This window comes from Xiphophorus maculatus, chromosome 8, assembly GCF_002775205.1.
Source record: "Xiphophorus maculatus strain JP 163 A chromosome 8, X_maculatus-5.0-male, whole genome shotgun sequence".
Taxonomy (NCBI): Eukaryota; Metazoa; Chordata; class Actinopteri; order Cyprinodontiformes; family Poeciliidae; genus Xiphophorus; species Xiphophorus maculatus.
Window position 1 is genome coordinate 9,642,848 of NC_036450.1, and position 72,089 is coordinate 9,714,936.

Here is a 72,089-nt window from a genome sequence, read left to right on the forward strand (position 1 = left end):
ATTAAAAAGACAGCAGTAGGACTCACCACACAGGATAAAAGACATTCACCACACAGTGTTTATAGGATGACGAATATGTAGTCATTTTCATATTGCAGAATCCTGTTGACTATTCTTCTACTGAGGCAGAAAAAGATATTTGCTAGGGAACACTTGGAAAACCCTCCTCCTGTTTGATGTTCCAATGTGAAAATGTCCAGCACTATGGAAAGCAGTTTTGACATAGGAAACAACTGCAAAGGCTTCATTTAAAATATTTTATTTTAAAGTTATTACAAGAATTAAATAAATGAATGCGATTTTGCTGCCATTTTCTCAAAAATACAAACTAATTTTGGTTTACGTGTCTTAAGTAAGCCTAAATTTGATCACTAACAATCATAAGTATACAGCCATCCCAGCAAAATATAAGATAAAATTATTTTTTTCTTTTATTATTCATCGGCCTTTCAATAATCTAAGTTTAGTTTAAGATTTAAAGATAGTCCATTGGGTCAAAGCTCACTAATAGTCTCATTTTTCTTCATAGATTTTCTTTGGTCAAGGAATTATGAGCCACAAACCAAACCCTGAGTGAAAAGTAAAGCATAAGGTTTTGCTTCTCTGTAGTCCAGAATCATACATGATATTTGTGAATAAAACATCAATCAGCAGGTCCTCCATCAAACCGTACTGCCTATGATTCTTAACAGAGCATGAGGAGGATGACAGAGCCGCCTGACAGAGGAGATGAAGACCAGGTGCGTGTTTGTAGCAGCAGATGCACAGATGGTCATCTTTTAATCCTGAACAGCATAGGAAAAAAAAAGACCATCATCAACACACTTGTACATTTTTGTAGTTCTGTTTTTTGTGTGAGCTTCTAACAGCTGCTATGAATTAACTTGGCATGCAGTGTCTTCAAAAACTATAGACTCCTATTTTGTTTTATGTCTTTCTACTTCTAATGTTTCAACATACAGTATTGCAGATGTACAAGTCAAAAGGTATCTCTGCTGTGATAGCAGTCACTGTTCACTTATTGGAAAAATTTGCAAAAAGCCTTAAATAAATGTATCATATACTGTATTTCTGTAGCATTTGCTGCCACTCTCCCACAAATCGTCATTACCTTTCCTACCATCCACCTCACTGTGTCTGTTGATGAGATACACTTGGGTTCTTGTCCAGCCTTGTTAGATTAGATGAGAAGCCGCTTTTGTGATGTCATTTCCTGACACACATCTGCTTTTCTAAACTGATGCGTTCTCTGGTTTTTTTCCATTTTGAAGAATAGTTGGCAGAGGCAGGCCTCCAAAATTGCTTCAGATAAATATATTTAGGTTGTGGCTTATTTTCTTTAGCACCAATAATTTAAAAAATATATATAAATAATAATCATCATCATCATCATCAATGTTGGACTTGTTATTTTTGCCAGTTAAAAGTTGCATTTCTAGCTTTTTTAAAAAATATGAGAATATGTTGCTGCAGAATAAGTAAATAAATGATTGTTACATATTTTTATAAGGGCAGCATATAAATGTGGAGAGGGTTGCAACACAGAAAGTAAAGGACCAATTTCTTAATCAATAAAGTAATTATATTTCTTATGTTTAAAAACCAACCCTTTTATTTTTAAATTGTATTTTTATCCATAAAGAAGTCAAGTGTCCAGAGACCATTTCTGGACAAAACGTTTAGATTTTTAATCCATAAACTGGTGATAGATAATAATATTGCAGTAAAAGACATTAATTTTAGGACTTTTTAAACAATCTATTAGGGGACCAACATAGTATATTTGAAAAGAATAGCAATGGATTTTAGCGAAGTTTTATGTGATAAGGAAACAGGCAGAGGCATGTAATTGTGTTTCCCATTTTGAAGAGCAGCCACAAGAACAAGTATTTATATCCCAAGACAAAGGACTACTAACACAAACATTTCATGATGCATGGGGAATGGACCATATAGCACAAAACATTTAGTAAACACAACTTTCCTTTTCTTCCCTCACCATATATATTATACTTTATTTTATGTTAAATTTTTTTCAGTCATATATTGATTTGAATTTATGCTAGGAAAAACGGTTCACCCCATAGCATTTGGACACTAGGTGGCACTTTACCTGGTAAGATTCGTGTTCAAAACACCAGCTGATGTAATCAGGTGTGCTCATTATAACTATTGTTTTTAATTTAATTATAGGGATAATTCAAAATAAATTAAAACATACAATAAGAGGTAGTCATCTAGAGTATGCAAAAATTGAGAATAGACTAACATCGCTGGTATGTTGATGGCATTTTAAAAGTGACATTTTTTTCCATAATTGGTCAAACTAATTTGGGTGTGCTGAATAATTTCACGTTAGCAACTCGCTGTGTGTTTATTCATACATCTGACGTCACTGCCCCTCAATGATCTAAGGCCATTTTTCTAATAAGAAACATATTGCTCATCTGGTTCTAATCGTGTTCCATGAAATCCAAATTCTCAATCAGTGCTAAACCATTGCTTTTAAAGCACATTCTTCAATATATATTTTTTTTCTTTTTAATGTTTAAACATCTCATGATTGTGTCCAAAAAAGATGTCCAACATGACGAAGGAGCAGAAGCGTACACCGTCTGAAAAGGTGGATCTTTGTCCTCAGACCCCCAGAATAAAACATTGTCATTGCAGGTTTTCTCATGTTAATAATGCCTGTAGTTTGTAAGTAATCCCCGGGATTTTCTGTCACCCATGATTGTCTTGGCCCTCCTGGGGTCACAACAAGAGATCAGTCTAACTTGGAATAACTTGCCAATATTGGTGTTGATTAAACCAAGGGGAAATGCAAAATATGTGGACAATGCGCGTGTGGTGTGTTTACATAGTTTATATGAATGATGCGCACAAGGTGATGTTTAATCAGATTATTGCCTCTGAGAGTGTGCGTGTGTGTGAGAGAGGGTGGAATGGGGGTCGTGATGGTGGGATTATGCGGGTAAACTAAGGGGGTAGTGGAGCTGCGTGCTCTCACACTGACACAGAGACGCACAAACGTTGAGCAGCGAGCCTGCAGCGCAAACTGCAAAGAAGTTTGGTCTAAGAACTTTTCTCACTTACTTTGGGCTTGCAACCGAACAGTTGCAACACAGACTTTTACTTTGTATATTTTAAACTTCGAATCGCGTACTCAATTCGGACCTGTTGGATCAAACTCACTTGCAACTTCTGCCTGTGATCAAATTGTCTTTCAAAAGAAACATTACAGAGCTTTTTAGAAGTGAAGAAATCTGCTTATAGCGGAGCGGTGGAAGGATGATCTGACCCTGCGTTAAAGCCCCGGAGGATACCTCTCTTCCCTCACCCAGAACAACACGTGAAACGGCAACAGAAGCAGCAGCGTCCAGGAGGCTTCAGTCAACATGACCATGTCCGGCGGTTTTGTCGGATACTTGTCAGCTCATTTTACGTGACCGCATGGTGCCGGGGCTGCGGAAATAAAGGACCGCTCTCCATGTAGGCTGGAGAAATAAACAGAGCTGTTGCAAACACGTTGTTGGAGCTGTCTTGGACAAGTTTGCTACAATGCAGGGCACTTTGGGCGCATTCATTCAGTCCTGTCTCATCCTGCTGGTACGTGCAGACCAGTGGAGGTTGAAGGATTCCTCCAGCTGCGAGTTAAATAGGAAGGTAAGTGTTTTATAACATGAATTAGTTAGTCTGTTTTGATTAAAATTTGTAATTTAATGAATCTGAAAGCGCCACCTGAACTCCTCCTTGACTATAATTATTCCTTATTTTTTTTATTCCGAATGTTGTTTGCATTGTATGAACTTTTAATATTTTGTTTACTCATCACATTAGACGTGCAAGAAAATCTGAGTAGCCTAAGAATAATTATAACAAAGACTGCTAAAGTACAAATTCAGTGGCTTGCAAAACTTTTGCACTATTTAAGTCACATAAAGCAATGCAATTTTTTGGGTATTTGATGTGATTGTTCAAGACAAAGTATTTCATCTAGTGCAAAGAATATTATAAAACAAGATAAAAATAGTGTATATATGTATTTAGCCTCCATTACTCTATATAGTAACACATCTAAACACTGTGATTAAAAAGTTGCACTGCACTTCATGCTAAGCATATGCTATCTCCATAGTGAAACATGGTGTTGGCAGCATGATGCTGTGTGGTCGCTTATTTTCTGTGGGTGAAGCGAAATTGGTAAGAGTTGATTTAATTGAGATTGTGGTAGTGATATGTTAGATTTATCTCTGAGGAATAACACCGCAACTGAGTTGAGTAAGTTCTAGTTGCAAGTGGGAAAATATGGGAATTTGCTATTTGTTGTAGTGTTAACTTTCATTAAAAGCCAAAAACTATCTTTTTTTCTTCCATGTTATATGTTCACAAAGTAAATGAACATTTATGAAAGTTACATAGTAAATTTATTGAGCTACATGCTGTCATAATTACAAGTATATAACTAAAGCCTGCAGTTCTCATCACATTTTACATGTGTGGCAGCCAACTTTCAAAGACATACGGCCAGTGCAAAGGGAGCGCAATTTTTGTGGTCAGTGTTGTGTCAGTTGAGATACTTAAATACATTATGCTTTAATTATTAGCCTTGAGGAAACAGGTTTCAAATTAAGACGTCTTTTCTCTATTTCTAATTATTTTATCTGCTCTTTGCTGATTACCCATTAGTCACTTTAACAGTAAGTCTGTTTTTGCACAGTTTCCTTGACCTTTCAGGGAGTTTTATTCAGTGGCAACAGGAATGCAAAACATTATGGGCAACAGCCCTTTAGTCAGACAATTACCCACATGTGTATTGTTTCTTTGGAACCCGGCTTCTAAGTGGCCTGTTAAAAAGTCATTATCAGTCTGTTAGCAGACTAACAGGCAGACAAAGAGGTTCTAGGTGTCAGACAATTTCGGTGTTGGTTGTAAAGTAATTGCAAATTCAAACCTTGCCTCTCTTATAGAATTTATGTGTTCCTAACTTACATTTGAGAACCTTGTAAATTAATTGGCCAATGTGAAATGGCATCAAGTTTAATGACCAGGAACTACTGAATCCAGTTCACATATATCTGGGGATTTATTTCCACATTGAATATTTTGAATTTATTCCTATGAAAAGGCATAAAATAAATGGTTTGTCGCATTGTGTACAAATTGAAAACATCAACATATATTTTTCATTTTTCCCTCAGCAAGCTGACCTAAACTCCTTTCTCTGGACAATCAAACGGGATCCCCCTTCCTATTTTTATGGTACAATCCATGTTCCCTACACCCGTGTTTGGGACTTCATCCCTGAAAATTCCAAGCAAGCCTTCCAGGAGAGCAACATTGTTTACTTTGAGCTGGACCTGACTGACCCGTACACCATCTCGGCCCTGACCAGTTGTCAGCTGCTCCCCCATGGGGAAAACCTACAGGATGTCCTACCAAGAGACATCTACAAGAGACTTAAAAGACACCTCGAGTACGTAAAACTGATGATGCCCTCTTGGATGACCCCTGATCAAAGAGGGAAGGGACTCTACGCTGACTACCTCTTTAATGCAATAGCTGGGAATTGGGAAAGGAAGCGTCCTGTGTGGGTGATGCTGATGGTGAACTCGTTAACTGAGGCAGACATCAAGACGCGAGGGGTGCCTGTCCTGGACCTGTACTTGGCCCAGGAGGCGGAGAGGATGAGGAAAAGAACAGGAGCAGTGGAGAAGGTGGAGGAACAATGCCATCCACTCAACGGTCTCAATTTCTCTCAGGTGAGTTTGATACTTTCTGAGCGTTGACTTTAAAGCTACTTCTCCTGAACATGCATGTCTTTAGCAGAGTGAATATTTAGGACTATGTTGTTCATCTTACAAAGGATAGATCTCTTTAAGACAAGCTTGCATTTATTCTTTATATAATGTACACAGACCTTTAAGAAATTGAAAAAAGCCTTAAAAGTGTAACTGAGCTGAATGTGTTTTGCTAATTAAACCACCAGGATAGAGGGAGATCTCTTTAATTGGCTTCTTGAGTAGATGAGGAAAAAGGTGAAATTGACAGGGGAGTATAAAACCACAGCTGAATTGAAAGCTCAAAACAATAAAACTGTGTAACTTTGCTTTTGCCTTCCTGTTATCTGCTGAGAGTTGATCTCTCAACCTAAATGAATCTCACACATTTAGTAAAAAGTACAATTTCTTTTTTTAATTTGCGTCTTTCATCCACATGTTCCATCTAAGTCATTTTTAAACAGCTCACTGATACAGAAAGCAGATAAGCTTAAGATTTCCTCCCTCAGTAACAACTTTCTCTCATGTGCATTTTTGTTATAGCCAACAAAGCTGTACCTTGTACCCAAAGTACCTGGTAGCACCAATAAATGAGTCATTCACTGATGTGAACAAAATATATATTTTTTCCTTTCTCTTGAGCTCCTTATTCAAAAAGCCTTCAAAACAAATAATCGACTGATTCTGTTCACCAGATGATTTGTCTGTGCATCACTATTTATTTATACACCCGAATGTGTTGTCAAGCATGCTGAAACAGTATTGACAATTAAGTACAAAGCACTGAACACATCAGCTTCATTAGTTTTATATTAATTCAATTGATGTATTTTTTCATCATAATTAATAAGCATACAGTGTGTTATATTCTTATTCATTAAAACACATATGTAATTGCAGGTCTTTCTCATTTCACTTAATTGTAGAGATTATATATTGTGCCTGTTGAAATGTAACTATTAAATCAATCTCTTGCTCATATTGAAAAAAACAAAACAAAACAATAGTTAAGTCTGAAAACTGATGCAGATCAGATGAGAGTATAGACAGACAGATCCAACAGAGGCTGTTTTTCGTATTATTAAAGTGGTAGAAGGTGTGCTGTTAATAATCAGTTGTACAAACATTCAACAACTTGCTCCCTTATGTTCTTTAGTATTAAGTAAAAATTGATCCTAACAACTCCAGTCAGAACCACAGAAAAGCAGCCTTGTTCCTCAGATGGCTACACTTAAGTACCCTTGACTACCTGTCTGTCTGTTACTCTGTGCCCTTGTGACCTTCTCAGGCTTTATAAACATATTTCAGTGGTAGCCATCACTATGAAATCATGTTCCATATTACTGAGGAGTTTCTGCTGTGATGGTCATGAGTTAAGGAGTTACTGCTGGCCATTTAGCACAACACCTAAAAGCTTCAAATAGCATTATTTTAAAGTAGATCTTACTGGACCCTCAACAGTGCAGTATAATCCTTCAGAGATAAAATCAGAAATAGAGATCTTGTTGTAATTTTGCACAGCTTTTTGAATGGATGTAATTTCTTCCATGGGGAAAAAGTTTATGATCCAAATAGTCTTAGATGAAACGTTGGAAACATCCTCACTGGCCTTTATCTAACAAGCTTTTTTAGATGAGGAATGTACAAAAAAATTCAAATGTCTTTTGTATTTTTTTTAACCAATTTTCTTCAAAGGGTTTGTGTGTTTTGTTGCGTTGACACATGAGACTGGCTATTAGAAGTATAACTCGGGTTAATGGAGATTGCCAGCAGAAAAAAAAGAACATACCTTGCATCATCATTGCTTTGCTTCAATAAGGCATACAAAGCTCCTCAGGCTCAACAATAAATTTCACTACCACATAACAAGCCTCTGTCCTAACGCTGCATAAAAATACGGCACAGCTTGAAACTTCACAATATTCACACTCAGTTTCCATCTTATTACCAGCAGCTCAGCAGACACATTCACCCTGCTGTCTCTATATTCCAGTAAACCTCTATCTCCCTCTTTCATATTATAGTTGAAAGGGCCAGTTCCATTAAAAGCCTTTTGGTTTAACTCAACTGTAAAACGTCTGTGCAGAGAGTGATGAGTGACAGACATGCTTGGTGAAAAGGTATTGCCCCATCGTCATTCTTGACTGAAACAAAACGTTTTATCAGGCTGCAAAGAAAGAGAGGGAAGCCCCATTTCTACATTTTTATAGCCTCTGATATGTTTTTACTGGCTAAAAATGAAAAATGAAAATATTTGACACTCTTAAAAACACATGGGTGCGTTAAGGATATATCTAGAATTATATCATGCCTAGTTACATAGCTGGGTTATGATGTGCAATTAAAAACAAAATTGGGGCCACTATTGAACCATAATTTGTTATTTTTTGCAAAACATCAACAAAAATCTGCATAGTTGGTTAGATAATCACTTCATAGCTGAGTTAGATTTCCACACTTGGTAATTCCTTTCCATTTTCCTGTAGGGTTCTGAAATAAAGTTCTGACAAAGTTTTAGACAAGCTGGCCCTGTAGTTATGTTTCATTTTTATATTTTCATGTACAGCACCCACTTAAAGTGAGCTTAAGATATGGAAAGTAAAGGGCATATATCACAATTTTTGCAGTTGTCTTCAGGCTTATTTCAAAAAGCATGACAGAAAGGCAGCTGTGAACACAACTTTTGTACTCGCATTACGTCTGGGACAGGGGATTTCAAAGTGTGGGAGAGCTAGCCTTCCCTTCAGAAAGCAAATAAACAACTGAAAATCTTAACCATAAATAATCATGGTCATACTTCCTACTTTTTTATTTTCCTTGGCCCAGACTCTGTCTCCTTACTTACCATACCTTTAGGTAGTTAAAATCTATCCATTTTGTTTTTGGCATTGTCATGGTGAAGTTGGCTAAATGTTCGCAGTTACTTTTGGTGCTTAATTTTTTTCCCCTCATGTTGTGCTCCTCCTGAAGTGCTCTGGCGCCCCTTATGGGGTTAGGGGATGACACCCCACACTTTGAAAAGCCTTGGTTTAAAACATGTAGTTTTGCACTATTATATAAAATTGCAGACACTAAAGACAAAATAGTGAAAGCAATGTAAGCTACTAAGACAACAATTTCTATGGCAATGTATCTGTTGAAGAGCAGAAAGTGAGAATTAATCTCATCTGAGCCCAGTAGCTTGGAGAAATCAGCACCTCATTAGGCATTTAAAATTTCTCAGTTGTGAGCCCAGTGTGCTTGTATTTCATCATCGTGATTAAAGGACGTCTGTGACAAAAACTCAGCTTTCAGATTAAATGTTGCAATTTCTGCTCTTGTTCTGACTATCGTTGTTACTCTGATATGCCTATGTGTCAGCACTCCAATTACTCTAAACAATTACACCACAAAAAAAGCCTATTTTATTTTCTCAAACTATGACAAACAGTGTTTGTCAGAGTGTCACTTTTCTACACAAAGCCCATTCCTTGTTTAGGTAAAGCTGCACTACAGTAGTCAAAATGTTATTCTGAACAGACCATCTGTCACCACACTTGCACTCTGTAATTCTTTCTACAGTTAGTCTCCCAATGGTAAAACGTCATTAGCAGCTAATTCTGTCTAGAGATTGATAGAAAAGAAGGAAAAATACTCAGACAGTATGTGTACATCAAATATGAAAGAATAAAAACTGATTCTTTGCTTAAGTTAATTATTGTTGGGTAAACATACGTGAGGGGTAATTTATTTTTCAATCATGCAATCTCTATACATCAACATACCTTTTGCAACAGCTTAAAAATAAAAACCACATACAAAGCAATACTTTCTGGCCTAAGAAACCTTTTCCTCACAAACAATACTCATAGAAGCCTCAGGGCTGCTAATTCCCTGCTCCAATTATCTACCCCTGTTGTAGAATTAACTGTCGGAGTCTTGAGTTGGTCCTCTTCCTCCTTATTCAAAAATTTATCATTTTATAATCTGGAATCTTAGAAGCTATTTTTTGTGGGCTTGGCAAAATCTCTTGTTTTCACTTCTTGACCTCCACGAAGCTCACCGATGTTTCTTATGTAAATGATCTTAGCTTCAAAACCACTCATTACATCCTTTTATTCTGGATGTTGAGTAACTGTTGGGACGTTCCTTCAATATATTCAAATATGAAACATCTTCTTTGTCAAGAAAACAGTTCATTTTATGATGCCCGTGTAAGATTTCTCAATGGCACTGCGACACACTTTGTCATCATCTATATATAGAAGTGCAGGTATGGCTCTATGGGCATGATTCAAAATGTTCAATTTCAAAAACTGAGCTTTATAAATGACTTGCATTCACTAAAATCCTATGATTTCTTTCTGTTAATTTCAGATTTTTCAGGCAGATGTACAAGGTGCAAAGCAATTCTCTTCCTTCATCAGTTGGCAACATAATATTTTTCAGGTTTTATCACTATTAATGTTAATCGTTTTGAGTCAGTTAAAAATATTGTATATTACATTCTATCAAAGGGACATGCAGGACAGAGTTTAGAAGCCTAATTTATTTTTTTCTTTCATAAAAACTGACTTAACTCATCACTGATCTTAGATGAACATTTCATTGTTTTGGATCATCACTGTCCTAACTTAGAGTAAAAATGGCCCAAAATATTTAGATTTAGAGGTGAATTTTTAATCATGTCTTCAACTACATAATTTCATTGGTTTAAAAGTGAGCGGTATTGCCTTTCGAAGTGATTTGTTAATTTAGGCGTTTGCTTGTCAATACAAATTAAGCCCATTTAGCTCATTATTACCAAAGCACAAAGATTTTTACTTTCTTTAGTCAGTTCTCTAATCTGGCTAAGCATGACTGCTCTTATTATTGGATAGTGCCCTCTGTCTTTTGAAGAGTGGGCTCAGCCTCGCCCATTACACTAAGTGAGCTTTTCCAGGACAACAATGGCTGCATGAAGGCCTGCTTTCTCTGTCACTGCTGTTGGAAACCCACGGGACATTCCACACCTCAGTGGCGCAGACCTGCTAATGAAAGTGTTGTTTCTTTCCTCCCATCACTGGGTGTAATGGTGCATGGAAATGTGATGAATGCAAGTCTCAGTGTAAGTTTGTGAGAGCAAAGAAGGAATGTTTGAAGCCCATTTAGTTCATTCATTACTGGGAGAACAAGGAGAGCTGAGATACCGACTGAGATCAGTAGATGAGGCATTAAAGGAGAAAGGCTTTTCTCCCCCTCCATTAAAGGTATGATGATGTTACCTCTGTTTGACAACCTTGAAACCCCTGTACTTTTTTTTTACTTAAACTGACAGACAACAGGGCTTTTACTCTGCTTGGTCAAACAATGCAAGGTTTGATGAAACTCAAACAAAGCCACATTTACAGCATGCCATTCTGAAAGAATGCAAAGTATCTGTTTTTAATTAAACAACTACAGGGGCATCTCAAGAAATTAGAATATTATGGAAAAAGTTCAGGATTTTTTATTGCTCATGTCAGAAAGAGAAATGTTCCACATAGATTATGGGCGTCCAACTGTCCTCAAGTTCTAGATGCGTCTCTGCTCTAGCTGACTCAAATGGTGCAGTTACCTCCTCAGCATGTCAAAGTTGTGTAGAGGTCTGCTAATTAAAAATAATTAGATACAGGTGTGTTGAACCAGTGACCACCGCTTTCACGGATACATCATGCAGAGAGTGAAATATTTCAAGCCTTTATTTCTTGAGATTTTGATGAATGTAGCTTGTAAATAATGAAAACCCAAATTTTAGTGTCTGTTCAAATTGTCAATTTTCATTCTATATAAACCATGTTCATCAAAATTACATAAGATAAATGGTTGAAATATTTCACAACATGTATAACAAATTTATATACGTTTTATTTTGTGAAATGAGTGATGAAAATGCTGAATGATTACGATTCAATTTTTTTTTTAGATGTGCCTGGCATGTTGTGTGCTGGTATTGCACCTAAATGCAGCACACTGAGACATTTAGTAGATGTTAAAGTTTTAATAAATAATGAAAAAAACAAAAATTCCACCCCCCCAAAAAAAACACAGAAAAGGCAGGGAGACTGAGCAGAATAATAACAGGAACCAGGAATAACAGGGAAGAAACATGACTAGACATGATTAAACAGGTGGAACCAGCAGTGAAAAACTGAAAATGAGTTGTATTTATACTGGGGAGGTTGATTACTGAACAAAGACCAGATGGCTGATTAGAAATGAATTGCAGGTGTGATGGGAGAGAACAGAAGGTAGGGGGAGGAGAGGGAGAGAGAGAGAGAGGGAGATACCAAAGGAACATGTTTACATGGACCAATTAGAGTGGCTTGCTTACAAGATGAAAATAGTGACTTTCACATGCAACTAGTTATGTGGAAGATTACTTTTAAAGGACAGCTGCTGAAAAAAGTATTATTTCATGAGTTAGATGCAAACCCTAATTTCAAATCTTTAAATTTCTAATACACTATCAATCATAACAGCCTTTCAAAAATAAATATTGTACTACACTGTTATTCAAACTTTTGCTGCATGTTTTTGCAACCAGGCTGTTTGCTACGGCTACATATTTATACAATGTGATTCAGAATGTGATTTTTTCCATCCTCTTCTCCAGAAAACGGTGAACCATTCCTCAAAAATGCATTCCAACTTTGAACATTACTTTTATTTGTGTACATGACTGAATGGGTAATTGAGTTTGTACAGGAAAAAACAGTATTACACTGTAATAAACAGACTGAGTCAGGAGAGAACTGCTGCCATCCAGACCCTCCATTCAGCAAGAGTCAGAGCAAAATGCCTGCAATGATGAAATATACAGCATACTTTAATGGCCGTGTGACCAAAGATTCGACTAAGGTAGCTATACATTATGACCTGTGCTTGAATTTATTATTCTTATTACAGTATTCTTCAGGCAAAAGCTAAATACACTGCCAAGTAATTGCTTTGGTATAAAAGATACACATTCCTTATTGGGACAAATTATGAATCATGTGGACATTTAAATAGGTAATGCCAAGAAAATATCATCATGTGAGATATTAACAGAAAATGTGTATTTTTCAATACCCAAGAAAACAGATGTTTAGTGCAATAACGCAGTAATTTAAAAACAAAAATTGTACCATACACACCAAGGTTATGTTGATGACTCCTAGTACAGCTGTGTTGTCATTCTCACTGATGTGGTAGGAAATTATTTATCATCTTAGGTCTATATTTACTTCTCTTTTGTCTTATCTGTGGTTATGAGATAATTCATTTTGCATCACACGGCATTTGATCAGTAGAAATAAACTTTCCATGTGTAATTACAGCATGGAGCATATTTGTCCAGTGTGTACTGGCTCATGTAATTGCTGTTTAATATTGTTTGCAAGTGTGTATGAATGTTTCCATGCATATGTGCATTTCTGTTCTTCTCTCCAAGAGGTCATGCCTGGGTATGAATGAGTTCTTTCTGTTGTTATGCATATTTTAATGAGCATATTCAGCTCTATCATTGAATTTCCAACATGTTCTTGCAACTGCCTTGCTCTGTTCTCATGTCACACCAAAGTGCTTTATTTCCTCTCCACTGTTGACCAAACAGTTGCGTATTCTATGTCTGGCATTTCCTTCGACATTATCTGTCCATCTGTCTGGATATGTGACACCAGAGAAAAAGACATGGCGTTCCTCCTAGTTTTACTTTGTACTTTTCCAAAAGGCTTCATATAAACAGAAATAAAATCATTCCACGTGTAATAAATGTCTCTTTTGTGAGCTAAATATGTACCTGCTACTTTTAAAATCAGTGCTTGCTTTTTCAAAATTTGATTGCCATCTATCCATCCATCCACTTTTATCTTAAGAACTTTTGCATAGATGGCATAGATTCATAGAAGTTAGACACGTTCCTCTGAGATTTTGGTACGCAGTATCCTAATTGCAACAGCAGCTGCACACCCATTATACAAATATTCTGTTCCCCACTGACAATGGACATCAATAACAATATATATGTGGACTGTGGCATGATGGGGTTAGCGGGGGTGTCAAACTCCAGTCCTCAAGGGCTGGTGTCTGCAACTTTTAGATGTGCCTCTGCTGCACCACAGCTGAATGGAATAATTAAGTCATTAGCAAGGCTCTGGAGAACTTATCTACACAAGGAGAAGGTAATTAAGCCATTTCATTCCAGCGTTTCATACCTGTGGCACATCTAAAAACTGTAGGAGACTGGCCCTTGAGGACTTGAGTTTGACACCTGTGTTTAGGATTTTATGTAGAATCAACTTTTTTTTAGCACAATCAAGAAGATAGTCAATATAAATTCTAATAATTCAAGCTTTAAGTTTGACCGATAAACCAACCTCTTCAATCTCATGTGTGAAACATTTGTAACTTTATTAGTCTTCCATTTCTTTAAATATTTAGCTTCAGTTTATTTTCAAAATGTTGGGTTTATTTAATCACAGTACCCTTTTCTTTCCCACTGTCAATCTTACGATGATATATTGATGTCGCAAATTAGATTTTCCATTGCTATGCAGGACGCAGTTTGTGTTCCTTTGTTTTTCCAAGATATTTGATTGAAGGTAGAATCTAATACCACTGGATGGTGCCAATTGTGCGCCAAGAAAAAGGTTTTAGATCCCCAAAAGTACACATAGTAAATGTCTCCCTTGGAGTAGAGAGTGCCTCAGGCTTTTCCTGGTTGTGTAATGCAAGCTCCTGCAGCTCGAAAGGGGATTGAATAGCTTGTTTCTCAGACTTAACACCAGGTCATGAAAATGTGTGCAAGCTCATAGAAGCAACATTGTGCTCATACAAATGTTTCATGGTTTGAGTGACCTACCGAGCAATTAGGCTTTGTAAAACCTGGAATTGCAAAACTAAAAACAAACCAAAAATATTGACGATATACAAACAGTTGTGTCACAAACAGGCTTTGAAATATTTAAGCAAGAGAAAGAAAAGTCTATTATATACTTCTCATAATACAATGTTTCTAAGCACAATCCAATCTTGAATCAAGACTTGCATAAAAATAAAATAATAATAATAATGTCAGCATACAATTATATAAAAATGCAATTTTTCAAAAATATTCAAAATGTCACTTTTCATTTGCATCACTTCTTAACAACATTTTATATTCAATCCAGAGGTACATATTCTGACTGTTTTACTTTTAAAGTTTAAAGGTTTTGATGTTTTTATGTAATCTGTGAGTTTAGCATGACAGCCAGTGACTAAATTATTGTGTTTTCACTTTACATATTTCTTTGAAGTCTGCACTGTTGACATGTCTGCTTAGTGTTAGTCTCTAAAAAGATCGAAATTCAGTTGCATTCCAGTTCTATCCAAGATATTCTACAATGCAGTTAAATTATGTTTGCAATACTGACTGCAAAAAAAATAAATAAATGTGTAAGCAAGCCCAGTCAATGGGATTGAATCATTTACTATGCATTAAATGCTTTTCAATACATGCTTGTGGCAACAGTCACTGAATTTCAACTGGCAGCAGACAAATTTGTTTAGCTATAAACTGATTGGAAAAAAAACTACAAAGTGGTAAACAGCTTTGGTGAGAATAAAGTACACCCCCTGTAAATTATGGGATTTTATGTATTTGATGATATGCTTAAAAAGTTTCCATTTTGACTTAATCTTCATTGTGAATTTTCTTTAGCACTATGGTAATATTATTCTGATCCTTATTTCCTGTCAGGAAGCAGAAAAATATGTTTAACTATCCATACATTTTACTTGCTCATTTTTTTTCAAATTACATTTGGCTCTCTATATATTTGAATTAAAAACCAAACATGTATATCATAAAATGACAAGTTTGCTTGAGATGATGAGATGACAGATTGAGATGTCTTTACTTCTTGAGGCTATATAATACTGATTAGACAGATATTACACAATATGTTGCATAGGTTGCAGACATACCAGTATAGAATATCTGTTTCACTAAGTCTAATTTTAAATAAATATTCATCTTCAGCTGTAAATATAAAACTTGGATTCTTAAACATGAACATTTTTGCTGCATGCACACTCTTTCCACTATTATTTCTAATCTTCCATTCATCATCAAAATTATTGAAAAGCAATGTTTGAACAGTTAAATAGCTTTCTAACGATAACCAACCGCTTTGATGTCTTTCAGTCTGGTTTCCGTGCTCACCACAATACTTAGACTGGCCTCGTCAAAGTGTTTAATGACATCCACATAAATGCAGACAGTGGAAGAACCGCATTGCTGGTTTTGTTGGACCTCAGCGCAGAATTTGACACTTTTGACCATGAGATATTACTGAAACAACAGGGGAGTTGGGTAGGAATATCTGGTTCAGCATTCAGTTGGTTGAAATTTTACCTAAAGAACAAGAATTTCTTTGTTTTGATAGGTTATTTCTCATGAAAGCAGACAGAAGTCACATGTGGGGTCCCCCATGGCTAAATCCTCTGATTCGCTATCTATATCAGTGTTTCCCAACCCTGGTCCTCAAGGCACACTGCCCTGCATGTTTTAGTCCAGCTGATTTCAATTGATGACTGATCAACAGGCGTTTGTTGAACTGCAATCAGTTGAATCAGGCACATTAAAGCAGGGAAACCTCTAAAACATGTAGGACAGTGTGCCTTGAGGACCAGGGTTGGGAAACACTGATCTATATGATCCTACTTGCTCAGGTTATAGCAGAAAATAAGATTAGCTATCATAATGACGTAGATGATGCACAGCTTTGCATTACCATATCACCAGGTGACTCTGAACCCATCCAAGCACTGAACAAATGCTTAGGTTGTTTCAGCAAGAGCTAGGGAAAGTCATGCATGCGTTTATCATTAGTCGCATTGATTACTGCAACAGTGTCCTCACAGGTCTCCCTAAAAACATCAACCTTACGGACCACTTAGGTCTTCTGGTTGTAGACTTCTCTGCATCCCCAGAACCAGAACCGAAGATGGAGAAGCAGCATTCAACTTCTATTCCTTCTCTGCATTTTCTGCCATTATACCATAGGTCAGTTAATAAACCAAAGGATGTAGAAGTATTTTAGAATTAGTACTCGCTCTTTATGACTCAATTTCTGGTTTATCAGGTTTTTTTCTACAAGGAAGAAAACAACTCAAGTGAAACCAACCCTGAATGTACTTGCAGATGAAATAGCAGATATCTTTGCCACTGCTTTTTTTAGCAGGCAGTTTCCATCCACTGATCCAGCATCTGATTAGGAAACCTTGCTACGGATAAACAGCTCATGGAAAATCACCGAAAACACATTCTGCTGTCTCTCTGTGTTCAACCATTGTAACTTAAGTAAAAAAAAAGCTCAGCATCTACAGTGTACTAATTTATCTTTTCCTTTATAAAAAATTTTAATCAATGTTAAATAAGTACAGTTTTTTGCTCTATTAACCCATCCCATTTTTTAAATATTTTGCTTTTCAGGCTCTTGAACAAAGTATTTATGTCTCTAGGCTCTGCTTGCTTTAAATAACAGATAACTAGCCACATTTTACTTAATATGAATGACTACAGTTTGTGCGTGTTTGCTTCAAGAATTAGTCTTTTCAGTCAGGGCAGCAGTTTGAACAAATTGCAAATATTCAGAACCACCACTGCAGATTTTAGTTTCCTGTTGCTTCTTTCTGATTTCAGCAGTCAAATGTTGGATGCTTATTTTTATAATTGGTTTCTGACAAAAACTTGCCTGAATGGAACTGCACTCATTTTCAGCTGTAGGAGACATTTCATCTTGGTTTCTGGACTCCAAATGAAAATTTTACGTTTATTACTCTAAGCCAAAACAATTTTTTTGTCTTTTGAATCTATTGAAAAAACAAATGAATAAAAAATAAATATCTTCAGCAGTACTTTAACTCTTGATGTCACTGCATGCAGTCACTGCAGGCGCCGGATTTCCGGATTGTAACTTATCAAAACCACAACCTCGAGGTTCTCTATTGCTGAGTGTCTCTACAAATTAGATGATCAGAGCAATATGTTCCTTCCCATATTAGCATCCTGCAATGGAGATTCATCCAACTTGGCTAGAACAGAAACAGACTAGCTAACGTGACAATTGACAGTGGAGAAAGGGCTCTTGTTACCAAAGAGCAGTCTAAGCCTTACACAGTAAGGCTTTTCTTACTGTGGCTAGAGCAGGGGTGTCAACTCCAGTCCTCAAGGGCCACTCTTGCAGTTTGTAGATGTGCCACAGGTATAAAATGCTGGATTGAAATAGCTTTATTACCTCCTCCTTGTGTAGATCAATTCTCCAGAGCCTTGCTAATGACCCAATTATTCTATTCAGGTGTGGTGCAGCAGATGCACATCTAAAAGTTGCAGGGCAGTGGCCCTCCACGTCTGGAGTTTGACACCTGTGGCCTAGAGCTTTGCCAAAGTTAAGTCAGTTAGGGAACACAACAGCGAACAATCGCCGTGATGGAATATTATTGAAATTAAATGGACATTTTGTGACAAAAACATATACAGTACTTGCAACTTTGACTGTTGTGACAATGTGGGGTACCTAACTTCCTTGTTAGCTAATACTCTGAAACTTTCCTGTTTCCAACACACCTGAATCAAATGAGTGGCTCATTACCAGATCTCTATAGTGCTTAATGACGTACTTACGAGGGCATTCAGCCATTTTATTAAGGTGTATTGGAGCAGTGATGCATCCAAAGGTTGCAGGATAGTAGTTCTCAAAGGTTGGACATGGGGAACCCTGTGCTAATGCTTTCTTTATACTGGTGCAAGTTGTGGCAGATATGAATTCAATCCAGCACTTCTAGTAACTTGCCAAACCTGGCTGGACTTGGGCCGAGCAACCCAGTGCCAAACCTGTCCACAAGCTCTAGCACAGAGCATTAATAGTTTCTGCCTCCTTATAAAGTGTTGAAAGGCCTTGTTTCTGCTGCCAAATATGAATCTGGAAGGAATTATTATTGATTATTTGTCTCGTTCTTTTTTCCACAATGGATTCTCTTTGTAGTTGATTTAAAATGTACAGCACATGTTTTAGATATCCTCCGTGGCCTATAAAACCTTTCCAAAAATGTTGTGAATGTAGCTTTTAAGCTGAGAAGGTGAGGCTAAAGTAGATCTCACACTGATGTTAGTTGATGCTAATAAAATGTTTCAGTAAATTCATTTAATAACCCAATAAAAAAGCAAGTTATGGTTTTGAACCAACATGACCATAAATCCACTTGTGTCTCTCCAGTTCCAGTCTGCGTTTTTGTGGCTTTAGTGGAATTTCACAGGTGGGCACCACACAGGAGGGTCTGTCAGACTGCAGATGTTTTGACCAGAGTCGGAGTCAGACAAGCAAATGTCATGATGTTCTTACTTTCAACAAAAATCTGATGAATAGGTGTCCTGTACATCAACAGGAAGTTTCATTCTACACTGCCAAGTGGTCATTGCTTACCTCTGAGACAGGAGTTACACTTTGGTGTTCAAGTCTTCAACTTGACTACATTTTGGCTTTAAATAAGGAGAAATTATGCATATCCACAATTAGTTTTTTGTCATGTACTTCATTTATAGATGCATCAATTCATGTGAGTAAGAAGTGCAACGATTTACTCGTATGGATTTTCTTACTGAAACCACTTTTGTATCAGGCAACTGTTTATTATAATAATGACATCTAAAACACTGCAGGCCTCACTTGCTTTAATTAAAGACAGTCTTCTTAATGTAATAATAAAACATAAACTGGGTAAAAATGCCATCAACAGCACAGTTCCAAGGCAAAAATTGTGATGCTCTGGAGTTGCTTTCTTGCTTTAGGACTTCAATGATTTGCAGTAATCGATGGAAACATAAAGGCAATTATGAGAGATGGAAAATGTGTGTAATTGTGCATCTCTATTATTCAATATGTACTTGATTTTGATCTTATGATAAATTGCGCTATACAAAAATTATTGTTAATGTGGATGTACAATAGACATACTGATTTTGTGGAAATTAGCAAAACATTCAAAATAATACATATATTTGTAGTTGGCAATGTGTGAGAGTTCATCTTACAGTAAACCAATGATTTAGTTTTTTAACATCTAGAATTATGCAAGTGATTCAGTCAAACATTAGTTTATGTGGTTGCACGAGGAACAATTTAGGGATCAGAAGTGAGAGTTAAGTGTAGGGAATAGGGCTTGGCATTATGACTGAAAAACATATTACAATATTAGCATTTCATATCAGTTGATATCAATAATCGTTGATTAGTTTTTTGTTTTAAATATCCACAATACAGCTATTCTGGTAAGGTACAATTTAAACTTTTATCCACCATTTCCTCTTCCACCTATTGCACTTATTTTGACTCAACCTTGTCCTATTTTATTTTTAAGGGGCTTTGGACCGAATCAAGAAACTGCCCCCATATAATCACGCATAACGGTTATATTCTGTGAAATGCGGAGATTCTGCACACACTGTCCGCAAACGGTTGAGATTTCATATTCGAGCATACCGATTGCATACATTTCTCCCTGAGACTTGTTTCAGTGCAAAGTGGTACAGCATGCTAATTTTGATCTTCATTAGCGTTTTGCAATTTTAAGCTCTCATGTGAGACAATTTGATATTGTGTTTTCTTTCAGGAAACATACATTGAGACTTGACTCACCTAAAAAATAGGCGTTTTTCTCCACTTAAAGCTTTAACAGGATCTTTTGAAATCGGGAATTCAATTTTCAGTTAATCCACACCGTTTTTCCTCTTTATGTGGACAAAAAGACAATACATTCATTGTCATTTTCAGCAGTCAGAAGTCGTACATTTTTGATAAGATCTTGTTAGCGAAAGACCCTCTGTCATTAGTACTTCTTGCCTTTTGGAAGTATGAGAGATGTTGTTCTAAACACAACTGGAAATGTGATGGTCTGTTGCTCTGACTTGTTTTTAATTCATACAGGGAAGAGATGTTGCATAATCCTGTTGTGTGCATAGCACTGTATATGTTTGCATATGTGCATAGCATTTTTTCTGTCTGTCACCAGATTACTGTTTGTGAGATTTATATCTGTGAAATTGTACCATCGTGTCAAGAAATTCGACCATAACTATGGAGAACATTAACAAATAAGATGAGGTAAATATCAGAAACCAAAATACATGTTGACTTTCTGGGTGAAGTGTGTAAAAAGGAAATTAACTGTCAACTTTGCAGAACTGTTTGAAACAGATGTAAAAAAAACCCCACATTGAATAACAGGTAGAAGTCACACTTCTAATGTTTCGATTGTTTGGTTTGACTGTGCCACATAACTACTTTTCTGTAACTACATACCTTGCTACTTTGAGTTGGCCAGTTCTTGAATTTACCTAGAGATAACTATTTTGAAAATTAGACTTCCTTTTAGGTCACATTTCATATTTTGTCCATAATTTGGCTCTGACATAGAAGTTATAAATCAGGTTTGCTTAAGCCATTTGAAATGGTTAGTGTATGATAGCGACATCCTCTGGTTCCCCAAAAATGGTGGAAAAACATGGTGGAGCAAGTAGAAGATTGATGTGTAATTACTGCCAATCCCAATTACTCCCACCTTACAATAGCAACTAACCCAATAAGAAAAAGTTTTAAAAGACACTATTACCTTAAACCATATGTTTTTAGATGTGTACTTGCATTCAAGAACTGTGCTTTTAAAAATTTTGCATTTATCTTTTAACTATTAATGCAATCAAAATGCAGTTTTACCCCCTAATCCTTAAGTCTGTTTAAGAAGTTTGCAGCTTGGTTTAATTGAAAATATAATACCTACAAAGTTGTATTGAGGCGCCGCTGGGAGATTGTAACACACACAGATTCCAGTAGAACTGCATGTGCCTGCATGTCAGTGCTGAAGGTTGGTAATGTCTGCACCCTGAAACCGCCACTTCAATGGTGTGAAACCAGTTGGTCATTAGGAAGAATGAAACAATGTTAATAGCATTTTTAAAAGAAAATTCTAATTTGTTTCCTTTTCCGACCCGCTCCATGTCCAACTAAGAGATAGGTTAAGAGGAAAACATCCACTGGAGGTTAAGTCAGATAAAATCTCTAAATATGATGTTATTCATGGTGAAATAGTCAATTGTTCTTTGAGAAGCTGCAAATCTTTAAAATGTCTTGCATACTCCCATAATTTTGTTTGTCTAACTGATTCTCTGTCCACAGACCTTCTTAATAGTTTCTTTCTTAGTGAGCTGCTTTTTATGTTGTGGCTCTGTCAGCTGTTATTTTGGTCTTCACTTCACATGATACATTTTTGTTTATGCATGCAACGTCTTCATTGAATACAAATTGTTGCATCTATAAAAACCTAGCAGCATGCACATTGACAAAGTTTGGGTGTTTTTCATACTTTGTTGACTCTTTTCGTGTCTGTGGTCAGGCAGCAGGCCAAACGAATGTCTTCACAGCCGTAACCCCACCTTTCTCTTTCTTTTCTTAGTTTTCGGCTTCTCAGCTGTTGATTTTTTTGTTTGCAGTCACGGTCTATAACTTTGTCACTCTGTTTGTCTCTCAAAACTGTTTTTCACCCTCTGTTTATTTCTGTCTGCCCCTTGTCTCTGTTGCCCATCAGCAAAACAACCAAATCCATTTCTCAGATGGTTTGGATACTTCTTACTATTTTCCATTACATGGAAAATATGATCTTAATATGTGTTGCTGTGTGTGTAGGTACCGCTTGTGGTACATGAAAGTATGTTGTGTTTTCAGTGTTTTCATTTAGAGCAGTAGAAATGGTACAAACTACCTCAAAGGGTTTACATGCAAATTGATATGAATGACTACATACATATTTGTGTTTGTTTGTTTCAAGAATTGGTCTTTTCAGTCAGGGCAGTGGTTTAAACAAATTGCAAATATTCAGAACCACCACTGCAGATTTTAGTCTCCTGTTGCATCTTTCTGATTTCAGCAGAGTCAAAAGTTGGATGCTTATTTTTGGAATTGGTTTCTGACAAGAACTTGTCTGATTGGAACTGCACTCATTTTCAGTGCAACATTTCATCTTGGATTCTGGACTCCAAATGAAAAACAAGGGTTTAATTTATGAAATATAAAAACGTTCTTCAATGAAAATGAGAGATGGAAAACATGGTTTGGAGCATTAAATCAGTTGGGCTGTAAACCATCTCGTTATAATTTTTTAGTCCACAACATTTTTATCTTATTTATATAATATGCAATGCTACCATAGATCTGTCATATTTCCTGGAAACACATTTGCATGTGCAGTTTAATTATTACAAGAACAGTACTTGTTTCTGGGCTGAAGAAGCATATTTGTCCACTTATCTTATAATAATTATTATAGATGTCTCAACCATGATACCTTGAAATATCTTGAAAGTATAACAGGCATGTACACATATGGTTGGTATATGTTTACTGAATGGTTTACTATATTTTTCTCTGTGTTTTTAAGCATAAATTCACTGTCTCGTCAGTCAACAGCCAGCCATTAAGGTGGTCAATATATCTTATGACTTGCTGCATTTGTTAGATCCAGACTGTGAAGCTGGCCTGTGCCATTTACATGTGCATATAAGAGCGAGAATAAAAGGAAGATTTAGAAATAAAGGAAACTGTGCTGTGAATGTTTGTGGTTTCCCACTCCTCTTACAAACACGTGTGTTTGGTCACAGTTACAGTAGGTTGTGAGGATCGGTGAAGTGTCATATACACCCTCACTCTGTCAATTCATAGTTTGAAGATGATGTTACTAAAATATCACCATATAGTTCATGATTTTCTCAAAGCTCTTGGTAGCCACCTGTTTTTTATAGACTATTACAGAGTACTTCATATTGGCAGATATCTACAAGTTGGTTGGGGTGTGTTCCCAGCTTGCTTAGGGTGTAGTGAAGTAGGAAAGTGTGAAAGGTTCAGAAGTTGGCATTTCAATCACCACAATCCCCACTATGCACACACAAAAACACCGCCTCAAACCATCGGGCTATTTGGTTTGAGACTGATTCCCTGTGACAGCCTAAATATTTGGCTGTGTCCAGGCACCAAGGTAAATGCACCCCACAAGAATGTTTTTATAGGGCACAAGGGGAAGACCAAAAAGGGGAGTGAGAGAGTTAGGCTTAGGATAGATGCAAAGTGAGAGAAATGGAAGAACACACAGTAAAAAAAGAGATGTAGAGAGCTTTCTAACTTGGATATAAATGTGGTGTAAGTGACTGTCCCTGCTTTTAAAGATATCAGTGTGTCTTAAAGGGTCTGACATTAAATTAATTTATTTTAAAGTCGTGTTAGGATGAAACTACATGATGCACTTTGACATGGATGTTTTAAAGAAAACAGTATATCAAACATATATTTTACATGTTCTGACATAAAACTTATAACGTGAATATCTAAGATTCCGTTTTAAGAAGTTATTCCCCAATCAAGAAACTGTTAACAAAATCAACCATTTTTTTTTGCAACTCTTACCAGCTGATCAGAGTCTAGCAGATTAAAATGCAGAAAAATTGAAAAGTTTCACCTGAATAGCTGAATAAGATGTGAGATTAGGAGGGGGATGAAGAGATGTGGGACACATCCAGGTGGACACTAGAGATTTGGAGGCTGGGTGCACCTGCTCTGATCCAGTGGGCTCTGCCCCTCTGCCCCCACGGCATCTTTGGGGATCTGTGGAGGGTTCCATGGCTCCGGTCAGCAACATATGTGTGGGTATGGATGGGACAAGCAAGGGGCCAGTTGTGGAGCTGCTTCCCAATGTCCTCACCTGTTACCCTCCTCCCTAAGCAACACCATACATCAGAAGGATCTTGAGGTGTGGGATGATGGACCTTGCAGGCATCGGGGGAGCATTACGCAGTGCCTTCCCCTTTACTATGTTTGGCCACTAGAAACACATTAAGAGATTTTGGGTTTGGATGGTGGAGAGTTTGCTGTCAGCAAGCACTGGGGTGTTATACACCCAGCCACAATATGGGATGTCTTGCATATCAGCCACAACCCCAATATTAATCAATTTTAGACATGTATATCTTCAATCATAGTGCACTTCATATGGCCATATACACATCTCCAGTGCCTGAATTGGTGGTGTGGAGATGACCTAGCACTTTGCGGTACACTTAAGTGGATGGAAATAGCTGCTTGGATAACTCGGTGGGTCAATCTAGTGATTGGATAGAACGAAAGATGACTGTCTACTGACACTGTCCTTCCACTCTGACTTTGCTTCAGAAGATCCATAGAAAATCGTGGTAGAAAAAAAACAAGTTAGATTTGTTTCTACAAGTCTAATTTGTAGAAACATACCCAGAAAGATATAAGACAAATGATTGAGCAAAGCATGTTAATACTTATCATAAATATGTACTTTTTTTCCAACGTCAGTGTAGAGTTTGAAATTTTTTAACACTTATTTCATTGAACATCTAAATTGTCACAGTAGTAAGCCATAAAGCAATCAAGGGTTGCTGCTGTGCTATTGTAGAGTTGAAAATAAATTTCCATTCCAGTCAATGTTTTTTTTTTTTACATTTTTCTTAAAGAAAGAAACTTTGTGTGTGCACACAGACTTAAGAAGTTTGCCTGCCGGAGAAAGTGGCTCCTGTCAACATTCATAGATTGAAATGTTGACGATCAAAAGGAATAGGATATATCAATTATGTCTAGGGATAGATTTTCCTTTCAAACTGAGGGGGAAACAATTTTTGGCCATCATTACTTTCAAAGCTATGGGCCTGGGGAGTTTTCCCTATGTGGCTTGGCAGTTTCTCCGTTTTACTTTCCCTTTTTTCTCTCCTGTGGAGGAATTCATGGCCCCATACTTCCTTTCTTTTGCATCGTATTGGAAAATATTAATAAACTTATCTTCAAAGGGCGACTTTGAGCTCTGTGAAAGCTGCCATAATCTATGATGATGAAACATTTAAATATATCCTCACACACGAATGCATACACATACACACCAGCATGGAGACGCATACAGAAAAGACCTAATCTTGTACAGGTGTGTGCACACTTACATGCACGGAAACACAGAAATGCAGTGAGGAGGTCATTAGTGACCCGAGGAATGTAGAGGTCAAATCTTAAAAGACCTGGTTGATAGAGGGGATGTATAAGATCAAAGGAGAAGAAGAGGAGAGAGAGAGGGAGAGATGGATGGAAAAGAAGCATAGGATAAATAGGATCAGAAGAGAGAGGGAGAGGAATAAGAGAAAGATGAGTTTGTGAATGAAAGCGGAGGTGTGGTGCAGAAGGAGGAAACGTAAAAAGAAAGTGTTGAGGAAAGGTATAAAGAAAGAAAGGGGGTGGAGGTATGGAGTGTAGAAACAATACAGATAACTCAATTTGACAGGTGTGTGTATTTGTGTTTAAATGGTAGGTTTTCAGCCTGAAAGTGAAAGCCTCTGCAGTGATGAGAGATTTATGCATGTGGTGCGTGTGTGTGTCTGTGTGTCTGCGGATTCCTGCTAAATAAGACTGAGTGCATTTTAGAAGCCACAAAACCCACAAGTTATTGGAGTCATTTCTTTCAAAATGTGGAAAAAAAGAAAATCATTTGGGTTTTCATATCTACAATAGGAAATCGTTTTTACCACATTTCACCACACCAAATCAGAGAAAAATACTAAAGCTCAATGAAACTTCTCATCTTAGGATAGCACAACATCTGTTGAAAAACTGCCTCATGAATAAAATAAATGTTCTAATATTTCACTCACATTATTGTAGATGTGACTTGGTCCATTTTTATGGATGGGTGATATGGTTTTAGCAAAATAATCCAACTTCATCTTACTATGCATCTGATACAGCTAATAATGATTATACCTGATAGCTGAGCCAGGCTAATAGACATTTTTGGACATGACACAAAACATCTGTGGAAGCATCTTCATCTTACATCCACCACTGCTACCGAGAGTCAGAACAGTGATCCAAAAATAATATTTCTTAATCCCATTCTACCCTGTTCAGACAATTTCCACTTTAAAATTCCATTACCAAGATATGTCAATGTTATCTATAAAGCTAGAAAGATATTTGCCAAAGGAGTAAAAACCAAAACAGTTTTTGCCCTCAAAAGTTAGGGATTATGGTTGTTTTTCATGGGTCAGAATATAAACTATTTTATACCCTAAATTATTTCTCTGAGTTAAGAATGTACTCATTAGTTTCACCACACAAGGCTGTTAATAGATATAATTGGATGATGATCTAATGCTCGTTGACTTTTTAATGTTTGCCTGTGCAAACATTAAATACAACGTGTACACTGTTTGGGTTTGACATGTTTAACAAAGATTGATGCATTCACTGCTGGGTTCTCTGCTTTCTTTGTCTAGACAGATTTTATGCATGAGCCATTGTAAGTTTGAAAGTCCTTATTCTTTAAAAGATCTACTGCATCGTTTTAGGTAGAGACAAACATGTTCAGAAGATAAAAATTTTGTGTACATCAACTTGTTCATGACACGAATATGCAGATGATTTAACATCCTGTCGTGTTTTAAAGGGGAGTCTTTCTCTTTCCTTTTTCATTACCCTTTCTTTCGGTATAATTGATTTGACTTTTTTGCACTACCGGTTTCTGGTAGAAATCATTGGACTTCCCTTTGCCTGAAACATCTTCATGCGTGTGCAAGATAGAAGTAAGAGTTGTGTTACTGTGATAACATCAGAAAGACAGAGGGTAACCGAGCAATGTTCGGAAGACTTCATTTGTACTTGGGAGAAAGCCAAGGCTCATTGAATCGGCTGCAGTAGAGGGTGTGTGCGTGTGGGGGTGTGCACGGGGTGTGCACGTGTGTGTGCGTGTATATATACTTTGATACACTTGTTACAACACATGGTTTTCTACTCATACGCAGACACACTATCAGTCATAAGACAAAGAAAAACACCCACGCAGAAAGATGTGCTGCATGCAGGCACACACATGCTCCTCTTTAGAATCTCATTAAAACTGCATTGGAAATTAAGTTACTGGAGCGCTCTAAAGCCAATGCCAGCACTTGCAATTAGAAAATCCGGTGCTAGCCAAAGGCCTTACCATGCAAGGAGCATATCATTATGTTTGCATGTTGTTCACATTACAGCACACTCACTCATTGATAGGAACCCTCACTCACTTTTTATTTTCTGTACTTTTGGGTGCAGAGTAAATGTGTTGCCGACAATATTGAGCCTAAATACTGTTTATGTACCTCGTCATCTAAGTTGCTATCATATTGTTTCTTGTCATGCCATGTGTTCTGATGTATCCGGAAACTAAATTTTTATGAGTTTAAGTGTGACGAAATGATCATTTCCTGAAACATCAAGTTCTGTCACTGAATGTTTGCAGGTTACCCAGGATGCATTTCAACTCTGTACCATGTATGTGTATTGGGATAAAGGGTGTATGATTCAGAATTTTCATCTAGGGTATTTTATTTGTGAAGTCATATTTTGATTCTACACTGTCATTCTGGGGATGAAAGCTTAATGCTCTTTACACAGTCACAGAGAGTTACTTGAAATCATTTAGCATGCCACTGTGTGTGAATCTTTATCATAGCAGACAGTGGCTACATAGTATAGAAAGAGACAAAGTAACCTTATCAAGTATCTGTTGCAATGTTCAGGTATATACTATACATTGTGCAGAAGAAGTGAATATGTGGTGGCACTCATGCCACACACTTTTTTGACTTCTGAGAAATCTGTGTATTTGCTTAGCTAGATAACATATTATATTAAAAGACTTGTAGAAAGACATTGTTGCTATTTTACTACACATACTGTATATTCATGTCACATTTTAAAGTTGCCAGAATTTTTATGTTTTACTCAGGAAAAATCGATGTCTGAAAGGTCCCCAAACCTAAAGATTGTGCTGCCATACAAAGTCTTCTGACAGAGGCTGATGCATACTGTGTTCATACTCTTCTGAGAGTCTTATAAAATTAGTCACATGCTGATACTGTGCTGTTTCACATGATTCCTATGCAGCCAGTGCATGGATAAACAGAGACAAATGCAAGTTAGTTTAAGAAATGTTGGTTTTTGCTAACAAAAGAAAAATTTATACACAATGCAGAGTTTTTAAGAAGACACAACCCTAAATATTTACTTGCAGAAGTTTAAACAATGTGCTCAGTTTCTGGAAAATGGAGTCCAGTTTGTATTCAAGAATTACAACTTGAATGTAAATGATCAGACTGAACATACAGTTTTATTTCATGTAATAGTTAGTGGGTAACAGCTTAAAGTGCTACATACAACGCAAACCAGTTTTACAAGATCTGGATAAACTAAAAGTTCACATTAAAACAGTTATGGTGACCTAACTTGTAAAACAAAAATGACCTGTTTTGTCAACCTATGTGCCACAAATATGCACACAGAGTAATGTTGTAAAGCTCATAAACTGCAAGTGCAGAAACTCAGATTAAAGACACTGTAAAAAATGATCAAAGTATTTCCAGGGAGACAGAAAAGTGACGTAATGGACTGACAGCAATTGTTTTTCATTTCTGTGTCTTAGAAAGAAGTACAGTTGGAAATCACATGATTGAGATGTTATTGCACATATGTTTTAACTTTCCTCTTGCCTTTTCATTATTTTCCTTTGATTACCTGTCATTTGAAATGATCTGAGCAGAACGTCTGCGATTGTTTATTTTACTTGATGGAAAAATGTTCCATTGGCCAGTTGGCGTGTTAGCTTTTGTTACGCCAAAACAAGTTCATCGTTGTCAGTGCATTGTGTTCGCTCCTCCAGCACTCAGCTGCATTCAGGGCTTTTGCTGCCAAATCTGTATGAGATTTCAACAAAAAATTGTTACTATTTCTCTTCGTAATCGGTGATCCCAGTATAATATTTTTCTAACCGTAATTGATGCAGTGTCTCTTTAAAGACACTCTACAAAGCTTTCTCCCCAGTCTTTTTGGCAAATCCAACACTAAGCTAACACTCTCCAGAGCAAGAGCTTTCAACTGAGCCGCTGAACACTCCAAATCTCCACATGTGGGAATCTAACTGTGATGATGTTTGCTCTAGACACACACACCCACCCCACTCCATTTCAACAAGAGGGGACATTTCCATGACAAAGGACAATTATTGACTTTCATTGGCTCCGCTCGCTTTGATATCAGCTAGGGGTGTGTCTGTGTTTCTCTCTGTGTGTGTAAGAGGGGCGGCGAGTTAGAGGACAGCAGCGGAGGAGAAGAAACGGAGGGACCTGATGAAAGGAGCCGAGTGGGAAAATGCACCCACTGACCCTAAGTGCACTAATAGGACTGGAAGATAACAGAGAAAACACAAAACCAAATTGTTTTAAAGTTTGTTTTTCCTTCCTTTCCTTACATTTTTGCAGTAGTTTTATAAATTTCTTTCCTTTTTGTTGGTTAGATTTTAAAATACAGAAATTTGACTGATCCTCACCCCACCACATTACCCTCCTCCTCCTCCTCTCTTTGCTGCCATAATTTAAGGGGCTGAAAGGCATGGTGAGCGGAGAAAGAGAAGAGTAGAGAGCGGAGGAAAAGGGGAGACCCTGCAGATGAGGGCCTTCCTTCACGGACGTGGCACAGATGTGAGGGTGTTTTTTGTGAAATGAGCTGGGGAGGGGCAGTGATAGGCTAATTTGAGAAGAATAAAGACAGGGTACTTTTCATATGCAGAGCACCACTTTGATGCGCGGCTGATGAAAGCTGGAAGGAGCACAGAAAAGAGGGTGATGGAGGGCTTCTTTGTCCCGTAACAAGAAGGCATCTGCTCTCTGCTGCCTCGCTCTCTTTGGCAACATAGAGGGTCCCATAATGGGACGGCCCAATAAAAAAGTGTCTGCAGAGCACCTTAGAATACTGAACGCAGAAAAAAAAAGGACTGTTGCTTTGGTCTGCCTTATTAGCATCCCTATTTTTGTATTAAGCCAACATGTATTTGACTGAAAATCTCTTACAATCCACTAAGAATACATATAGAGCACACGTTTGCACTAAATTAGAAAAATATGTTGCTAAATATTTTTTACTAGTAATTCAAAGAAGGTTTTTTTTCTCATGGCCACAAGTGAAGTTGTTATTAAGCTCAATCAAGATCAGTATTTAAACCACAAGCATTGAAAGTATTACAGTAAAAAGAATTGTGTTACATAGTTTTCTTCTCAGTTGCAGAAAAAGACAAACTGTACACACATGCACAAAAAAAAACCCATTCAATTACAGCCATGTTGTCTCAGGGCAACTGGAGGTATATCAGTTTAAATGCAAGTAAATGCAAGTATATCAGTTTAAAGTTGTAATATTGGGCATCATCTACTTTATCTACCCTCAAAACTTAAGATAAATCCAACTTGTATTAACGTTACAGACTTATGTGTGCTAAAAAAGTAAAAGTCTTTTGCCTAAACTCCTTAAATATTTTTTTCTATATAAATATTTTGGTGGGAACGCTTTCTTACTGTAGTTTACTGTACTGAAACAAAACATTTATTTTCCAAATGCAGTTTCAGTTTTAAAATGCTATTTTGCAAAAGAGAAAAGGTCAGTGTTTTCAACCTGCCTGAAGCCAGGCCACTGTCCTTCTACACTCCCATGATGGAATATAAAAGCTAAAGCATAACACAGTTAAACATTTGTATGCTCCCCTGTGTTGAAATTGTATTTGTGAGAAGGAAGACTTTGGGTGTAAATTTGAATGAAAAACAAACAAAAAACAAATCAATATTTGGTTGCTTTGCTCTAGGTGATCTTTGCCCTGAACCAGACATTATTGCAGCAGGAGTCACTGAGAGCAGGAAGCCTCCGGGTCCCGTACACAACCGAGGACCTAATCAGACACTACAACTGTGGGGATCTCAATTCTATCATCTTCAATCATGACACATCACAGGTCTGTCCAGTGAATCTCATAACTTGTGCTACCTTTCTACTAATAACACCCTGCTTAATACATGTAACATTTTCACCTATCAACATTTAGTTTATCTTATTGACATGGTCATTATCCTTGCTTTCTTTACAGTTCAAGTCAAAGTTCAAAAATCTCTATTTTTTAATCATTATGAAATGAATGGCATTTTTTGTTCACTGTCAAAGGTGCCTAACTTCAACAATGTGACCCTGCGACCAAGCGAGCAGGTGACTGCCCAGGAAATCGATGCCTACTTCCGACAGGAACTGATTTACAAGAGGAATGAGAGGATGGGCAAGAGGGTGAAAGCCCTGCTGGAGGAACACCCAGACAAGAGCTTCTTCTTTGCCTTTGGTGCAGGTTGGTCTTTGATTATTATAAAAGCTAATATGGATTCAAAATGTGATCACACAAGTGAATGGACTGCAGTGATTCCAGATTTGCAACGGTTGCTTTTGAGACATTGCTCGATATAAAATTAGACCTATCCAACATTAGAGGAGAAATGTAGGATTTACAGTATTTCGCTTTTACTGCACTTTTAACATGCAGTGTCTCCAGGAAGTGCCAAGTCTGGACATTTAAAATCAAGTGGGTTAGATGAACTGATCAGTGATAAATGTGAACACTATCTACGTAAGCACCTGATCACAATCATTAGAAATGGCAAAAAGTTTAAAGTTTTTACATCTTGTTCTAGAACTGACATTGATTTTTGTAAACCTCCCTTCAGACCCATCTCCTAATAAACATTAGTGAATATAGTGGAAGGATTTCCCAGTAGAACTGAAGATGATGTCACTACAAAGGGCGGGGCCTACGTCATGTTAAACCCTACAGATTAGGAATACAAAGCCAGGTGTGTGAACGTAAGTCACCCAATGGTTTTAGCAATATAAATTATGTCAAACATGACCCATCTCATCTATTTCTGCATCAGTTTGAATATTTAAAAAATATTGGATATGTTTCTGTAAAAAAGAACAATCCAGAGTTTTTGCCACTTCAGTACACAAATTTTGCACATAAACAATAGTTTCACTCTACATCCTTATAAAATTATTTGTTTTAACTTCATGTATTATTATAAAAAGAAGTAAAGCATGGCTTGTTCCCATTTCAATAAGTAAAAAATAGCAAAATTATTATATGCATAGTTGACAAATAAAATGTGTTTTTACCAAACCTAAAAATATCTAATATATAATGCTTACTTAGTTCTGGACAAAAATTGATTGTTAAATTTAACCTAAATTTAAAGAGAGTTATATTTAAATATATCATGATAAAAAGTCGCTTTAGGTTTGGATCTCAATCTTTTTCAGTTCTTTATCCAAATACTTTAATCAGATCATTTTTTGTAATTTGCAAAACCTAATTTAATCTAAGAAATTAGAGGATATTTAGGTTTTATCAATTATAAATACCAGCAGAATTCTTTAAATTCTTCTGTCAGTATAGCAGTCTCGGATATTTAAGTTAAGAGACTCAAATATGTGATATAGTTTTCCTCTAAATCACAGATGTGTATCTGTCGTTCAGATCCACTACCTTCAGTGGATTCTATTCATTCTCTCTGGTTAGAAACTTTATATCTTTGGCAAGCAGCCTTTTTTCCTAGTGGCTTTGTGTGAGACCTTTGACTGGCTAATTAAAGCATCCATCCCACCGAATACAGCAGTCAGGCATAGGTATTTGAGAATGACTTACTATTACCTATTGAAATTTGTATTTATTCTACAAAATGTGTAACAGTTATCAAAAGATTTATATATAAGTCTAAGTGTTGAATTGATTTCCCTGAGGAATAATTGTATTCAAAAATTGGATTATCAGGCATACCATTGAATGGGGAGACAACTGTTTGCAAAGTACATCTTATGTGAACTGCACAGAATAACTAATGGTTTTTGCAGCATCTGCTATTTTAGAAGAGGGTATCATGTTCTAGTGGCTAAAAACAAAATTCGAATTTTCCTGCAATGATATCATCACATTTATTATCTTTCCCTGGTCATTTCCAAGCAGAAAATCAATGGGAATTTTGCAGAAAGAGAGACCTTCACAGTCTGCTGCTCTCTGAACTGGCAGGAAACAGCTGAAGAAAAGCAGGCACACACACCCGAACACGCACACGCACACACAAGTCCTAACAAGGAGTATATTTCACAGTGTGTCCCTAAGGAGGTGCCTTTAGAAGGGCTTGGTCTCTTAAGGTGTGTGGTTGGGTGTGTTGGGGCGTGTGCGTGTGTGTGTGTGTGTGCGTGAGCTTCTGAGTGAAACTGATACGGCCAATCAGCCCAGAAGCACTAGTCGTAGACATACAGGGGGCAGGTTAGGTCGACATGTACAAGCAATGGGATGGGGCACATTAGGGTACTCACACACACGCAGCACGCAAACACACTGAGAACACACACACGAAATGTATGGTGAGCTCTACCCATACACACAGAAACCCCAGCCAGAAGTCATTTCCAAAACTAACCTGGCTAAAATGTGTCCTTAATTATATAGAAGGGTCAAAGGACACACACATACATACACCTAATACAATAGAGCCCATTATGTCAGCATACCCACTTTTCTGTTGCCATCAGCTGTGAAACGTATCCGTCACCATCTCTTGTTCAGTTGAATTAGTATAAAAGGATGTTTCAACAGGTTAAAGGTTTAGCCACTTTCTGCAATGCATTTTGAAGCTTATGCTAATCCATAATTAGCTGAAATGTACTCAATATTGGACTCCACATTTGAGTCAGTGGAATTTGGAGTTGTGTTGCTTAAGGACCAGCGGCATATGGAGCATATTTCTCTTCCCAAGTAATGATCCAGTCAGTGTGCAGAAGCTGCCAAAGCATATTGACTGATGCTCCGTGGAAAATAACTGTGGGCTTTCATTTTTGCCTGCAGTAAGCTTTATTGCCGAAAACAACTCAACAAAACAGTTTATAAATGATAATTTAATTCTCGACAGAGCACACAGTTTCATACTGACCAGACTTTGCCAAAGAAAACTAAATATATAAATAGGTCTGGATGTCCTGCTTATCTGTGTTTATGGAACTTGACCCCAATGCCTGCAGTGTTTATGCTATAGTAATTTCTGTTTTCTTTTCATATATTTTCATTACATGCCACTACCAAAAAAGAAAGAGTCCCACTGAATACATAAAACAAGTTATCTACTGTTAGCCAGCTGTGCTATGCTCTCTTTTAATCAAAATTGCAGGCTTTGCTATTTTACGACAGAAGTGTTGCAACATGTTTTGGAAAAAAAAGACTACAAGGCTTGCCTTTGATATTATTCTATTTGTGTATTTATGTTTATTGAGCCTATATTTAACCATTGAGATCCAGATTTCTTTTACAAGAGTTTCCTGGCCAAGAAGGGACACAGCACACATCATAATGGGCAAGACAAATAGACAATAACAAACATAAACCCTATAAGTATATAGAGTGCAAACAAGTTGACAATAAAATGCAGTCCTTATTATTACAGTAACAATTTAAAATTTTAAATACAACACAGTTAAAAGTATCTCTGTTGTTGGTTTCTTAAAATGAAACTGATATTGGAAAAAAAAACAAAAAAACTTAGATTTTTCTAACCCTGCATCATAAATTGCGTTATGAAACATTACAGGCGACTTGAATAGCATCTAAACTTATGCTACACTCCTACCATCTTGCTGACCAAAGATGATCACCAGCAGTGATCGTACCTCTTTGTGTGAATGTTAGTATGGTTTGTGTCTCTATTTGAAAGTTATAAGGGCTACACAATATTAGAAAATCTTGGGCTGGGAATAATACTGGTACATATTCTTATGACAATATCAGTTGCCATATACTGTATGTATTTTTCTGTTCTTCTCTCTTTCTCATCTGTGCTTCCATCACTCTGTCATCTTTAGCATTTTGGAAAACATAATTAGTGTCCAATGTGAACATCCGCAGCCATAACACTCTATCCAACTGGCTGAATATTGCATTACCATGAAAAATGCAAGTTCATACGACCTAGAATGTTTCAGTCAACAATTATTGCACTCCAAACAGTCCTTTTACAATGTAAATATTGAAAACACTGACATTGCAATGGGGATATATTCACAATATATTGTGCAGCCCTTAAAAGCAAGTTCCGACAGTTTTAGTTCAGATTGCAAGACATTCCAAGTGAAGGAGAAAATGACATCATGACCTAGATAAATATGTTTACTTTTTCTTTCATGCAAAATATGATAAATAAACATGTACTAGTTCACAACTCAGTTTTAAGGTGAACTAACATAAATTATTTCATTTCAACCCAGGTGAACTTGAATTATGATGTAGTTCTTGTCAATGGTCCACTGATACAATACTGTACAAGGACAAAATACAGAAAACTGATAGAATTTTCTGTATCATGTTAGAACCTAACCTGTACTGTGATTCAGTCCATTATGTTATAATCATATTCTCTTCTATACCCTGTGACTGTGGAGTAGAGAATGAGTGTGTTTAGATTTTTTAAAATCCAGTTTAAAAGTGTGCATCTATTCATGTTTTGACTGAATATGCTTAGCACACCATGCTTCTCCTAAAAACTCTGCTCCAAAACCACAAATTTAAATGTTTGCGGCAGCGTAATTGCCAGTGTGGCTGACATGCTGTAACAGTTACTATGCACTGAAATGTTTGAGTCGTTTCACAGACAATTAGGGTTTGCCTTTGGATCTTCCACTATTTAGCTTGGTTGGAGCTCTCTAAAGTGAATACTTCTTGGTTGGTGAGCTGTTTAGTGCTTCGGGTCGACTGTAGCAGATGGATGTCTTGGACTTTGACCTGGCTCTAGGCAGAAGATGACATGAAATTTCCCAGAGCTCTCTGACTTCTGGTGTGCAACTCTGCACAGGAGAGTGGGAAAATACTTACTTAAAATGTGAAACATCAAGCCACACAGGCATGACCATAATTAAAATGAAAACTATGGTACAAGTGAAAAAAAATAAATAAATAAAAAATTTGGAGGGGTTTGCCAGAAGAAAAAAAATCTAACCATGTGTTTTTTAACAGTAGTATGCTTCAAAGGAATTTCCTTGGAAGAGCACCATAAAGTGAAACATGGAAATTAAAAGTGTTGTCCCTACTCACGTACATTTTTCTAATACTATGTTGGATAACTACATTAAAATCCAAGTACTATGCATTGTTTATTTATTTTTGAGATATGTTGAAATTCCCCTTTTTGTCTTTGGTAATTTAATATAAGTAATAGATCCCACTCTAAATTATTCTTTTACCTTAAAAACATACAGTCACACTGAAAATGTGCCACTTTTCTCTATGGAGATTAGAATCCTTTTATTTTCTAAGCATTTTTAATTATTTTAGTATACATGGAAAGTTTTAGGTGAGTAGCTATTTTCTTGTCAGTATTTATTAACAAGATAAATTATGAAAACAGTTATGAAGATATTTAATTTTGTTTTGTGTTGAGATAAACACATGAGAATGATTTTTACTTGCTTTATTTCCACCAGTACAACAGCTATATACAGTATTTCTCTTAATCTATGCAATATGAGTGTATCATCAGTCTTAGGATAAGAAAAATAGATTTCAGGTTAAATATGTACGCAGAGCAATGCAAAAACCAACACCGGCATAGAAACTCTGGAAACAACTTTTTAGAACACCTTAAAATCACTTTTTATTTGTTTTTAATTAAACAGGCTTGAAATAAATGTACATATTTGGATTTCTTTTTGAATGTTTACATTTTAAAACATTCATTCACAATTGGAATTATTTTAAATAATTTAAGTGTTTCTTTTGCTCTGGTCATAAGTCAGTAGGATTTCCAAGACTTTGAGGATATCATGCTGCATTTTGAATATTCGTGAACAGCTGGTACAGAGTCAGTTTCTTAGACCAGTCAACATACATATTTAAAAAAATAAACAACCTATGATGCATTAGCTTCTGTCTTCATTGTATGCGAGACAGTCATTATTTAATAAATAGACATTCTTAATTAAATTTCCAAGCGTAATTCCCAGTCTGAATTTGCTTCATGCCTGGCCCAAATCCCTCCTGTCTGTAGTTGCTGTGCTCCGTCTCTCTCGTGTTTTTTCTTTCCCAGATGGTGCGAAACTCAAAAAGGTGCTGTTTTTCTGCAGCACCTCGCCCTCATAAACAGCCAGTTTACAACTGTTTGGGGTAGTCGCTGACACGAGTACACACATGTCATCCAGCGCTATTAACATGCAGACCAGACCCACCACACACACATACACACTGGGTGGGGAAACAGCGACAGGCAGGGACTGAAGCGTCTGCCAAACCTGGATTGCCTCCCAGATTTAAGTTTGAATGACACCTTTATGTTCGAATGTTTTATTTCAAGAGACTTATTTAACTTTTATTACTGTAGCAAAGGGAATTTTTGCAACTGGAGGACAATCCATTTTGTTGTTACTCTATTTTTTTTATCTGTTTTTGTGCCGCCTAATGGCAAATTGTAAATTCAATTGGCTATTCAAGAATAGAATTCATGTCTTACAAAACAGAGCAATCAAGTTTTGCCACATCCAAACCAATATGATAGAATAATCTATATAATAGTGTCTTGGAAAATTATTCATACCCCTTATACTTTAAAAAATATTTTGTCCTGTTACAACTACAAACTTTAAGGTGTTTTATTGGGGTTTTTTGTTATAGACAAATGCAGAGCTTCACATGCACATTTGTAAGTTGGGAAACCATTTAAAAATAAATGTCTGCATAATTATTATTAAGCCCCTTTTAATTTGACATACCAAATAAAATCCAATACAACCAACTGCCCTAAAAAGTCAGCCATTAGCTACCAGAGTCCAGCAGTGTGAAATTTAATGTCAGTATAAATACAGCTGCTGTGTGAAGGCCTTTGATGTTGGTTAGACAACATTACTGAACAAACAGCATCTTGAAGACCAAGAAACAAACTAGACAGATCAGGGATAAAGTTGTGGGAACGTTTAAAGCAACCAGAGTTCATTTATCATACAGCATCCTAAACTTTGAAGATTTCTCAGTCACTATTCAATCAATCATCAGTAAATTGAAAGACGTTAACAAAACTACAAACCTACCAAGACATGGCCATTCACCTGAATCGTCCGTCTGGGCAAGGAAAGTGTTAATCCCAGGACCACCCAAGAACTCTGGAGGAGCTGCAGAAATCCACAACTCAAGTTAAATAATCTACAGTCAAAGCAAAAATGCAATAGTCTAGATGAAAGCCCTTGTCCAGTCCTTTTCTAGACTTAAATCCCATTAATTGTGAGATTTGAAAAATGTGTTTTTTCAAATCTTTCAAATGTTTCAGTCCCTAGATATGTAAAGCTAGTGAAAACATAACCAACAAGACTTGCACTGTTTGGACAATTATTAACCCAAGGTGGTATAGGAGGCGTGAAGGGTTTTGCAAGGTACTGTATGTAAAGCAGATTTGTTTTTCTTCTGGAGTCTTTAATCTTAGTTTTAGTCATATTCACAATCCCAAATGCAGCTCAGATAAAGCTGAAAAACTTTGACCAGAAAGATAAGAAGTCAGGAGCATCTGTAATGTGTCATCAGCCTACCGCTTCCCCCTTAAAGAGGGATAAAAGGAAGATAAACCTGTCAGCCACTTTGGATAACTAACTGCCTGTAAAGCTCCTGAGTGAAAAGCTCCTAAATATATACATTTCTCTGCTCTCATATGGTTTGAGGCCCCAGTGTCTGTTCGCAAAAGACATATTTCATACAGCCCACACTTCTTCTCTCAGTTGTCACAACATCTTGCTGTGATTTATTGAAAGAGTTGAACTCCTCACCCCTGACCCTATTCAAACCCAGCAGTATTTCCTCATCCACCTGGAACATGCTCTTTATGTGCCTGCCCAGAGGCCCAACTTTCATTTGGAGCAGAAATACCAAACTGCTATATGAAAGGGAAAAGGAGAAGGAAAATTATATATTAAGTAGGAGAGCTGTCGTCTATCTATTGATGATTTGAAATGGGGCTTGTTATGAAGAGGTTGTCCTCTTTCATTTTGAGGATGAAACATAAAGTGGACTGATGTACTGCCCAGAGGGGAAGGAGATACGAAGAAATATATTATCCCTTAGTTCTCTGATACTTAAGTATTTGTGCTTTTATGGAGGTTTATTCACATATCAAATTTTATTGTTCCATAAAGTGTTATGTATATTTTTATGAGATGCATTTATTTAGTTTTTCATTCCCCAAATTAAGTGCATATATACATTAAGTCAACCAAAAAAAAAAATATTAAGTCCAGTTTCACTTTTGGTCTATTCAGTCCATTTCAGTAAAATCAAATCGTTAAGTCAGATTCAGATATAATTATACATAGTCAAATTCAATCCAAGATATAATGTGATGCAATACAGTTCAACCGATCATTTATTGTCTGTTTGTAGAAACAGGAGGGACCCATCTGACTGAGTTGTGGACTTCATAGAATTTCCTTTTCTTGAACATGTATGTGTTGTCAATAGAGAGGAACAACTTGTTTTTAACAGGAAGAAACCTATTTGGCAATCAAGCTCCATATGAGCTACAACCTGCCACGACCAACTGAAGATTGGGAGAATAGAAAATACACAGATAAAATACAAGAGGACTGAGACAGGGCTACCTTCTATGAGAACTCAAAGAATTAGTCCACAAATGAAATGGCAGCAATTGCTTTCTTCATGGTTTTGTTCAGAAAAGACACAACTAAACTCTGAAACATCGAGTCAGGAATTATGTTTTTAACAGAAACAGAAACAAACCCAATGTCAGCTGTAGCTACAATGATGGCTTTATGTAAGAGTACATACTGTATGTAATGGTAGCAATGGTATGAATGAATCCTTCCAGGAAAGAGGCATCTGAACTCAATAAATAGGACAAGTGTAGCTTCTACTGTATGGAAAGACTATTGTTGCACTGTAAATGGTTATGTAAAACCTCCTAAAACTCAACATATTACTCTAACCACCCATGAACAATGAGTTTGATTTAATTGACTGTTTGGACAGAACACAAAAACTATCTGGATTTATATCCATTTTCATTCCATTTCAGATTACTGCTGTGCGATTTCAAACTCATTTGCAGTTATATTGTGCCTGCATAGTGTAGGAAATTAGACGTTTTATTACTCTGGCAAACATCTGGACTCAGAAGTCAAACTTTGGGAGTGTACAGTCAAATCACCGAAATAACACCTGAAGTTGGGGATCTGTGGTAAATGGTGTAAAGCAAAGTGATGGCTGCATGATGTCTCATTTGACATCTGATGATTTGGGAAGAACATGTTGCTACAGTGTTTTGTACTTGCTGGTAGGTAATGATTTGGTTTGTTATGGCATCATGATGAAATTGTGAACGGTCTTGCAACATGTCATTAAAACAATGCAGCTTTCTCTTCTTCAAAGCTTTTTCAGATACTTAGGTTGTTTAGAAATGACCACTTTCCACCATGATATTAATATATTTGCACCAAGGAATAAGTTGGATGGATTTGTTTAGTTGGCAAATAAACAACTGATGAGAAAAGTAGTTGGGATAACACATGGTTAACTGACAAAGGTAGTTGTCTAGCAGCAAAATCTGCCTGGTGAATAAGAAAATCATTGACAGAACACTAAATAGGGGTAGATTGACCATCAAAAACAGAGCCTGTGGGAATTTACAAGACTCCTTTGTAAGGATCTGCTTTTACTTATGACCTAGACCTAAAACACAGATGATATCCAGGCCTTCTAGGACGACAACAAGATTGCTTGCAGATTAATCAAACTAAACAGGCACAAAATTGCTCTCTAAGCCACATGTTTTAGATGGAAGCGCTGTGTGGAATGCTTTTTAAAAAAGTGAGAGGGCATCCGACTCCCATTGCTATCCTTTTTTCGGGATGGAGACAGTTGACAGGCTGAGGAGGAACTCGCAGCAGGATCTGAGGCCTGCAGAGATATGCTAGTTATTTTAAAGGAAGACATTTTTGTGGCTACAGTATTAAACTGCAGAAATACATTCAAACACATCATATAAAGAAAAAAAAACAAAACAAGAGTTATCGTCACCAAGAAATTTGCAACTGACAGCCTAATCCTAATTTAAATGATGCCAAAAATTGATTTTGGTAAAAATTAGTGAAGCATTATTTAGTTGCCTCAGAATAACCCTCATTTGTATCCCTGCCCTGTCTGTGTTGTGTTTGCTACCCAGACCCATTTGACAAATTGATATCTTGGCTCATGACCCCTCTAAACATTGCTGCACTGGCTTGTAGACTACATTGTGTCTGTGTAGCGTCGCCAGCTCAAACAAATATTCAAGCTGTTTTATTTGGGTTTAAAGATGTGAGATTAGCCAGCAGACACAAGCAAAGATAAGAAACAGCATTTGAAAAGCCAAAAATAATGATGTGCACCAAAAATGTGTTGTTTTACATTTCTCCCCCGTTAATTATCCTAGAGCCAACCACCATCACTTCTACTCAAGTGTATAAATGGTTAATCACCTATTGACAGGGTAATCCTGATGTTATAACTGTACATACTTAAGGTATAAGAACATGGTCTTTGTTTGTAGAGCATAACTTGCTCAATATTACGCCAGCTATATAGCAACACTAGAGTCAAGATTTATTTTTCTTTGGCATGAACACATGGAATATTATGAACCTAATCAAACTTTAGTGCGAGTTACGAACCTTGTTGCCAATGGAATCCATGCCTACAGACATAATTCATCTGCGCCCGTTTATTTTGTATTTTAAATAATTTTGAATGTGAATTTGTCCTACATGAAGATTGAATATCATATGATTGAGCTTGTTCTCCATTAGTGTCTTTACTTGTGTGTTTTGAAGCACTTAGCAAAGACATGCAAGGCAATCCATCACATCAAACTATGCATTGGTGTGGAAAGTTTTTTGCCTCTCTATGTGTTTCTTCTGTTTAATTTTCTCAATAAAGATAGGTATATGATTTTACCCCAGTAAATACTCTTTTTTAAAAACTGTATTTGGTATCTATTAATGTTAGATTTGTCTCTATTTAAAAGCAGTTTGATAATGTGAGACACTTGAGCTTTGCATAATTCCCATTGTCACTTATTTAGGATGAAAAGTGAGATATACTGTAGATGCAGAGCTCTGATTTAAAGCAAAAGCAACTAGAGAAACCCATATCTTTAGAATGAAAGAGTTTGATTTTTCATGTTTCTCATTACAAATATCAGTGTAAAGGACAACAAAACAGATTATCAGGGAAGCCCCAGATTTGCTAAATTGACAAAGTAATGCATTTCCTACCACACACTTTTGAATACTGTTAGTGCAAAACTTTGCTGTGATTTCTAAAACATGGCATCACATAATGTAGCCCTACAACCTTTGGCTAAAACTAGGTGTACAGCAAACAGATAGAAAGGCAAATATCAGTCAGTTCATCAACAAAAGATATCAAGGGTGAATTTAGGTGGCTGACTATGATTTATATATCGTTTCAAAATTTTGGGAATCAGATTTGGACATCCCTAATTATAAATTCTAAAGACTGCGCTTCCAAAGTAAGGTAGAAATTTCTGAAAGCCCAGGTTTACACTTTTGAATGTGTAAAGGTAAAAACACAAGCATTAGTAAGCAGATAAAAAATGACCCTAACTGATAATAAGAAAAGTTTGCTCTCACACTGTTTATATTTCGTTGGAATTGCCTTAGTTTTATTGACTGTCCCTCGGTGTATTTGCTGTAATTACTTTAGCGGCTAAGAGTTGGCAAAGATCCATTTCAATACATCAGATCGGCTCACTTTTAATTGTCAAACTTTTCGTACTGCAGTCATGTCTTAGCTGCTTTGTGCGCAGTCAAGGACAATAATTTCCTTGCAACAAACGGGAGAGAAAGCGAAGGCTGCACTGACAGAGAGCGCAGAGTCTACTTTAGGCTGGCAGATGTAATCCTTAACACGGCTCCAAAGTGCTGTGAGCCACCGCAAATTTTCCATGTGAACTTATTTAAAAACAACCTCATACCACAGACCTCTCATGCTCCTTGTTTCTCATTTATTCCAAACAATCATTTTAAAGTCATTTCTTCAGTACACTTTCTCACTTTCTCTGACATCTCACCAAAATGGCAAACAGCTGAATGGCTCAGCATAACATTTATTAGCTTTGGAAGTAACTCGTCAATCATTTTGGTGTGATTTTAAGAAATATTTTGGCAATACTTGATGACTAAAGTTTAGAAACTTTAAATTATCTGGTATTGGTAACCTGCCTTTTCCTGTAATGCATTGTGTTAGACAGTATAGTTTAGCTTAATTCTGTTTTGCAAGGGGAAAAAATTGGTAATATATGCTCTATGAATCCATAATGCATTTCAAAAAGATATATTTTAAAAATACATTAGTCTGGAATATTTGTTTACATTTTCAGCTGTATATAAATTGCAAACAAATAAAGGGTAAGATGAAAAACTTTATAGTTACAGATGTTATGCCACAAAAATTTATTTTAACAATGAGTTGTTCATGTTGTTGTTGTGCTCCTTATTTTTGGGATTTATAATTCATGTAGCAAAGATTTAGACAAATAAATATGTTAGTTAAAATTATTATAAGAAGTACAAGTTAACAATACAACCTTTTTAAGTTGTGTTTTGAATGGCACATAGAAACGTACTAAATAATCTTAACTGTTCATTTTTAAAGTTGGAGCCAAGATGCTCTTGTCCTGTTTTATCAAAGTTTGTCATCTGGGAACTTAGCGTTCCTTTGCTTGTTTTGGTATCCCGATTGTCTCCACTTCTGTTTTTTCCTGTCTTGAGTTTAGAAATCTGTGTTCATCTTATCCCGTCTGTTTATGGGTTTATCTTTATTCTGTCTGCTGCCTTTTTCACCCTCTTGCCTGCCTTCTTAGTGCTTCTCAGATTTTCCATCTGCTTTCAAAGTGGAGCAAATGAAGATCGGTATCAATATTATAGAAAAGCAATACCCTATTGAAGGTGGCCAGTTTCTGAGTCACGGTCTGCTTGAGAGAAATATACTGAAAGATAGTTTTGGTGTTGGTTGAAATATTATCATTCTTTAGAATAAAGAATCCTTATTTTGTGGAACTGAGGCATAGGCTATGTGTGCTTTTTATAATCAGCATAGCTTATCTTTTAAACTCTCACAGTCATGTCAAAGCCATATTTTATTGGGACTTATGCTTATCATTGGCATCTTACTTTCAAAACCATGTCCTGTTTATGTTGGTGTTTCAAAAACGGTTTTACTGAAGCTTAGACAGTGGTTTGGTTGAACTTCCAAATCTGTACACATATATTAAGTGAATTTAAAATGCTGAGGACTCTTAAATAAAGACCAAAATGACAACAAGTTACATCATCATAAATGGGTTCCAGGCAAATCCTTTTATTTTCTACAAGATTTGTTCATCTTCTGTTTAGTTGTAAAGATTGTTGGTGCCTGTAATAGCAAACATGTGCTACTCTTTTTGCAGTCTATAGACCACAAGTTGACATTTTTACAAAAATGAAGGACAAATGGAAGATGAAACGACTCTACGTACTCTTGAACAGTGATTGAATTGTGGCTTTTGCGTCTTATTATGAAAAACTTGATTTTTGGCTCCTTTCTCAATCTGCCCTGATCCTTAGTTATGAGAAACATGAGGCTACATATACATTTGTGTGTGTGCGTGTGCGTGTGTCTAGTCTGAATTATCTCTAAAACTATTTCATGTGGTATCGCAGTATTTTGAAAATACATTTGTATTCTATTGAGGATTAATCCAGGTGCAACACTATGTCCTGCGGTCACTGTGAGTTCAATCAAAAGAGATTATTCTCAGAAATCTAAAACCTGCATGTTTTCCTCTGTTCACTGCAAGTCATTAAGCGGGTTTTTATGTCTGGCACTACAACTATTGTAAAACAATAAACTCTTCAAGACACTGCTTACAAGTTTCCCTCCTGCTCCTCCTCATGGCTAAGTAAGAAGCCCGGGACTTCTTGTTGTCAGCATGAGCAATACACTATATATTTCAACCCCCCTCTAAATACATACATCACATACATACCTTTATTTGCAAGGGATGGCCATGGCATTGTTTTTATTAGTGGCATTATTGTAGATTGTTTGTCATAGTTGCTTGGATAGAAATAGCAAGAGCATGCCAGAGCCAGTTTGATGCTTTTGTAATAAATAACTCTCTTGACATGTGGGCAGTCATACCAGTCTGATACCAAACCATATCTGTGTGTTTATTGCCACTCTATATGAATAAGTCTGAGAATTTTTCTGGCCAAATATGAACTATTTGTAAAGTGAAGTTGTACTTAGATATATCACCCCATATGGGTAAGCCCCCCACTATCCCACAAGTCTTTAATCTTTCACACTGTTTCTTGTGGGTTTGTGTTCTTTTCAAACAATCTCTAAAAATGATTATTGATGATGGTTATGTTTATTGTTTGAAGGAATTCTGTGCCCATCAAGTACAAATAACGTTATAAGTAAATCATGGATAATTGAAAAAAAAAAAAAAAGAGTCATATTATCAAAGCTTGTATTTCTAGACAGAGCTGGCCTTGTTTGATAAACACAAAGAAACCTGTGTTGTTTTTGTGCCAGTGAATAACCAGTAATTGTCTTTGTCATGACTGTCACTTTTATGGATGGTTGACGCTCTTTGACAGTTGAACACCCTGAGGTTTTACTTGGCTGTTACAAGCCAGTGTTGGGGTTTTCCAGAAAAAAAAAATGTGTTGTTACATAATTTCTGAAACAGTGGATCACAAATGTCTATGTCCTTTTTTTTCTGTTTTGTTTTTTTTTTAGCTTTGACAATAGTTTACTTAGGCTTAATTTGTCTTTTTATGCTCCACAGCATGGTGACACCTCATGGTTATCTACCTCAATAGAAGGTTTTGTTTTGTGGACAGAGGTGATGACTACAGGCTGCTGAAGTCTACTGACTAGCAGAACATAATGTGTACATAAACAGCAAGAAAAGTCTGTATGGGGTGGAAAGGCCTCAGTATTGACTATAGCGTTTGTTTATCCAGCATGCTGTAATGTTATGAGAACTGCTGCTCTGACCTTGGTTTCAAGCTGTAGTGTAAATATTGAAGACTATGGAAAAGGAACACTATTTAAGACTTTCCATATGTTCTAATAATATGAGCCTGTGATTTCAGCAATTCCACATCTTCCTGACAAGAAGAACCTCTGTGGTTCTCCTCTTGCACAGCTCTAAGTACAGGTGTGAGGAGTAGTAAAACATAGTTTGCTCAATTTTAAAGACAAACAAGGTGTGTTTGACTTTACTCTTGAACCTGTACAATCCACAATGCAATCTCAGGTAAAGCCAGTGGATGAACTGAGATCGTTTCTAGGCATATAAGGTTTTTTAATATATTCTCCAACATCATGATGAGCCAGTATGTTTTTTTTTTTTTGTTTAATGTCTTTTAAGTCCTAATGGCATTCCTCTTTAGTGTTTGAGTTGAAACAAGTATCTTGGCAGAGCATGTAATACCACTCTGTCTAAAATAAATCGTAATATTGGACTTTTAATATTTTTGGCTTTTATTAGTCCCGTTAACATATTTTTTTAAGACTGGTTTGCAATTTCTTAAATTTTCTTGCACTGCTAATTTGCCTTTTTTATTTATGACTAATCCACACTTATAGGTCTTTTCTAAAACAACACTTGCCTCTAAAATATATTTGATTTAATCAGTAATTGGCTTTCAATATTGGAGGTAATGAGGATAAAGACTTTTTCAAACCATAGTGTTTGTGTAAAACTTATTTATAGTTTTTTCCTTTTTTGGCCTGCTTTCAAAGCTGTCGCGTTAGAGGAAATTGGACCAAACATTATTAAAATTAAGCTTTTCCAAGCAACACATGACCTAATCTGTGCCTCTCTTACTAAGTGGTCCATTTCATGTTTCTGGATGAAGAGAGTCCACGGTGAATGAAGGCTTTCAGGTCTGTCTGGTATCTTTATCTCCACCATCTCCCTTCTCTTGGTGCAACTTAAAAGGCATACAGTGAACATATTGTGCATTGGTGCAAATATCCCTGGCCAATTTCATCGATTTAAGATGTATGAAATAAGCCTAAGTAAATAATCAGTGGAAATACATGTCAGATGTTGCTCCAGATTACTCCAGATGTGGACGCCCAAAACTGTGCGGGGCTGTAAATTGCAGGGCTGCAGGTCTGTTTCCAGTGAGAGGCTGTAAATAAATATCAAGTGCAAGTTATGCCATGAGCCCAAAGCAGGGCCAGAGAAACACGTTTTTTAGCTTAAGGTGGAAAATTTCTGTAACTAATGCATTAAACTTCAGATAAAAAATAGCTTTGCGATTTCACATTAGATAATATTGAATGTTGAATTTTTATTTTTATTTTTTCATTTTTATCTGCTGTCTGTTAGACTTAATGACTCTAAAAATGGCTCTGTAAAGAAGTCATATGTGAAACCAGCAGGGCACAATTTCAGTTAGCCACAAATTAGGAGCAAGGTACTGAAAACATTACATAACCTCTGTGAGAAAGTCATCTTGCATTAAAATAAATGCAGATTATCTGTTTGAGAAAGTATTGTTAAATTCTAAATTTAGTATATACAATGAATCAGATTTATACTTGGACTTATAACAATTCATCAGTTTCTATGAATCTAAAACATATTTGAAGACTACAGCTATAGAACTCTTTCTGTAACGTCTTTTAGTTTCACATTGCCATTTAGTGTCTTACTAAGTTTGAATTTGCTTGCTTTTGTGATGTCTTAGGCACATAAAACCCTATCACTATTTTGAAATTATACTTTACATTCATTTATTTTTCTCAAAAGATAAAAAAAAAAGGTTTTTTTTTCAAAGATTTAAAGGACACTTATTTTTGCTGCTCTCCCACTAAAGATACTTTGTCGTGGTACATCCTGAAAGTTTGCATATGTCTGTATTTTTATGTAGGCATGTTGTTATGTGTATACTAATGAGGCTCTGACGTTTTGAAGTCCACAAACCTTTCCATTCCCCTACATTGTGTCGAGCAGCACAATTTATCCCACCTCAGTCCTGTGATGTAGACTTGAATAAATATTGAGCTTGAATAAGACTTAAGCTGTTTCTAAATGAAAGCAAGCTGTGAAACTTTGTCTCTTTGATTCATTCTGATCTCTATTTTTATTTGGGAGCTTGGTCTGGATACAGTATATATACATCTTATAGACTAATTCCAACCGATGCATATTTAAACATTGCATATTCATTCATATGTGAAAACATTTTTTCCAAGTCATGGTGGCAACAACATGGCACCTATAGTGCATCCAGGCTAGCCTGTTTCTATCGGTGGCTCTGGCCCAGATTAAAGTGCTGGGGTTCATTGTTTACACAGCTCCATGGTGCCACGGCTGAGCAGGCCTAGACAATAGGCCACTGCTCCCTTTTGTCAGAATGAGAGGAAGAATGGAGACCTCTTGACATGGCAACCTGAAGCCTCAATGGCCCCACTTCACCTAGCTGAGAGGGTCACAGCGAGAAAGAGAGGACAGGCAAGTAGAGGGGATGGAAAAGATTAGTACGGTTGTGAATGGAGAGATCAAAATGGTTGGTGAAGAAAAGAAGAAGGAGTAGAGAGGAGAACTTTAAATATAACCCTAACCTTCAAGTATTTTTGTTTTGTTTTTCAAAATCGGAGGCAAATTGTAGCTAATTGGACACTATAACCCACTGAAACTTTATGTTTTATCATTTTCAAAGTAACAAAGATATGGACATTAAGAATCGTGCCCTTTATTTTGAATTTATTGTGTTTATATTGGATATTATTACTGTTGCATGACTGTAACGTCTCCTCCACCTGGGATCCTTCCTGTCTCCTTCCATGTTACATCCTTGAGTTTTCCAGACCTAATTGCTTTATTCCTGCCCTACTCTACTGTATTCTGGAGCCATTTATATCAAATGTCCTGCTTCTGTTAGCTTTAATGCATCACCATTAGCTTCGGAAAAGGGGAGTCATGAGTTTAATTTCTTGATTGCAGGTCACTTTCTTGGCAACAACACAGTTATCGATGTGCTTCGCCGCCAGGGATATGAGGTGGAACATACGCCTGCTGGACAACCCATAAAGAGGTAACGACACTGGTAGTAAGCAAGTTAAACACAAAGTGTCTCACAGAGATTTTATATGATAGGCCGATAGAAAGTTTTCAGTTGCATTCAGGTCAGTACTTGGACAAGGCCATTCTAATGAATGGAAAATGTTATGTAACAAGCTCAATATTGTATGTTTAGGGTCACTGTCCGATGTTTCCAGTCTGTTGCATCCTCTAATAGGTCTTCTTCCTGGATTGCCCTCTATTCTGGCCGATTAATTTTCCCATCAACCTTTATGAGTTTGACTCACCCTGTTTTTCAGTATAATTGTGCCAGGACATTATTTCCTATATAAAAACAGTAACTAAGGGTATCATGATAACTAATAACATTTTCATAATTGAATCATTGACTTTTTAAAATCATAGTGGCCTCTGGTATCAAAGTAGACAAGATGAAAAATGGAATATGAACTGAATATATAAATAACCAACTTGAATTGACTAGTAGAAAATGAATAATTTCGTGTTTTGTCTTTTGCATAAAATCACAAATTGTTGAGGTGTTAGGAGAAAATAGTTAGTAGGATCTTTTTTTGCCACGATTTGTTCAAGACTAGAATGCTATATCCATTAAACATAGCAATCAGACCTTTTCTCCCGAGCTGTTTATTGTTTTTATGTTTAATTTTGACTAAAAAAGATATGTCGTTCAGTTGTCTGCAGTCTGCAACTATACAACTAGATTTTGCTATAGTAACTACTATATATTGTGTTGCACTTTCTTCACACCCTTCATGCCCCCAAAGTCATCAGAATAACACATATGGCTAAAGGTTGTCCCCTAATCGGACTGCATGATATCGTAGATGCAATGTTTACATTTCACTGTTTCAGCAGAAATAATTCTCATTGACAGCTCTCATTCTTTAAGAGATTTTGCATGTTGCTGACTGCTTCTGTGTTTTAGATTGCACAGCTGATAGGTCTGACAAATTCCCCAGTGGCCCACCAATGAAGCATTGTTGAAAAGTCCAACCTAAGTTTGGCTCGTACCTCCTGCTGCGAAGCATGTAGTGCAGCCAGTCGAGCATGGAGCACTGCGGGTGGCTATCTCACTTTCAATCTGCGTTCTTGTTCCTGTGTGTGTTCGAATGAATGAGTAAATCTACTTTCACACACAAGAGCCTGTGTTTGATATGGGATTATGAGCCTGAAATGAACCAGCACCTGACCCGTGTCACTGGGTTAACGCGAGTCTGAAAAATTTTACTACTCTGTTTATGTCTAATAACGCAAATGAAATGAAACTGAGCGATTTATTATGTAGATTGAAATAAAATAACACTTGCATCATATCAGCTTTTGTAAAAGTTTGTAGGTGATAAGGATTGAGGAGAGTAGTTTAAGATAAATGCTTTTCATGGTTTGCTTCTTAAAGGGACTTTAAAACTTTTTGTCTTTTGCAAAACGTTTTGCTCGTAACACATTAACTACTGACTGTGGATGACACCTCTGGACCACTTTAAGCCTAATTTACAGCGAGGACATCATTTGTAATATGTACAGAATGTGTTTCTGGTTAACTAAATAGGTTCTTCTTGACAAAGACAACATCTGGATGGCAGAACACACTGCTCAACAGTATGTGGATATCATTCATTGTTAAAGATGTGTCCACAGATGTGGTAGTTATCATTGCTTATGTTCCAATGCTTCAACAGGTCAAATTTTAGAAAGCAATGAGACATGTCCACAACTTGGCAAATGTTTAACCTGACAAAGATCCATGTGGAACTTAAAAGCTGTCAATAAATGTTATGAAGATCAAGTCTGTAGACTTCACTACACCCATACACACTGTACACAATGTTTTAATTTGTATTTGCATACATGCGCACAGACATGTGCACATGTATTTTCTATCAAACTTGATCTTGTTGACTATATTATCTCCACACCCTTTTCCAATACTTCCAAAATTCATCTCCCCCCTCTTCAGTCTTGCTTTTCTCCTTCATCTTCATTTTGTCACGGCTGACTAAAATCTAAAGAAAAGGAAAAACTTCCTCCCAGGGTGTGTCAACTTTTCAAAGGTCCACATGTTCCCAGGAGGAAAAAAAGAATATGTCTCTGATTTTTGTTTTCTAGTGTTTGCAGTCTTTAACTGCAAAGATGTGAAAAGTAATTAAATATTTGTGAACCTATTCAAAGCTGATGCGTCACAAAGAGAGCCAAAGCAAACAGAGAAGAATCAAAGTGTATTAGGAACCTCTTCATAAAAGGCTTAAAACACATTTCCCATTTATGTTCTTCAACTTATTAATGTTTTTGTGTCATTTAGGAGATCATCATCAAAACCTGCTTCCCCAGCACTGGAGGGTCACCAGGATGATTTTACTCTTCTGGAACCCTTCCTCCATGAGCTCCCACACAAGGAGGAGGACCAGGGAGTTCTCCTGGAAGAGGACCCACTACCCCACTTGCTCCTTCCTGCAGACAGCCTGGATCTTCTAGAGAAAGCAGAGAAGAAGATGCTAAAGAAAAAGAGGCGGAACAAGCAAAAGAAACAACAAAATCGACATTTCAATGATCTTTGGGTACGCATAGAAGAGAGGTAAGGAGACAAAAAGCTGAAAGATAAGATGACAACTTTATTTTGGACTTTTACAAACTGATTTAAAGGGTGAGAAAATGTACAGCATATAGCTTTTGTGGTTATTCAAGACAACAATTGGTGCATCGGTTTGAATTCATTTTAAAAAGAGGTCAAACTTGTACATGAAAGTTAATGTCACTGTCTACAACAAAGTACGTTTTATGCGGCCATAGACTAACAGGATGCAGACCAAGTAAGGAACCTCTGCTTCCATCTATCCATCCGTCTATCCATCTTTTCTTTTTAAAAACCTTTAAAGTTGTTTAATTATCTCCTAAAAATAGAGTAATCCAAATTCTAATCAAAATCCTTGTATTAACATGACATTTATGCATGATGATTGTATATCAACTTCTGACCACCGCAGTATGGTTTATAATTGTAATAGTTGTTTAAGAAAAAGTTATAAACGAATGAAGATAAACACGTTACTTCATCAAGTATGTGAGAAGACTGTGGGGAACTTCCTGATGTGATGCTGGGGGCTCAAACAGCCAACATATCACCAAACAAGCAGCCAACATATCGAATCACATCCTCTTCTTTTAGTTACAGAACACAAACATTAGATCCACGCTTCTGTGGAGCTGGTATCAGTGTCTTACATGTAAAAATAGCTACCTGACAATTAAACCTGACTTGGTTCTCACCATAGCTCTAGGCAGGGACTAACCGCAGAACAAAACAAGCTCGCCTTTTTGACAAAAAGGAGTTGCCTGCCATGTGAAAAAACTTCTGTATGTTTTGTCACAGCAAGATTTTGCTTTCATTTTAGTTGTCAAAAAGGGTAAGACTCTGTTCTTCCATTTCCTAGAGTCATTTATCTGGAAGAACCATTTGTTCAGAGTGTCTCCATTTCCAGTCATTTATCATGGGGTCAACCAATACAGTCCACAATAAATAGCACTTATGGGCCATTTAGAGTTTCCAGTTTCATCTGACATACACAAAGCTGGACTGTGTGAATTAAATATGACAACCCAAAGAAAAAACAAATACATGCAGAGGATGAAAACGTCATATAAAGTGCTCTTTACATAATGTCAGTAGAAATTATTTTTCTTTCTTTATGCAAGACTCTGAATTTTAAATGGGAAAAGAAACAGACTGTTTGCTTATGCTTGCTACAAAGTGCACTCTCTAAACATGTCTGTGTATTTTAATGTCTGAAAAGGAGAAATGGTCAGAGTATACACACAGGCAGGTTCACTGCAAAGCAGGGACTTTCTGATGCAGTCCTTGCATAGTTATGCAGTAAAAGAACCTGTCTGCACAGACTTCCTTTCTACAGTATACCTAAGTTTTGCTGGAAAACCCCCCAACATTTTCCAGAAGTGTGACATGGTTTTTCATTTCAAACATGTGAGATTAGTCTTTACAATTACTGTTTGTTGGTGTTTAAACCATAAAGTCAATTAGGACAAATCCATTTAACCAACTTTTGTAAGAAAATGAGTGGGAAAACTAGTGTTGTTACATTATATATTCATCTTGTTATCTTGTTATTTCCTCCTGCAGTTCCATGGTTCAGTCTCCGCCTCCTCCTTTGGTTCGTATCATCAATGGCTACATCACAGTGGAGCCACCAAACAAAGTCTACAGCCAACACAACTACCATCACTTACAGTCTTCATCACCCATCACCTCCTTTCCCTACGTTTTACTTATTTTGCTCTTCACACTTATAGCTTTGGTATTTCAGAAAGGGTCTGCAGTCCTCTAGCAGGACATCAATTATTTTAGTAATAAAAGCATTAAAGAGTTTAAATTCAGTTCAACATGAGGTCTAATTAGAACCTGAGGCCCACCAGAAAATATTTTCCATGTAACTGTCAGGCTTGAGCAACCTGGGTTGGAACTGATGTCAATGGACTGATGCTCTGATAAAAATAAATAATAATAAAACATGTTACATGTTTTTTTGGAACAATACAGGTTTGTTTGTTTTTTGTCACTTTGCGATAACACTTTGCACAAAGAATGCAAAAGAAAATGCAAGTGAAAGAAATAAAATCCGGAATATTTTCTCATGTCTCATTTGCGTTTTTGCCAGATGTTAGCTACCCATTAGTGCATGCAACATGCATATCATTCAGAGCATTCTTGAACATTAAAAATTCTTCATAGACACAACTTGAACCATTTGTATCTAGTGTGCTTGTATGAGTTAGCGTGTTTATGCTGTGTTTGCTTGTGAGAGTGAGTTTGTCAGCTCTTATACGCCTTGTGTTTGCAACCAGAAGTGTTCTTCACAACTTAATTTATTCTTTCATTTACAATCTCTTTGATGTTGTAAAATGTGTTGGTTGGGGAAATTGTACATTGTTTTTTTTATGCTACAGTTGTATTTTAGGGCTATAAAAATATGAGAAACATTGTTTTTATATGAATTGATAAATAAATGAGCATCATATTTCTTAAAGGACACCAGGAACTAACCACCACAGCCCATGTCATGTTTCACACTGAAATTAAAGTTGTGATATGGACAGATGATTGTATTGTATCTAATCTATCAGTGTTATTTCTTGCTTTGATGTGTTTGTTGAAAGAACTCATTTTTGTTTATTATTAGGTTTAAATTATTTAACTACATTAGCTTTCCTGTAAAGCATACAGAACATTTTCAGACTTTTTATAAATATTTTTGTTACTACAGTATCCAAGTGTGTTTTTATATTTTCAAGATAATTATAGTGATAATATTACAGTTATAATAAAGCCTGTCCACACATGTAGAACATGTACAGTGTAGTATTTTAGGACAGTCACATGTCATCTAAGGAATAAGATAATTGTAATAGTATCAACAATAAAATATTTATTTAGACACACTCTTTTGTTTATTGCCATTTTTTGACTGTAATTAAAATGAAAGAAAGTCGGTACTGTTATTGTTTTATATGTAGAACAACAGAAGTCAGAATTCTGAGGAAAATAAATCTGAATTCTGAGATTAAAATCTTTTGTTTTCAGTGACTCTAATCCATAACAAACAAATGGAGAAAGGAAGGGAAAAAACACAAGAGACAACAGAAAACAACCGTGAGGGAACAAAACCAAGATATGTGAGGAAGGCTGGTTGGAAACTAAACATTATTGTTTAGCAGCAGCTAAATACAAGTAAAAACAAAGATAACTGTTAAATCCAAGTCCAATAGTTCATATTAGTTTTTGTTCAGGTAACAGATATAATTTATGCTATTATAACAACTGTATAGCGTTTTAACAAGTCGTACAATGTTTATGTTTAATGTCTTTAATTCATTCATGCAGCAAAGTTTGACATTTACATTCTGGGATGTTTATTTCTATCACTGTCAGAAATCACTTGGTCTATCAAAATTAAAAGTGTTAGATTTTGAATAGCAGAAATATGATGAAACTACTTTTTATGTTATACTATTTCCATTAAGCGTTCCATTATAAACTCATTCAAACCTGTAAATGGGATTGTAAACATTGCTGCCATTGTTCTACTATTGATAATTCATGGCATGTTAACCGGTTATTCACATATTCTCTAATAAACGCTGCTGTTATAAGTTGTTTAAGATCTGACACAAGCTAAACAAACTAAAGAAGCTGTAGCAACAAGGGAACAAACTGGAGCAAACAGGAAACTGGAGCAGCAAGGAATCTTTTTGGTGTACAGGAAATGAAAGTTAATAGATTTGTTCTGTCAACAGGAAAAGATAGCTAATTGACTATTTAGCTTGTGCTTTTATTTAAGGTGGAGCTGCGCTTTTTACGGGTTTATCTACGTGTGCAGGATAATAAGGAGATTTAAGAGATAGACCACTAAAGTGTGTTTATTTCTTGAATTACATCACTGAACATTTTGCTATTTTCATCACAGAGATAAATGCTGGAATGAGCCCCACAGAAAGTGTTTTATGTGAATGTTTCTTTTATTAAAATAAAAATAATTCACTGACCATTCCCTCACGGTTGCAGCTGAACCGTCATAGCCTGGTTATATTTGACACTAATGATAATTTGATATTCAACGTACAAATGACAGGTATAACTTTTCATACTGTTTGTATCTTCTAATTAATTACAAACATTTGCCACTGAAATTACAAGTACATTGAAATCAAATACTGGAACATTTCATTGGGTGATTGTGAAGGGTAAAACTGACCTTTAGTTGTATCGCTTAAGTCACTTCAGTAAGTCAGTCTTATGGCTCCAAGGCATTAAACTTACATCATGTTAAAGAAGCATGCAACTCTAAATGACGGTTTCGATCTGTTCCATGTAACTCAAAACGTCTTAAAAACAACAAACCATGTAAGTCACTCAGTCATTCCATAAAAGAGCAAACAAACAAAGTTGCAGGTCACTCCCCTAATTACCTCCTGTTGAGTGCTCTTGCTGACAGATGTTATAGCTCATTTACTATTTGAAACACAGCTTGAAGAACAGCGGGAATGTCAGGAGTCAAGCCACAATAGTTACCTGCAGTAGAGAATAAAAAAATCCTTTAAAATTTAAACCAAAGTCTTACCTTCAAACAGGAAGATTGGTAATCATCAGCTGACCTCTTGACTGATCAGCTGATCTTTTCTTTGACATATTTTCACTTTGATGCTTTTGCAACTATTAACAAACAATGATGGTTGAAATATTCAACTCAATACCATGGGAAACTAATGCCTTTCTGAAAGTCGAGAGCTCAGTGGACACTAATATGATGGAAGTAAACCAGCTGGAGGAAATTATATTTACTGTATTCACTTTAAATACTATCCAATTTATAGGGTAATGCACATTGAGTCACCTCATAACCACATTAAACTCAAGCAAACACAGACAACGCATGGAATAATTTTTTTTACCAACCGGACTTCATTAATTTGTCCAAATTAAATAAAATATTTAAAAATATATATTTATTTTCCTTTTTTGCGTAAATCTTATTTTGGCAAGAAAATATAATCAGAAACTTGGTTCCTACAGAAGCACACCACATTGGACTGGAGGTTGGGTGGCCAACTGAACCTGGAGAAATTAAAAGCAGATGTCTCTGCAGACTCCTGTTTCCTGTAAAACATGAAACTATAGACAAAAATAAAGACATGCCATCAGCCCAGGTCATAAAATCTACCAACCTTACTGTAGATTTTTGCTGCACAAGGTCGTTTTTTATTTTTTGCACAAAGTTCTTCAGTGTGTTTCTGTTTAACTTCTGTGTCTCTGGTCCTGTACATCTACAGTGTATTTAAGAAATGCCTTAATAGTTATATTTTACTGCATTCACCCAAAGAAATGGTAATCTAAAAGTCAATAACTTGTGATGAAAAAAATCACAATAAATTACTATTGGTTGAATTTTATTCAATGAAGTTTTTATAACAGCTCAACAACAGAGTTTAAAACCTTTAACAGAGTGAGGCTAATTTATAAACCTCAGAACAAACTGGCTTTTGTTGAACAGTCTCTTTGTTTTACAAAAAAATTAGTACTCTAGTGCAATATTTCTCTGACCCTAGAAGTTACTTTTCTGGAACATAGTGATGACCTTTCTGAACTTACAAAGGACTTTCTGATACTTATCAGATACTTTTATGAAACTTTAATGAAACTAATTACTTCAAAACTTAGAAGCTATTTTTTGAAACTCATCACCTTTCATTGGACTTTGATAGAACTAATGATTACTTTGGTGAAACTTACTTTGTAAGTTCTCTGAATCTTACATAAAAAATATCGGATTTTTCAGACTATGAGTGATTACTTTGGTGAAACTTACTTTGTAAGTTCTCTGAATCTTACATAAAGAGTACCGTATTTTTCGGACTATGAGGCGCTACTTTTTTCCTACACTTTGAATCATGTGGCTTATAGCCCGGTGTGGCTTTTCTCTGGATTTTTCTTCAACCGCCTGGGGACTCTTTAACAGGAAGTGATCATTGGAAGTCAAAATTGGAAATCAAAGAAGAAAGCATTAATTTTCATTTAGAACAAGCACATGCTAGCAGCAGGGACGACGGAGAAATTTCTTCAAATTTATATGATGCAGCCTTTAAGTTGGGGGTTATCGATTTGGCGGTACAGGAGGGAAATAGAGCTGCTGTCAAAACAGCCCTGACTGCTGACTAGCCAATAGAGAAGTAGTAAAACGTAAAATAATACAAAACATTGCATACTGATAAACTGATAAATTATATGAGTATTGATTAAAAAGAATACATTTCATATCTGTTTAAAAGAAAAACTTGAAAATCAGTCTGATGAGTTTGTTTATTGTCAAAACTGAAGGAAGCAACCAGGGGAAGCATTCTGTTACCTCAAAAATTCTTGTCTTTACACAGTCGAAAGGCTTTTTTCTTTAGAGTAGGCTCAAAGGAAAACCTTAGAGAGAATAACTAAAATCAAGATTTCTCTCTGTAATCAAATATTGGACGTCTTTCTTGTAGAAAAAATAACAGTACTTACCCAAAAGAAATGTCATTCATGCACAGTTAAAACATCAATTTTCTGGTTTTGTTGGGGTTTCAGAACAAAACCATGTTTTGTGTCTCTCAGTGCTTCTCAAGGTTGGCCTGCCTTTGATTGTCAGTTTATAAACAAATGAGCCGGTTTTGTGCTGGCACGTCACCACAGGGTGTCACTCAGTTCCAGCTTGGGTCAATGGATCCCATTCACGAGAATGACTTTTTTTCTGAGACGTGCTACGAAGAGAAGAAAACCCACAATTCAAACTCAAACTCAAGAAATGTACAATCATAAATGATTATAACTGCACTGTTAGTCCAAAAAGTCAAGCACACACGCTCACATCAAACCAGAAGTGAGTCTCTGGGCTCTTAACCCATGCAATCTAAAGCCACCAATTTTTCATGCATAGTTTGAAAATTTTATTTGCAGTTTTACTCTTTCTGTACTCTACCTTATAAAGACTAAAAACTTGCTTCCCTTAAAACTTTAAAGTTAACTTCATACCCAGTATCTAAATAGAAGAGAAAACATTTGTAGTTAAAAAGTTAGGATTTTTAAAGAATATGCTGATTGTCTCAATCAAGTAGAGTGTGAGGGAACTGCTTTAGAAAAAAACATATTGCTTTGCTCATAACTTTACACGTTTTCCACTGTTATTTATCCTAAAAGAAAATGTAGATCAAGATAAGACATCTCTATAAAGAAATATGCCTGGCAGCAAACATCAGTCAAACTGTGTCAAATGCCTCCCTCTGGCTGCAAAGTCAGGAACTGTCATTCAGCCAAATCAGTCACTCTGTCTGAGAAAGTTTTGGCTACCCACAAGGATCTAACTTGTAAGATGACGCTGCCATACATTTACATTTGAAGTGCAGACAGTATTCACCTTCACAATTTGCATGTGATTTGGAGGAGTTTGTAGGTGTGAACTGCTTTTTTATTTTTACTTTGATCCTCTTCTTTTCCTGTTTAGCCAAGTTAGGCAGGTAAATTCCTCTCATTTGATTTGTTTGATTGAAGAGCATATCTGACTTTATTTTGCTTGTTTTGGCAGAAGTCAGCCATGTTGCTGTATACTCAGCTCCCTTTTAGAAGTAAAATCAACAACAACAAAAAAATAGCATGTTTTTAAAAAAAAAACATTTAAAAAATTGCACACTAGTACTAGTTATTTTCAGGGTTTTTTTTTTCATTTGTACATTTAGATTGAGGTTCTTTAGTGTTCCTTGTTTAAAGTTTTTTTTTTAGTTACAGGTTATTTCCTTTTAGTTCTATGTTCTCTCTCAGCTGTGAGCTTTGTCCCTTTCACTTTTCCTCAGCTTGCCAGTGTACCTCCTTTTCCAGCTGTTCCTCATATCCTAATTGCTTCACAATGCAGTGCATTGTTCTCCTTGCATTGCTATGGCATGCAAATATCAAAATGCATGACACCTTGAGGAATTTTACCTCTTTGTTTTCATGTCTAAGAAAAGACAGAATTTGTTGTCACTTCAACACCAGGAAAACAACAAAAAATCTTTTTAAAGAGGTACAGAAGTCGTGTCAAGTTTTGTCCTACCCTCATATTAATCTTGTGTCTGCCTTCTGTGTTTTCTTTTATTAGCTCATTTTGTTCCTCCTATCATTAGAGGCAATTACTTGGCATTCCCCATAAACACTCATACAAAGGTCTATACACCTCATGGTCCTAATACCTGTCATCCCCCCATGCACGGATGGCAAAGCGATATTATGAACTGATAACTATTAAAATGCCATTAGAAGAAGCAAGGAATGATGTTGTGCCTGCAAGGAGTTTATCAGAAAGTAAATGTAAGCTCCCACATGTGGAACACCTCATTAACCCTGCAGTTATTTACACCCATGTGGCATCGAGGCAAGGACAAAGATTGAGGCCTCCTTCATCTTAATAGCACCTGAGCTATTAAGAGTTCTTCACCGTTTCATACTTGTGCTTTTAATGTAATTTATTCCACCTCTAATGACCTGCTGATTTCTGCAAGAAGGGTGTTTTTGCTTCAACTACAACTGAAAAACAAAGAGGTTGTGCTGGAATTCTGCAGATATAAATTGTGTAGATTTCAGCATTTTGCTTACGGTAGTATGCAAAACTAAAGAAAGTGAAGTTCGCGGATGACACAACGGTGGTGGGCCTCATCAGAGACGACAACGACCTGGACTACAGAGAGGAGGTGGAGCAGCTGGTGGACTGGTGCAGAGACAACAGCCTGATCCTGAACGTTGACAAGACGAAGGAGATGATCGTCGACTTCAGGAAGAACCGGCCCAGCCACGCTCCACTGCTCATCAACAGCTCGGCTGTGGAGGTGATCAGCAGCACCAAATTCCTGGGGGTGCACATCACAAACGACCTCACCTGGACTGGGAACACCACGTCTCTGGTCAAGAGGGCACAGAAACGCTTGTACTTCCTGCGGAGGATGAGAAGAGCACACCTGCCCCCGCCCATCCTCAAGACGTTCTACAGAAGCACCATAGAGAGCATTCTGACCAGCTGCCTCTCTGTGTGGTGTGGAGGCTGCAGCGCCTCCGACTGGAAGAATGTGAGGAGAGTGGTGCGGACAGCGGAGAGGATCATCGGGGCCCCCCTTCCCTCCATTCAGGGCATTTCATCCCAGTGCTGCGTGTCCCGAGGCCGAAACATCATCAGTGACCCCTCATACCCCCACCATGGACTGTTCTCCATGCTGCCCTCTGGAAAGAGGTTCCGCAGCATCCGGTGCAGGTCCACAAGGTTCCAAAACAGCTTTTTCCCACTTGCCATCAGACTGCTGAACTCTTAACTGGAGTGCACTCAAAATCTGGTCTCCACTTCATACCTTGAACATGTACAGAGCTAAATAACTTCTATTTTACTGTCAGTCCTGCACTTTATATTTTATATTCATATTTATATTCATATTTTATACTGTATTTTATTTTATTCTGGAGTAACCTCACAACATTGGAACCTCAAAACATTGTCCTGAGCCGTATGCAACGAAATTTCGTTCTGTATACACCCTGTGCATGCAAAATGACAATAAAGTCAGTCTAAGTCTAAATCTAAGTTATAAAAGGAGAATTAAAACACACAGAAAACAGAGTATGTAGATACAAATTCTGCTGTTAGTATAGAATAATCTAGTCCAGAGTTAATGTATTGTAGTTCCTAAGATGGTACAGATGCAAGACAAACACTAAAGTTACCCTTTGTTGAACTTTTCACAAATCAAATAAAGGTTCTCAAACTTGGTTTGAGTTATTCTAGTATTTGGGTAAAACAAACTGGTCCGGCTTTGACCAGAATAAGGCTTTTAGATTGAGGATGGCAAAGGTAGTAAAACATTTAATGAAATCACCTTTAAGCCATTTCCAGAGTTGAAAGCTCCAGTCTGAAGATAGATATTGCATTTCTCACTTTGATGAATTTTATTTTGGTTTATGTCTACAGAATTTTCATTAATATTAAAAATACTTCAGGTTTTAACTGTAGTTTAAAAATGGAATCAATAAAATTTACACCAGTGTATTTTTGATTCTAGATCCAATTTTTTGTGAGAAGGAAAACGTAATACAGTCTATGGCCCTGGCATGGAAGTGATATAATACACTACAAAGACAAGCAGTAATGCACCAAGAATGGTATTGTGTTGTCCATTATGTAATGACTGATAAGAAGAAGTCACTCGCTTCATTGTAAGCTGAATGCTTACAATGGGTTGTTTGAAGGCAATATTTGCTTTTGTATCATATTTTTAAAGTTTTGGCATGGTTAGTGACTTTTGCAAATACAATGTATCCCTTAGATCATGAGTACTGATGTTTAGGCCTGCGTGTTAAATGTTTTGAAAATGCGGCATTTGAATTGACAAATGTATGAAAGCGCTCCAGAAAAACGCAACAAACCAGTGCCTGCTATCAAAATTGAATAAACAAGTAGAAAATAAGGAGTAGTCATTGCTTATGTTGGAAAACATTAACATATAAATGAAGTGTTTATTAAGTTGCGGGTTTAATCAAACTCATTAAGGTTTAATGAAACTAATGTTGTAACCTGCAAAATGTCCTTTAAATCAACTTAATATTAGTTTATTTTGTTTTATTTTTGCTTATAAAGATAAATATCGACGGTGATAACACCATATAAGATACCAATGTAACTGGCATAATTTTGTTCATTATATCATAAATGAGGCATATTTAATTAGTATTTTACAAACATGTAAAAATCTTTCAGTCAAGTAAAACATCTCTGAACAAGGAGGAAAATGTACATTTCTTCCTTCCGCAACACTCATGTCAAATTATCATAATGCACACAACATTTAATTTGTGATGGAATACAGTAAATAAAGCAATTGTCTGGATAGTGTTTGGTAAGCTTACTCTTCATAGTCCTTTACCAGAATTTAACTCATCAAAGTGTCTTCAAATCTTTGCAATGTCACTCAGATTATGAAGTAGGAAGTACCAGATGGCAGAAAATAATATTAACCATTCTAAAATATAATATTAAACCACTTTTCTTTTCCTTGGACTAAAAGCATAATCTTTTACAAAAAGAAAAAAAAAACCCTTCCACCCTTCAACTCCCCACATCTCCTTGTTCCCCATCTCTTCACCTCCACGTCTTTGTGAGCAAGTAGAGATAACCCAATTGAATATGAAGTCAAAAATGGGAGTGACTCTTCAGCCAGCTAGGAGCAATTTTTAGTCAGAGGTTGTAAAAAAGGCGTGAAATGCTCAATGGTTGAACAAATAAAATCGCATGGTATCCCTTCCAAAGTTTAAATAGTGGTTTTGCTTCTGCAAATTCTCAGAGTGCAATTTATTTAAAAGATTTAAAAAGAATCTTGTGGCTAAATGTTGTCTAAACCATAGCGTTGCTAAATAGGTGCCAAAATCTATCTTGTAAAGAAATGGTCTGTGTTAGCATGCCCATCAGATGTCACACCTTTGAAACAGTGATTCAGATTATCTATTCTGACTCTCTCCCACTTCTTGGCATTTGAAAGTAACACACTCTAGATGAATGAAAGCTTACAACAGCATTCATCTTATCATCCTGCTGCAAATGAGACAAAAGCTAGTTCCGCTTTTTCAGTCTGAAGTGTTTTTCAGCTCCCAAATCGTGACCACAATACAGTGCAGCTTCTTAATATGTGCTATGAGATGAAAACCAATATCTTTGATGTGACACTGTCATATCTAAAGTATTGAAATTAATCTTATCTCTTTCAAGAGAAAGTGCCTCTTTTTAATTAAATGGTGTCAGACCTCCATCAAGGCATAGGAAAACTGAGCTACTGCCTTGGACATTCGGGCCAACAGAGGGAGTCCAAGAGCCCTCACATTCTTAGACAGTGCAAATCAGGTGATTATTATCAAGCATCTTTGAAGGTTTATTCGTGTACCAAATGGAATCATCTACCGGCCATGCATCAAGTGGGATTTTTCATACCCACTTTGACAACCATTGATTTTAACTACTTTTCTATATGCTATTTGCCTGTAAAGAAGAGATGCGGTTATGTAATTCCAATTAATATCCACCAGAATGTTTCCTATGTTTAACTTTGGTTTGATCACAGGTCACAACTAGCCTAAATGGGATCAACAACTTAAATGGGATATATACAGTATATACTATGAATAGTAAGTGGCAATTGCTTTGATGTGTTTGTTAGCACGATCAAATACACTCTGCATATACTTTCTGTCTCTTATTCTGTATGAAAGTACTGTGCTGTGCATGACTGCAAGAAAAAAGCACAAAATTGGAGAAATAACCCAATCTTCACACTTTATTTACAGCACAAGGGCCTCTATGTAAAATGTAATGTAAACTGACATACAGACAAGGCAAATAAATCAGTATTAGTTCACTATTTAACTCTAAGACATATTGTCTTGTGCAAACAATTAAACAGGTTGCCACTGTGGTGACTGATGGAAGATCCTATCTGCAAGTTGGTTCCCAAATCAAATTCTGTTCGGTGCCTGAATTCAACCTTGGGCCAGCTATGAATGTTATCTGGAGAGATTTATCTTTTTTTATATCTTTTATTGACTTTTACTGTTTCAGAGAATTGTAGAAAAAAATCATTGCAGTACTACTGTCCAAATGGAGTGAAAAGATTGAAATATGATGTTGGGAAGAAGATTCCATTTTAAGGCATTGTGATAATTTGTGAGTGAAGGACAGAGTGCACAATACTGCAAACGGAGAAATGAAGAGAGCTAACCTCTCGTGACCTGACCAGATTGGCATCCAGAGCAGCTGAAATGGGGAAAAAAAGGCTTTTAGCACAGTGGATGTTGTCGTTCCTAAATGATGTATTTCTGTCATCTACAAAGGAATGCCATTTTCTTTTCTCTGTTACAAGAACCAATACAGTTCAAATCTAAAATATGAGAATGCATTTTCATTTCCAAAATCCAGAATATGTTTAAGATTTTGAGAATATGTAAACCATAATATATCAAATTGTCATGCGTGAAGATATGTTCAATTAATTTCACAAAGAGAGGATTCTGACCTGTTAACCTCAAAGGGACGGTCAAACTCCATGGGAATTTGAACAATGAAGCAGAGAAGAAAATATTTCCATTTTACTTCTGAACTGAAAGTATCATACAGAGTACATTATTCCAAAAGAAATTATTTAGAAAGAAAAAGAAAATGTCACTCTCCTAATAGTTTAATCATTTTCTTCTCATGCACACTAAGATTAACTTTTAAACAAGACTGATTCTTTATTTAGAGCTTCCATGGCAATGCGTATGATTAAGCTGCTTGCTTGAGGCTTTCTGGTATTCTAGACTGAGGTTCGGAAAACTGACACTGACAAGGAAAAGCTGGAGCAGATGAAGCTCATTGACTCCCCAAAGAGCCACTGATCAAAACCATTGCTGGAGAGGAAGGAGGAACACTTACAGAGGGCATTTGGAAATGCATGTCAGAACTGATAGAATGTGTGAATCAGGTAGGGCTACCTCTGTCCAGAATTTATTATTACTTTACAACCTGACTTGTATGATTTATGACAGATTGATTTATGTCAATAAGGCAAAGGGGAGAAGAATGATCTCTTAATATAAAGAAAGGCTTCAGTGGTTTTTACTTGTGGAGGGATTTGAATGCTAGAAGGGACTTTGACACTACGTTTCTGCTGGAAACTTCAGACCTGAAATTACTTTGCCAGCTGTCATGGTAATTGCTGTTGTTTGGTGATGCTGATTGGGATAATATTACCGTCTAAATTATCACTGAGCCTTGATTGACGTAACCCACAATTGATTTTAGGTTCTCTCTCTGGGATATAAACATTGCCTCAGTTAGTGAATGTAAATGATGAAAGCACTGAGTAATAATGCCGATGTAGACTTTCAACCAAAAAACTGTTGAAAAAAGTGTGAGGTTAGTTTACTTCAATCGAAAAACAAAACAAAACATTGTTTTCATCTTTTACTTTAATGTTTTTTGCAGATTTAAGACAAGGCAAGACAATTTAGTCATCAACAGAGCAATTCAAAGTGTTTACATGATTAAATATAAAATTGTCTGATTTTGTATTCTCACTGTTACTTTTCTCTGAACAGCTACAAAGACCCTCATAATCACCCTAAGAGTGTTCCTAAAAGTTTTGTTGAGAACTCAAACTTCTTAATGTTTATCTGTATGTATCTAAGATTTTCTTTGGGGAAAGTTTATTTGTGATAAAAAGCTGTTCTGGGCAAATCAATTTTCTTGTGTCTCCAAATGTGGTGGTGTGACTGGTGAGAAATGTTAAGGGGTCATTGTTACTACAATGATGGATGCTGCAGTGGGACTGACCTATGAGGAGTTTCAAGGACTTCTGCTCAAGTTAATGTAAAGTTTGAAATACCCTGACAAAGGCACTTTGTTTTTTCTATGCCTCATCAATCACAATAACTAATTTCTTTATTTATGTGTACCGCTGTCTGACTGCATTCAGTCACATTGGACTACTCCAGGGCAGCTCCTTATCATCCATCCCGTTTTTGGTGTTCACAAACCTGATTGTCAAACTTATGGAGAGGAGGGTGTCAGGTTTGGCAACCTTTTTGCACAGCATGTGGTTCTGTTAGCTTCTTCAAGTCCTGACCATCTGTACTGAGGGAGACATAATTTACCTACCTATTACCCATTACCTATTTTATCTCTTCTGGCCTAGGAATATTTTGGGATACATTTGAGTAAACTAGAGTTGTTGGGGTGAGGAATGTCTTGGTTTAGTCTCTTAACCTCATGATTCAATCTTCTCATTGTTGGATAAGCAGAAACAAACAAAGGTATTCACAAGAACTTTGGTTTCCAATGTACTTTAGATTTAGTGTAGCAATAGTACAGCCTTACTATCTCTGTAGATTTTACAAAAAGTTCTAATGCATTTACAGTATGTTGCCACCACTGAGTGTCTATGGGTGCAAGCTTTATATCATTTTTCTTTCGCTCTGTTTCCAGGCAACACAAGATTTCACAATAACATGTCAAATAGTATTTAATTTGATCTTATCATTGTGTAGCCTCCTATAAATCCAAGCATTAAAGCTGCGTTATCAGTTAAATCTAAGAGGACTCATGCATTTTTATTCAACCCATATCTGCAACAATGTCGCAGAGTGTAAGTAAAGATCTATAACCTTGATTTGTTATGCATTTTGGATTCAAAACAACAGATTAAAAGACCTACACTGAGGTACTGCCTCAGTTTTGCAATAGACCCTTTAGAGAAACACTCAAAAGCAACATAATCAGCTGAACTGAACTATGAGAATTTAAAACACTTTGAGAAATGGGTAACCTTTAATACACTTTCATTGTAAACTCAGAGGTTTGATAATAGAAGCTGTAAATGGGACATCAATATTGAAAAATTAGAGGGATGGCTGTGTATACAAAGTAAGCTATTTTTCCTTTAAGCACTCAAGTGGAACCATTTAATTTCAGTAAGAAATGGTTACATTTCCAGATATTATACGTTTTAGCCTCTCATTGGCTGTCCCCTCATATTTGCCACTCACCGAATAACTCTTTATGTTTCTGGCCAACAGTGACACAAGTCTGCTTAAAAGCAATGCAGGGAGTATGACAAAATGAAAATACTGATATATTTTTAAAATTGCACTCATAAAATCCAATGAGGAGGTGCAATTGTGGAAATTCAAGGACAGTCTGCTCAGTATAATTTCAGATAATTTAATTTGGTTTCTACTTTTTAGTTTGTTCAAAATTACATGTATTTCCATTCAAGCTAAAAAAAAAATCAGCAATTTTTTAAGTGGGTTGTTCATCTTTTTTACTTCTATTCTTGCACAAATTAAAAGGTGATCTCCTTAAAATATGAGTATCCAATATTGATCTGACCTATTTACGTTACAACGAGAGATGGACAATTTTACTGTTCTTAACATATCTACATAAATTATTTTTGCCTTCTTCTCTTGTCGTGCTCACCACATACTTCAATGTTCATATACATATGAAAAGAGTCAATTTGAAACAAATAATAAAGCAAATAATATGTGTACAGTAGCATTTTTTGGCAAAATGCTACAATGTGGGAGAAAAAAAACTGGTAACCCTTTTGTCGATATTTTGCACTCAAGGTTGGAGAATATAACGTAAGGTAAATTTAACTATTACTTTTTGCTAAATGTTTCTGATCTTTTAAAAATCTGGACCACTGTCATGCTGTCTTCTCTTCAGCACCCTACAGGTTTTCTCTCACTTTTAAGTCTAAGCAGTGAGATGATGAAAGGAGTTCATTTTGATTTTTGGTAAATCGCTGCAGAGTAAAAGTATGTTTTAAGTCATTACCCTGGTGAAAGATCTGCTAAATACCAATTTCAGTTAACTGGCAGATGCTGTCAAATTTTAATTGAAAATGTGATGTTGAACTGTTTGATATTTCAAACTGTTTATGATGCAATGTTCTCTAACAGGTTTCCCTGGATCTTTGGAAAAGACACAGAACATCATGCCACTTTTTCTTATTTTCTACATATTGCTTCTTTTTTGTTTTGTTTTACACCTGATCCAGATTGGGTGGTTGCTGATGAAAAGTTAATTTTCATCTCATCTGACACAATCACATAGCTTAATGGAAAACTCTTGTAGTGTTTAATAAATTCTTTCCACAAATTGTGTTTTGCTGGGACAGAAAATTACATTCTTTGTGTCATGATCTGTAGTTTACTTTGGTTTTTTATTTTGTTTTATCTGATTACTTTTGGTTTTGGCATACCTGATGTTCAATATTGAGCTCATTTCTTACTTCTTAGATGTCAGGTGTTTTCTGGTGTTCTGTTCTTTAGTATTTCACATATTAAAATTCTGATTTGTATTGTAATTTTTAGGTTCTCTTTGACGAGCTCATTTCGTGCTCTGTTTACTGATTGCCTTCGGCTCTACAGTTTGTATCCCCACTCAGCAACAATTCATTTAGTTAACTAGACTTTCCTTCTTCCATTTTAACTCAGTCTTTTATTAGCTAACTTTTATTATGCTATAAACATAATTTAGCCTTTACATTGCCTCATTACTTTGAGTTCTAACAACAAATTGTGACATTTTACGTTGCACATATGCAACTGGTTAGCATGCTGGTACAGTCAGATGGTAGCTGTGGAGCAGAATCAATCAGAGGTTCGGGGTCCAACTCCAGTTAAGTCCCCCACATTACAAACAAATTGTCAGCTAGTGAGTAAAACATTAAATGGTACATTTATTAATCTAAACATTCTTTATTCAGCTTTTCATACAATTCATTGTGCAAATATCAGTCACACTTGTCAGTAAGATCACATTTGTGAAGAATCTGAGATGCACTCAACAGTATTGATTAGTCTTCCTCAATTTATTCATTGGGCCATAAAAGTGGCACATTTAATGAGCTACTTTACAAAGACAATAAAATGTGAACATGAGGAAAAAAACATGGACCTGTATTTGATTTACTCATTTGCTGTTATGTGATTAAAGAAAGAGTTTGCATGAGGAGCCAAGTTGGCCACAAAAAAGTCTGACTAATCTGTTTACAAGAACTTGTTTTGTACTAATAAGCAACTCCTTATTTTGCCAGCTTAATGACTATCTTACAGCAAATTTCATACAATAATGTTTTGTCTGTAAACATATAGTATACATATATTATAACTAATGCATTTGATAATTCATATTGTGTGAAATCAATTTTTTTTGGAGGTATCCAGGCCATCGAGGACCAAAAACCTGCTAAAGAGTCTGCAAGTACCTCTGGCTGTACCCCCGCCCCTCTACACACACACACACACACAGACACACGCCCACATGCGCCCACACACCCCATGCTGCAATTCTCCAACAGTGAGCTTTGAACATCTTTTTTTAGGTCCTTTACCATCCTGCTCACTGTGTGTGTGGCTAGATAAATATGGGTTCTCATTCAGTCAGGTGACCAGTGGCTAAAGGAAATGTGTCTTTGTGTCACATAATATCTACATCTACAGTGCCTAAAAAGGTACTGAACTCCCAGGGCAGGATCCACATGCAACCTGTCAGAGGTTGAACAGTTTTAAAAGGAAGAATGGAGTAAAGCTGCACTGTGTAGACATCCAAGTCTGAGAAAGACCTTTCTGTACCCTACTCTATGCTGAGTAAAGTGAATCTACTAAACACTGGAGAATATTTAAGCATTTATTTTTTTTTATTGTAAATATTGTTATTTAATTGTCATTTTGTTAAAATCAGTTTCCACTTTGATATTTAAACTTTTTTTTATAATTTTGTTTCGTCAAAGGTAAAGAGTAAGACATCCAAGGGGTTGAATATTTTTTATAGACTATATATGTTATGCAACCAGAACATTGGGAATTACTAAATGGAAGTACAAAAAGTATTAAGGGGCCAGCTTTCTAATAATATAAATTGAAAGTGCTTCACTTTGGATTTAAAATTAATTAAAAAGTTTGTCAATTTTACCATAAGTAGCATTGACACAATAGGACACCGAATCAATAAGACACCAAATTCTCACAAAATATGTTAAAACCAAGAGTACACAGTTGAAAATGTTTACACTGAAGTAAATTTAAAATACTGGATACTTCTTTATCAGCAAACTGTACACAGTACAATCAAAAAAGTTTCAGTTTGAATAGAATGAGATGTTTAGCAAGAGGAATTAGAAATGCTTCTGTATTGTGACCTGCTGGTGGCAGTGTTGAAGCTTCCAGCTCCGGCGTGAAGCTGTGCTCTGTTGAACTTCTACCACACACATGTCCGCTCTGATAAATGATAAGGACAAAACAGTACTGCCCAAGGCTGAATGGGGGGCTTTAAGCTGAATTGATTCAGGGGTGCGGAAACCTTTTTATTTCATGGTGGTGAATCCAGAACTTGCAAGATCAATTTGTCACTCTAGTACACAATAAAGCAGGGAATAAAGAAGAACATCTAATGCAACTAAATGCATTATTTACTTGATGTGCTGCTGATCAAATCCCCAAGTCATTGATTCAGTTTTGAGTATCAATCACTTGCTGTAATAAGAGTTATTAAGGAATCAAATCGACTTCTACAATATCCTTGCTCATCCGTGTCATTGTGAGATGGGCCAGGGTCAATCACCCTGTGTGTGTCCCAGCAAGTATAAAAACACTAATAATAACTATAATTCAGTTATACTTGTGTATTTTTTGGAAAAAACAAACAAACAAAAACAAAACATTAACTGTATAGACGGGTTTTTGATACTGGTTGAATATTCCCATCAACAACTTCTCTACAATTCATGTCGTTTATTATGTAACAACAGTAATCTGCATTTCAGTTTGCAGACAGAACATCCAGAACTAGCCTCTCATGTTGAAAGTCAATTTTTCACACATTCACATACTTAAATAAAATCAGATAATGTGGGTCATAATATTATATTACTTTAATTCTTCTGCTTTCAACTTCTGTGAAGGCCAAGGTAAGGCTGGGCGATGTATCGAGCATACTCGATGTAGCGCAATATTTTCAATTTACGATTGTTAAAATGACTATATCGCAACCATCGAGTATAAATTATTGTTCAAATAATAAACTTTCGCCGTCAAATTCATTGCGAGTATG

At 36.3% G+C, this 72,089-nt stretch overlaps 1 protein-coding gene across 1 annotated transcript; it reads left to right on the forward strand.

The window, feature by feature from the left end:
- Window positions 1-3,026: 3,026 nt before the first annotated feature.
- Window positions 3,027-55,331, forward strand: trabd2a (TraB domain containing 2A). The gene is made up of 7 exons (XM_023337965.1): window positions 3,027-3,666; window positions 5,202-5,762; window positions 31,521-31,667; window positions 31,874-32,048; window positions 49,804-49,894; window positions 52,202-52,474; window positions 54,035-55,331. The coding sequence occupies exons 1-7, from the start codon at window positions 3,562-3,564 to the stop codon at window positions 54,237-54,239; spliced, it is 1,557 nt and encodes a 518-aa protein (XP_023193733.1). The 5' UTR covers window positions 3,027-3,561; the 3' UTR covers window positions 54,240-55,331.
- The last annotated feature ends 16,758 nt before the right edge of the window (window positions 55,332-72,089 follow it).

Bases quoted from the DNA above. Each gene is read 5' to 3' on its own strand.
- trabd2a (XM_023337965.1), top strand. From the start codon at position 3,562: ATGCAGGGCACTTTGGGCGCATTCATTCAGTCCTGTCTCATCCTGCTG. The intron at 3,667-5,201 runs GTAAGTGTTTTA...TTTTTCCCTCAG, and splicing joins GCTGCGAGTTAAATAGGAAG to CAAGCTGACCTAAACTCCTT. The intron at 49,895-52,201 runs GTAACGACACTG...TGTGTCATTTAG, and splicing joins GCTGGACAACCCATAAAGAG to GAGATCATCATCAAAACCTG.